The sequence below is a fragment of the Bufo gargarizans genome, chromosome 8, assembly GCF_014858855.1.
Source record: "Bufo gargarizans isolate SCDJY-AF-19 chromosome 8, ASM1485885v1, whole genome shotgun sequence".
NCBI classification, from domain to species: Eukaryota; Metazoa; Chordata; class Amphibia; order Anura; family Bufonidae; genus Bufo; species Bufo gargarizans.
In genome coordinates, this window is record NC_058087.1 from 142,508,857 (window position 1) to 142,580,945 (window position 72,089).

The window sequence follows — 72,089 nt, forward strand, 5'->3', positions numbered from 1 at the left end:
AAGGCAATAAGACATTCTTCAGATACATAAATGAAAAAAAGGAAACTGAAACAAGGATTTACCAAATTTATAACTAAAGGAAGATATATGGAAGAAGATAAAGAACTAGCTGACTGCCTCAATAAATATCATGTCAAACTAATCTTATAGATTTTTTTGATTGGGTGACTAAAATAATAGATGGCGGAGGTGCAGTGGACATCGCTTATCTAGACTTTAGTAAGGCTTTTGATACTGTCCCACATAGAAGGATTATCAATAAATTGCAGTCTTTGGGTTTGGACTCCCATATTGTTGAATGGATTAGGCAGTAGCTGAGGGACAGACAACAGAGGGTTGTAGTCAATGGAGTATATTCAGACCATGGTCTTGTTACCAGTGGGGTACCTCAGGGATCTGTTCCGGGACCCATATTGTTTAATATCTTTATCAGCGAAATTGCAGAAGGCCTCGATGGTAAGGTGTGTCTTTTTGCTGATGACACAAAGATTTGTAACAGGGTTGATGTTCCTGGAGGAATACATCAAATGGAAAAGGATTTAGGAAAACTAGAGGAATGGACAAAAATCTGGCAACTAAAATTTTATGTTGATAAGTGCAAGATAATGCACATGGGGCGTAAAAACCCAAGAGCAGAATATAAAATCAGTGATACAGTCCTAACCTCAATATCTGAGGAAAGGGATTTAGGGGTCATTATTTCAGAAGACTTAAAGGTAGGCAGACAATGTCATAGAGCAGAAGGAAATGCTAGCAGAATGCTTGGGTGTATAGGGAGAGGCATTACCAGTAGAAAGAGGGAGGTGCTCATGCCGCTCTACAGAGCACTAGTGAGACCTCATTTGGAGTATTGTGCACAGTACTGGAGACCATATCTCTGAAACTGAAACAATGAATTACCAAATTTATAACTAAAGGAAGATATATGGAAGAAGATAAAGAACTAGCTGACTGCCTCAATGAATACTTCTGTTCAGTTTTTACAAAGGAAAATTAAGGAAAAGGACCTCAGTTATGGAGGAAGACTAATGAATCTTTTGATGCATGTGTCTTTACAGAGTAAGAGGTTCTAAGTCAGCTGTCTAAAATTAATACAAATAAGTCACAGGGGCCTGATGGGATACACCCAAAGCTATTAAAAGAGCTTAGCGGTGAACTAGCAAAACCATTAACAAATTTATTTAACCAATTACTGGTAACAGGAATAGTCCCAAAAGATTGGAAATTAGCAAATGTTGGGCCCATTCGTAAGAAAGGGAGTAGGGAGGAATCAGGCAACTATAGGCCAGTAAGCCTGGCATCAATAGTGGGGAAATTAATGGAAACCATACTTAAGGAGAGGATTGCAGAACATCTAAAATCCCATGGATTGAAAGATGAAAAACAACATGGGTTTACTTCAGGGAGATCATGTCAAACTAATCTTATAGATTTTTTTGATTGGGTGACTAAAATAATAGATGGTGGAGGTGAAGTGGACATCGCTTATCTAGACTTTAGTAAGGCTTTTGATACTGTCCCACATAGAAGGATTATCAATAAATTGCAGTCTTTGGGTTTGGACTCCCATATTGTTGAATGGATTAGGCAGTGGCTGAGGGACAGACAACAGAGGGTTGTAGTCAATGGAGTATATTCAGACCATGGTCTTGTTACCAGTGGGGTACCTCAGGGATCTGTTCCGGGACCCATATTGTTTAATATCTTTATCAGCGAAATTGCAGAAGGCCTCCATGGTAAGGTGTGTCTTTTTGCTGATGACACAAAGATTTGTAACAGGGTTGATGTTCCTGGAGGAATACACCAAATGGAAAAGGATTTAGGAAAACTAGAGGAATGGTCAAAAATCTGGCAACTAAAATGTAATGTTGATAAGTGCAAGATAATGCACCTGGGGCGTAAAAACCCAAGAGCATAATATAAAATCAGTGATACAGTCCTAACCTCAGTATCTGAGGAAAGGGATTTAGGGGTCATTATTTCAGAAGACTTAAAGGTAGGCAGACAATGTCATAGAGCAGCAGGAAATGCTAGCAGAATGCTTGGGTGTATAGGGAGAGGCATTACCAGTAGAGGTAGGGAGGTGCTCATGCCTCTCTACAGAGTACTAGTGAGACCTCATTTGGAGTATTGTGCACAGTACTGGAGACCATATCTCAGAAGGATATTGATACTTTGGAGAGAGTTCAGAGAAGAGCTACTAAACTAGTACATGGATTGCAGGATAAAACTTACCAGGAAAGGTTAAAGGACCTTAACATGTATAGCTTGGAAGAAAGACGAGACAGAGGGGATATGATAGAAACTTTTCAATACATAAAGGGAATCAACAAGGTAAAAGAGGAGAGAATATTTAAAAGAAGAAAAACTGCTACAAGAGGACATAGTTTTAAATTAGAGGGGCAAAGAGTTAAAAGTAATATCAGGAAGTATTACTTTACTGAGAGAGTAGTGGATGCATGGAATAGCCTTCCTGCAGAGGTGGTAGCTGCAAATACAGTGAAGGAGTTTAAGCATGCATGGGATAGGCATAAGGCCATCCTTCATATAAGATAGGGCCAGGGGCTATCCATAGTATTCAGTTTATTGGGCAGACTAGATGGGCCAAGTGGTTCTTATCTGCCGACACATTCTATGTTTCTATGTTTCTCCACAGTCCACCACCCCTTAACACTGACCCCCCCCCACAGTGCCCCGCCACAGCAGCCCATCCCCTTAACTTTGATCTTCACAGCAGCCCGCCCCTTTAACAGTGAGTTTTACAGCACTCCACTCCCTTGAAGGTGACCTCCTCAGGGGCCCGCCCCCTTAACAGTGACCTCCATAGTACCCCACTCCCTTAACAGTGACCTCACAGTACCCTGCTGCCTTAACAATAACATCCACAGTGAACGCTTCCTTAACAGTGACCTCCACAGTGAACACCTATTTAACAGTGACCTCCACAGCGCCCTGCCTCTTTAATGCTAGGGCTACATAATGACATGTGTCACGCAACATTTTGTCTCAACAATTTTTATAATGATAGGCTGTGGTGTCGCACTGCGACATGTGACATGCTGTGACGCGACAGTCACAAACAATCCTTCCACATGTCGCAGTGCAACACCATAGACTATCATTATAACAATTGTCGCGCGGCACCGGTGCGACATCAATGTCAAGCGACAGATGTAGCAGTGTAGTTGTGCCTTATGTGTCATGTGACAAAGTGTATGGCAGTTGGGACATGAAGAGAAAGACTTGCAGGCTTGTATTGGCTAATGCAGGTCATTTTTGGGGAGTATCTCAAGAACTGTACATCCAAGAGAGCTGAGACCCAGTTTAAATCCTTCCTGGACACCTGACGTACCTGTGTGCCAAATATGGTGAAGAACGGTCCAGTCGTTTGGTCGAGAATAAAGAACAGACAGACAGATGTGGGGACAGACAGAAACTCATTGTGTACCGGCATGTTACCTCTACAGTATTCTTTCCCACATAGTAAGCGATATGTTGTAAAACAAAACATGCAATGCAACAGCTCTCTGCAAACCAAATAAAGTAAAAAAATGCATAATAATTGCTAGCGCTATACTTATAAGTTAGAGATGCTTAGCAAGGTGATCTCTGTAAGACGGGTTCCTAACACTAAATTCTACCTGTTATGTGCCATGACGGCTACCATACAATTCAGGGAGTGTAGGTTCCACATGCATGCTGGGCCTGCTTAAATTTCTGTCGTCTTTGGTGCCAAAATGGCCTCCATTATATCCAAGGGATGCAGGTACCAACATGCATGCCGGGCCCACTCGACACCACTCCTGGTGCCAAATGGCCACCAAAGAATGCAATGAGAGTTCTTTGCGGTAAGTGATATGTGTGTCATGAGGGTATCGAGAACCACGCCTGACTCAGTTATACCCGGGGTCAGGAAGTCGCAGCGGTTGGCTGCACGCTCTATTTAAGATAGGGCTGTTTTCCTTATGGTAGCTTTCTGGGTTTGCTTTGCAAACCCTTTTGGCTCACTCAGGGATCCGTAGCTCCTTCTCCTCAGCTGTTCCTTGTCCAGCACTCCCAAACCTCCTTATATTCCTCTCTCACACTTCTCTGGTTGCCAGAGATAGAGCTTCCTGCCTGGACATCTATCCTGACCCACTGGAGCTGTGTTGCTGCGTTCTCTGACTGTTGTTTCAGAACGCTACCCTCCGGATCCCTGTTGGACCTTTGTGGACAGTTGTTGTCGTCCACCTGGGTGTTTGTGTTTGTCTGTGTTTGTCTGTCCTCTCCCTGGTGTTTCCCTCTTAGTGCAGTGGTGAGGACTAGCGATCCCACCGGCCCGTTCACTATCTAGGGCTCATTTCAGGGAAAGCCAGGGTTTAGGCACGTGATCGCCGCACGGGTGAGGAACCCGTCTAGGGACGTCAGGGCAGTCAGGTGCCAGCCGCAAGGTGAGTTAGGGGTCACCACCTTTCCCTCTCCCTTAGGCAGGGCTTTCCCTGTTTTCCTCCCTGTGTGTAACACCGGTCATTACAATGTGTATCAAGCTTAGTAGAATATGATCGATGAGTTTTTGAGTTACAGAGCAATATGTGTGTAGCAAAAACCGTTGGAACATGCAAACTCCATGCAGCTGCTGTGTAGGGGTGTAAGACCCCCACAAGATTTCTTTCCAGGTAGCAAGGGATGTGTATACCAAGTTTCGTTAAAATCGATGGTTGAGTTTTTGATTGATGGCGGGACATGCATACATACCACATATATACGTCCTTCTTTATATATATACTGTAGAAGAAGAAAAATATATATATAGGCAGGCACAAGGGTCCACCATTGACGGAAGGTAAGTGTCACCGAGATTCCTGGCCTCGGTGAGGTAAGAGATGGTAATTTCATGTGTCAGCGGCAGCTACTGCTGGCTGACATGGTTTTGCTATTTAGTATGGCTGTAAAGCTAATCCGGGCCGGCTCTTCCTGGGAGCAGCCAAATTGCAGGGTGGGTGGCTTCTCCCCACGTTCCAGGCCGGGTCTTGATTTGTGCTTTAAAACACAGGCAGAACTGTCTGGTGGTGGGAATTGACTCCTCTCTGACAGTGAAGCTCTGTCAGTATCTGTGTTGGGACCTGGGAGTTTGACCGTTTTCCTTGAAACTTTTTGTTTTGCTTATCCTTATGTGTGAATAAACACCGAACTGTTTAGGCCTCTTTCACACTTGCGTTGTCCGGATCCGTCGTGTACTCCATTTGCCGGAATTACACGCCGGATCCGGAAAAACGCAAGTGAACTGAAAGCATTTGAAGACGGATCCGTCTTCAAAATGCGTTCAGTGTTACTATGGCAGCCAGGATGCTATTAAAGTCCTGGTTGCTATAGTAGTAGTGGGGAGAGGGGGAGCAGTATACTTACCGTCCGTGCGGCTCCCGGGGCGCTCCAGAATGACGTCAGAGCGCCCCATGCGCATGGATGACGTGTCCATGCGATCACGTCATCCATGCGCGTGGGGCGCCCTGACGTCACTCTGAAGCGCCCCGGGAGCCGCACGGACGTTAAGTATACTGCTGCCCCGCTCTCCACTACACTTTACCATGGCAAACAGGACTTTAGCGTCCTGGCAGCCATGGTAACCATTCAGAAAAAGCTAAACGTCGGATCCGGTAATGCGCCGAAACGACGTTTAGCTTAAGGCCGGATACGGATTAATGCCTTTCAATGGGCATTAATTCCGGATCCGGCCTTGCGGCAAGTGTTCAGGATTTTTGGCCGGAGCAAAAAGTGCAGCATGCTGCGGTATTTTCTCCGGCCAAAAAACATTCCGGTCTGGAACTGAAGACATCCTGATGTATCCTGAACGGATTTCACTCCATTCAGAATGCATTAGGATAAAACTGATCAGGATTCTTCCGGCATAGAGCCCCGACGACGGAACTCTATGCCGGAAACGAACAACGCAAGTGTGAAAGAGCCCTTAAGTTAAAGACATTGGGCCAGATTTATTATTAGCTCAAGTCAGAATAATGGAGTGAAAAAGTCGCAAATTTTTGTGCAATCACTAAAACTGCGCAAAAATTTGTGACTTTTTTCTGCTCTGCACTATGCTCGCCAGTTTTCTGAAAGTGGGCGTGTTTTCTTATGTAAATTAATCTCTAGACAGATTTACTATTGAGACTATTTGAAAAGTCGCAAAAAAGTCGCAAAAAATTTAGCAATTTCACTCCAGTGAGGACCATGCTTATCTTATGAGACTTTTTAATAGAACATGCAACTTTTTCGTAAAGATGTGCGACTTTTGTAAAGCTGCTTACTGACGGATAAACTGCTACCGTCAAACCTAATTTATTACAGTCTTAAAGGGCCGATCATAAATCTGACTTGGCTAAAACTGACTTTAGCCATATGTGAAAGTGGAGTGAGCTGTCAGAGTCATGATAAATCTGGCCCATTGCCTCTATACTGTGTCCGCAAGCCTGTCTAGCAGAGCAAATCCCCACAATATATTTGGATTTGGATGTAAATACCCTTAAATTAAAGCTGACAGTCTGCAGGTAAAGCACATCTTATTTGTTTTATTTCAAATCCATTGTGGTGGCGTATAGAGCCAAAAATGTTGGAATTGTGTCGATGTCCCAATATTTATGGACCTGACTGTATATATATTTTTTCAGCAGATGGCGTTTATCATGTAGAGGAAGTTAATACAAGGCACCTACTAATGTATTGTGATTGTCCATATTGCCTCCTTTGCTGACTTGATTTATTTTCCCATCACTGCTTGTTTCCATGGTTACAACCACTCTACAATCCAGCAGTGGTGGTCTTACTTGCACACTATAGAAAAGAACACCAACCTATGCACACCCCACAGTCCCAGCCACTAGAGAGGATGTGGTTTTCCCATAGTGTGCACACAATTCAGACCTTGATGAAGAAACCGCTGTGTGTTTATTACGGACACAGGTGAATAGACTCACACTTGACCTACCTAATGTACCATTCAGTCATTGATGGACACTTGTGCAGATCTGCAAGGCTTTGTCATTTCACCACATTCATATTCTGTCGAGCTAATGTAGAAATAATTATTTCAGATTTCATTAGTGCTGGACAGGACTAAGGAGTAATGAGTATATTCCACATTCTGTTTGCTAATATAGTGAAGATGAGATCTTTATGCAATTGCCGCGCTGCGGTGGAAGCTATAATGACCCTCGTGGAGGGAGGCGTATGAGGACTGGATCACTTTTCATCTGGGAAATATTGCACATAAACAGTAACAGATGCAGGATTGTCTCATGATGTTTAAGCTCTGCTACAAATGACCCAACCTGTGGAGCTTCTCTCTTTTTAACCCCCCTTCCCCCCAGTTAGACGGACACTTCCCGGTGCTGGCTCCCCGCTCCTTCTCCTCCCGGCCTGCGATGCTCCATCGGGCTTCTTCGCTGTAAACATCCGGATTGACATTGCTGCACGTGGACTTTATTTTTTGGTGCTGTATACATATATGCACTGCCAGCAAATGTCCGGTTACCCCTTTTGCTTTGATGACAACTTTTTACACTCTTGGCAATCTCACAATCAGCTTCATGAGGTAGTCAGCTGCAAGGGTTTTTAGTTGACAGAAGCGGTGTGCCGCCAATAGAGGCAGACTTCAGAAGGGGCAAATTCTACAGAGGAGGCCTACAGAGGGAGTTCATTCTACAGAAGGGGTATTCTACAGAAGGAGGCCATTCTATAGGGTGGGGGGTGTCATTCAACAGATGGGGCCATTCTACAGAGGGGGGTCATTCTACGGATGGGGGTCATTCTACAGAAGGGGGTCATTCTACAGAGGGAGTTCATTCTACATAAGGGGTATTCTACAGAAGCGGGCCATTCTATAGGGGGGTCATTCTACAGGTCAATGTCATTCTACGGAGGGGGTCATTCTACAGAGGGGGCCATTCTACAGAGGGGGCCATTCTACAGAGGGGGCCATTCTACAGAGGGGGGCCATTCTACAGAGGGGGGCCATTCTACAGACAGGAACCATTCTACAAAGGGGTCCATTCTACAGACGGTGACCATTCTACAAAAAGGGTATTCTACAGAGGGGAGCCATTCCACAGAGGGGGCCATTCTACAGAGGGGGTCATTCTACCGAGGGGGATCATTCTACAGAGGGGGGTCATTCTACAGATGGGAGCCATTCTACAGATGGGAGCCATTCTACAAAGGGGTCCATTCTACAGAAGGTGTATTCTACAGAGGGGAACATAAGATAGACGGTGTAGCAGCATAGGGTATACAGGCCTTGGTGTGGTGGTGCACGCGGTGTTGAACGCCAGTCCGTAGCTACAGATGGGGACCATTCTACAGAAGGGGTATTCTACAAAGGGGAGCCATTCTACAGATGGGGGCCATTCTACAGAGAGAGGCCATTCTACAGAGGGGAGCCATTCTACAGAGGGGGCAATTATATTGATGGGGCCTATTGCACAGAGGGGGTTCATTCTATAGAGGGGGTCATTCTACAGAGGGGGCATTCTACAGAGGGAAGGCACTCTACAAGGGTGCCATTCTACAGAGCAGGCCATTCTATAGACGGGGACCATTCTACAATGGGGTCCATTCTACAGAAGGGGTATTCTACAGATGGGGACCATTGTACAGAGGGGGGCCATTCTACAGAGGGGGGGGGCATTCTACAAAGGGGACCATTCTACAAAAGGGGCTATTCTACAGAGGGGGTCATTCCACAGATGGTGCCATTCTACAAAACTGGCCATTGTAAAGATGTGGGCCATTGTACAGATGTGGGCCATTGTACAGATGTGGGCCATTCTACAGAGGAGGGTCATTCTACAGAGGAGGGTCATTCTATATACTACAGAGGGGAGGATTCTATATACTGAAGAGTGGGCCATTCTATATATTGCATAGCGGGCCATTCTATATACTATAGAGGAGGGCATTGTATATATGTACTACAGAGGGGAAGATTCTATATACTACAGAGCTGGCCATTCTATATACTACAGAGGGGGCCATTCTACAAACTATGGAAACACAGCTGCTATCCAATGAAAGGCACTGTGCTTGGTAAGCTGTGAGCTCCGGGAGTGCCACGACTTTCTCAAAAAGTTAATTAGCGGGGGTGCCAGGAGTTGGAACCCCCCTCCCCCGATCTCATATGGATGACTTATCCTGAGGATAGCCCATTAATATCAAAATCCCAGAAAACCACATTAGTACTCAATTTAACGTGAGCTTCCATTTAATGGGAGCTTCCAAATTCCAGTGGCAGCAGAAGAATGTATAACATTTCACATTGATCTCTTGCTATGAACTATCCTCTAGAAATTCAGTTAACCGTAAGAGCCATAAGCAAGATCCATTATAGTCTAGACAGAAGCAACAAATATAATCTTGTTGTATTTTATTATTGGACTTTTTAGAAAACATATTCTTGCTTTATTTGATTTCTCCTAACTTGATTAATTTTCACAGAGATAAACATTGTATTAAACATATATATTGAGAAGGAGAAGACACATCAATGAAAAACCATGAATGGCAATTTAATTAGATCAGGGAATATAAGCGTGGCTGAAATTATGAATTGAATTGTGGTTACTCAAAGAAAAAGGCATAAAGAATAGGATGCAATAAAAGTTATATTTAGGTTTTGTGCTTTATGCTTATTTATGTTACTGAAAAGAAAAAAAAAAGAAGAAAAAAAAGGAAACATAAATCTGAAAAATGCTTTTACATAGTAATACTATAAAATGTTCCAGTGTACAATTAACATGGGCATATTCATGAATATTTAAAAGATTTTCCCATCACAGACATTTCTGGAACTAATACAGGTTAATGTCTGATCAGTAGGAGTCCCATCTCTGGGACCCACACCGATTTGAAGAATGCTGTATCGTCTGTGGGGATAGAATAGAGAAATAGCTGTGGATATTTGTGGCTCTATCCATTGTCTATGGGAATTACAGAGACAAGTAGCTTCCTCACTAGGTGTCTCAAAGGATTGGGGATCTGCATAGTTGTCTTCACCCTGACATAAAGATTGAGCGATCCAAGCTCTTTATCTTCATCTTCTGATATCCACAAATTGTTATCTTCTGACTAGGAATAGCTTTTAAACAAATCTAATTTGACCCAAATTTTCCAAAAATTAGGGGCAAATGTGAATCCGAATTTTTCATTCAGACAAATTTATTAAACTGGCAATCAGATCAGAAAGCAGGAAAGGTGAAGAAATGGGCTCACATGACTCCAGATGGTTGGGATTTGCCTCCAAAAGACAAAAGGTTTTCAGACCACTTTTTGGTGGAAAAATCCAGTGAAGTGCAGTATCTTATTAAAGTGGCTGTTTGTTACCACCACCAGCCAGTTGATTACCCATAGCCATATGGCTGGGCTTGGCTGGAGTTGCATACAGTCATAGGAGACCTCAGAATGTCATCTCCAACTTCTCAGGGCAATTCGTGAACTTCTGATTCTGGTTGAATTAATGGCGACCCGAAACCAATCGCCCAACCAAAACAAATATAAAATGGAATTTCAAGAAATTTGCTGAACACTACTTCTGACTGTCACTTTTTTTGACATGTGAAAGCTAACCAAATTTGGTTTACCAAAAATAAAGCTTTTTTGAAAATGACTTTTTAACCCTTTACATGTATAGCAGAAGTCCAGACTTTAAAAATGCGGCCCACTCAGAAACAGTTTTACACAGCAGACCTGCAGGCAAATTCTGACCATGTCATCTAAGCTGTCCCGGGGTTGAAATGGCACTGAGATAGAGAGAGCCATTCGCTTGCTGTGGTAACCTTGAATGCTTGGAGGCCTGCCAGTGCGATGTTCCTATAGGAACATAATGAAACTCCCATAGGCTACAATGTTAAATCACTGCAGTCTACGGGAGAAGCGATCAGATAATTGCATATTAAGGTACCCTAGACAGACTTAAAAAAAGTGTGAAAAAAAGTAAAAAGTAAAAAAATAAAAAATCAACCCCTTATCCGTTTTACAAATACAAATGAATAAACAATACAAAAAAAAAAATCATACTCATCACCGTTACCCAAAGTGTCCGAGCTATTAAAATATGAATGTATTTATCCCATACAGTGAATGCTGTAATGGGAAAAAAATAAAAATGGCCTATTTGCATTTTTTTGTTCCTAAACCTGTACAAAAATTGATCAAAAAGACATACACACTCCAAAATAGTATCAATAAAAAGTACAGATCACCCCACAAAAAATAGCTGTCACAGCTCTTTAGACATAAATAAACAAAAGTTATTGGGGTCAGAATATGGCGATGCAAAGAAAAAAAAGTTTTTAAAAGTTTTTATTTTTAAAACACAAGAAAACTCAATAAATGTGGTAAATCTGTAATTGTACTGACCTGGAGAATAAAGAGCACAGGTCAGTTTTACCACATAGGGAACTCCGTAAAATCAAAACCCATAAAACTATGGCGGATTTCCCTTCCCTCTACATCGTACACCATATAAAATGGAGCCATTAGAAAGTACAACTGTCCCAAAAAACAAGCCCTCATACCGCTATGTGAATGGAAAAATAAAAAAGTTATGTCTCTGGGAAAGAAGAGAGTAAAAAAAATGCGGAAATGGAAAAGTCCTGAAGGGGTTAAACAAATTAAAAGTCTTTTTGTCTCTTCTCCTAACCTGCTTATTATTCAAATAATATTTTTTTAACCCAAAATTTTAAAAAATCAATTAACTTTTTTTTTTTAAATCAAAAAGTCTGTTTCTTACTGTACTTGGAGTTCACAGCATTCACAGGTATTAGCACCTGCCCCTTCTTGACTGTGGAGTGGGACTGTAGTATCATCAATGTAAATCAATAGAGCATTAGAAGTTAGCAGACATTTTAGACAAAATTCCCTTTAAGGGGAGAAACCTTAAAAAGTTTGGGGCTAAAATTCTAAAACTCTTTAACATCAATTGTTTGATACACAGACGGTTTGGCATGTCTCTCCCCAAAACTTCATGGCGTATTGATCTGAAATCAACTGAAACATTTTAATTACACTCCATGGACTCAAGTCTGTTAATTATAAGGCTTTTGGAGACAACTGATTCCTTCAGGATTTATTTAGTCTTCTCCAAGAAGGGGAGTAAATATTTATGAGTTACTCAGTCATTTTATTGGCTATTAATTAAACAGTAAACATGTATTTATTCATATGAGAAATTCACACAACGGGTAGACATAAAAAATGTATTTAAATAACAATGAAGCCCAAATTTTGTTCTTGTAGAAATGTATCTTAATTATTTTGATTGAGTGATAACCAATATTTGGTTATCACTTAATTGCTTACTGTCATCATTAGTCAGAATGTTCCTTTGGAGATGGGTGGGAAATATATATCTAATTTATACCTGGAAACTGTCAATTAATGTTGATGTATCTTCTATCATTATTATTATTATTATTATTATTACTACATGTATCTGTTTATTAGTTCCATGCATATAATAACTAATGTATTGCCTCCTGGAAACCTGATCCTCAAAAGTGTTTTCCCAGAATCAGAACTTAACCACTGACCACAGCATAGAGAATACAGTGGTGCTTGAAAGTTTGTGAACACTTTTTATTTTATAATTTTATTTCTGCATAACTTGGACCTAAAACTGTATCCGATTTTCACACAAGTCTTAAAAGTAGTTAAAGATAACCAAATCAAATAAGTCAAAAATATTAGTCTTGGTGATTTATTTATTGAGAAAAATGATCCAATATCAGATGTCTGTGAAGGGCAACTGTGGGCGACCTGTTTTATTTCAAGAATGGTGATCTATCGAAGTCTGAACTTCACAACACATTTTTGTGGAAATGATTAATGGTACAATCAAAGGGATCTGTAAGGACCTCAGAAGAAGAGATGTTGATGTTCATCAGCTGGAAAAGGTTACAAAACAATCTCTAAAGATTTTGGACTACACTAATCCACAGTCAGACAGATTGTATACAAAGGCAAGACATTCAAGATCATAATTATTACCCTCTTCAGGACTTATCAACCAACCAACAAAGATCCTGCCAAGATCAAGGTGTGCAATAGCCCCCCAAATCACAAAGGAACCCAAGGTAATCTTTAAGCAGCTAAAGGCCTTTCTCGGTGAACAATGACAGTGAACAAAAAAGGTGTGCATGGCAGGATTGCAAGGAGAAAGTCTCTGTTTTACAAAAAGAACATTGCTGCCCATCTGCAGTTTGTTAAAGATCAAAAAGGCTACTGGGACTAATGGTCAGAAGACCTAAAACCTTTTTGGTTTAAATGTTTGGAGAAAGGAAAACACTGCATTCCACAGTAAAAAAACTCATACCTTCTATGAAACTTGATGGTCGTAGTATCCTTGTAGTAGTATCATGGTTTGGATGTGTTTTGCTGCATTTGGCCATGACGGCTCGCCATCATTGATAGAACATTAAATTCTGAATTATACCTGCAACTTCTAAAGGAAAATGTCAGGACATCTGTCCGTGAGCTGAATATCAAAAGAACATGGGTCATGCAGCAGGACAATAACCTTAAGCATATCAGTCATGCTACCTAACAACGGCTAAAAAAGTTAGTTTTGGAATGGCCAAGTCAAGTTCTGACCTTAATCGAATAGTAATGTAGTGGAAGGACCTGAAGTGAGTGATCCATGGGAGGAAACCGACCAACATTCAGTAAGAGAGTTGAATCTGTTTTGTATGGAGGAATGGGCTAAGATTAATCAGCAACTACTGGAAACCTTTATTTGCATTTTTTGCTGCACAGTGGTTAGAACACCAGATGCTGTAAGCAAAGGTTCACATACTTTTGCCACTCATAGACATGTGATACTGCATAATTTTCCTCAATAAATAAAGGACCAGGTCAAATATTTTTGACTCATTTGTTGATGTGGTTATCGTTATCTGCCTGTAGGATAAATGCATGCAGAAATACAGACAATTCTGTAGGGTTCACAAACTTACAAGCACCACTGTGTCTGATCACTGGGACCCCCCACTGATCACCAGAATGGAAATCCCATGTCCAGTGAATAAGGGATGCATTTTGATTTTGTGAGATCCCCTTTAATGTTTGCATAGTCAAAGCCAATAGTGGTTGTTTATCCATTAAGATAAAAATTCCTGTGTTAATATTCTAAGCTGCCATATGTATTAAGGTACACAAGCCTAATAAAATTATAGCAAGACCCATGGCCATCAGTTAAGAAATGTATGGTATTTATTTTATTTTATGGATAATTCCTCTGCATATCGTTTCAAACCACTCTCTCCTCCTCAGGATGTGTCTTTTCTCATTTGGATGAAAACCTGAAGATACATTCCCCTTCCTCTCTTTCTGCCCTTTATTTGCTCTTTTATGATAAATTATTTTTGTGATTTATGGGTGGACTAAATTACCCTAAATAATTATCATAATTAGGGATATTTATTTTAGAAAATAAAAGACTGAGGGGAGATCTAAAAACTATGTATAAATATATCAGAGGTCAGTACAGAGATCTATCCCATCATCTATTTATACCCAGGACTGTGACAAGGAGACATCCTCTGCATCTGGAGGAAAGAAGGTGTGTATACAAACATAGAAGAGGATTCTTTACGGTAAGAGCAGTGAGACTATGGAACTCTCTGCCTGAGGAGGTGGCGATGGTGAGTTCACTAAAAGAGTCCAGGAGGGGCCTGGATGTATTTCTGGAGGGTAATAATATGACAGGTTATAGTTACTAGAGATGGTTTGTTGATCCAGGGAGTTATTCTGGTTGGAATCGGGAAGAAAATGTTTTCGACTAAAATGAGGAAAATTGGCTTCTATCTCACAGTTTATTTTTCTTCCTTCCACTGGATAAACTTGCAGGATAACAGACTGAACTGGATGAACAGATGTCTTTTTTCAACCTTACATTCTATGTTACTATGATGCTTCTGAGCAAATTTTAATTTATTCACATGTACTATTGATGCAGATGTAGCCAAGCTAAACTTGACTCTGATAACACATGTGGCAGTGTTTTGGTTATCTTGTGAAAAATGCCATTGAAAAGTAAGTTATCATTTTCTTGCCATTCTTTACTGAATGCGTTAGCCATCAAGTTTAGCTTGGCTGCATCTGTATATGCAAACAAGTGTGAAAATAAACATGGGGGAGAAACATTTATCATTTGCAGTTCTTTTTGTGTCATTTTGCCTTGTGTGTCTGCACTAAATTTATGAAATGGTGCGCCTTAATAATATACAGTACAGACCAAAAGTTTGGACACACCTTCTCATTCAAAGAGTTTTCTTTATTTTCATGACTATGAAAATTGTAGATTCACACTGAAGGCATCAAAACTATGAATTAACACATGTGGAATTATATACATAACAAAAAAGTGTGAAACAACTGACAATATGTCATATTCTAGGTTCTTCAAAGTAGCCACCTTTTGCTTTGATTACTGCTTTGCACACTCTTGGCATTCTCTTGATGAGCTTCAAGAGGTAGTCACCTGAAATGGTTTTCACTTCACAGGTGTGCCCTGTCAGGTTTAATAAGTGTGATTTCTTGCCTTATAAATGGGGTTGGGACCATCAGTTGCGTTGAAGAGAAGTCAGGTGGATACACAGCTGATAGTCCTACTGAATAGACTGTTAGAATTTGTATTATGGCAAGAAAAAAGCAGCTAAGTAAAGAAAAACGAGTGGCCATCATTACTTTAAGAAATGAAGGTCAGTCAGTCCGAAAAATTTGAAAAACTTTGAAAGTAAGGGCTATTTGACCATGAAGGAGAGTGATGGGGTGCTGCGCCAGATGACCTGGCCTCCACAGTCAACAGACCTGAACCCAATCGAGATGGTTTGGGGTGAGCTGAACCGCAGAGTGAAGGCAAAAGGGCCAACAAGTGCTAAGCATCTCTGGGAACTCCTTCAAGACTGTTGGAAGACCATTTCAGGTGACTACCTCTTGAAGCTCATCAAGAGAATGCCAAGAGTGTGCAAAGCAGTAATCAAAGCAAAAGGTGGCTACTTTGAAGAACCTAGAATATGACATATTTTCAGTTGTTTCACACTTTTTTGTTATGTATATAATTCCACATGTGTTAATTCATAGTTGTGATGCCTTCATAGTCATGAAAATAAAGAAAACTCTTTGAATGAGAAGGTGTGTCCAAACTTTTGGTCTGTACTGTATGTGCAATATAGTTTACACCTATGTAGTTAAAAGTAGACAACTTTCTTGCGACATTTGAAAATTTTGCAAATAATAAATGTGGTCTAAAATAGGTGTGAACTAGAGATGAGTGAACCTCAGTTTTTTAATTATTGAATTGAGTTCTGGTACGTAGTAGCGGTATTCATAACGCAATTCAGCATATATACCCGAACCCAAACTCAAACTTCAAAAACTGCAGTTCGCTCATCACTAGTGTAAACCCATAAATATAGAACACTGTGAAAAGTGGCGTAATGGCAAATAGGTTGCAAAATTTACTGCAAAAAAGACGTGCAACATTTCATTTGACAAATATACACCAAAAAAGAGCAGTAAAAATAATGGTAAATATCCCCCATGGTTCCGACTTCTCGTACTTGTTTCATCTATATGGGCTATAAACATTTTTCTAACTGTTCTTATTTGCAACTTTCATGCTGATTTTGTGTTTTTTATTTGCTTTGTATTTCACTTGCAGCTGCGTAGTCGGCATTGCTTATTATTATTAATGTCAACCATAGCATGGTCCACATTTTCCAAAATTAAACATAGCACATAATAGAAATTTTACATTGGAAAATTTGCAGCTGTAGAAATGTATTATTTAAATAATCTTCGCCAACAAAGGCACTCTCTTCTTTTCAGGTAGAATAATAGATTTTTCTATTGCAAACTTTATTACACATCCCAAAATGGCAATAGAAATGTGTAGCAACAACTTATTTTGAAAGTGACCTTTCTGTCTAATTTCCAGAAATCAAATATAAAACCAATCTATTCTGTGTTTCTATTACTTTTTATGGAAACATCAAAGGGAGAAGGTTAAAGATTCCAGTAATCTGCTATCAGATTCTAGAATGTACCAATCTTGTTAAATCGTTCTTTTAATCTTCTTTGTAGAGGAGATATCAGAGAAAACTCAAAGGGCTGATTGGAGACCTGATTCATTGCTGCATAGCCTCCCCGGTATATCTGACACATTTCATTCTCTGTAGCTTTAGTCTTCACTAACTTTACTATCCTTTCATCGTAACCTTTCAGTTTCACCATCTGTTTGAGTCTTTGAAAGCACTCATTTTCATTTTTTTGCTGTATCGTTAACCTTTGAGAATTGGTTTCACAGAAATTCTTTTTTTGGCTGAGAAAATGAAATTTGTTTTGATAGAAGTATCGTGTGTGTATAGAAGAGATACTGTATATTAATTCTTGTATTGATGCCTTTACTGTGTATGTGAACACTTTTTTTGGGTGGTGTAAAGAGCATCTATCACGATGATCAACCCTATTGAACCAGGCATGCTGTCTGGTAGGGTTGATCATGCTGACTAATTATGGTACCTTTCTTTTGTATGTTAAACAGCTGCAGAGATGACTTTGTCTTCATTTATATGAAATGAGCAAGTTTGAAAACTGGGGGGGGGGGGGGGGGGGCAATGGCACCTCCTTTCTTGGAACCAGTGGGGGTCCCAGCAGTCAACTTGAAAAGTTTGCACAACCCATTTAAATTTAGTGGTCTGTTCTGGGTTCTGAGTTAATTATATTGTATGAGTCTAAAGTCAAAACTAAAGGGGTTATCCAATACATAATACTGATGATGATGATTTATCCTTAGGATAGGTCACCAATATCAGATCTGCGGGGGTCTGACACCCGGGACCCCCACTGATCAGCTGATTGAAGACAAATCAGCGCTCTATGCAAGCACTGCTTCCTCTTTAGAAGTGCGGTGTAATACAAGCACCCGCTGCTTTCACTTGAATGGAGTGGTTGCCTGTAATTACACTACGCCACCGATCGCACTTCTATCTTAGAGTGGTGCTCGCTGGGAGTGCCACCTCCTTGTCTCCCAGATGATTGGTGGGGGTCCTGGGTGTCGGACCCCTCTGATCAGATATTCATGACCTATCCTGAGGATAGGTCATCAATATTATGGGCTGGATAACCCCTTTAATTTTAGTGCTGTTGTCTGGAGTCTAAAATAATTTTAGCAGTCTTGACTAGGGTCTGAATTAAATTTAGTGGTCTAGTCTGAATTAAGGGAGAAGTCTGGTCTAGGGTCTGAATTTCTGGGTTCTGAAATAATTTTAGGGGTCTGGCTTGGAATCTCAATGAGTTTAAGGGTCTGATCTGCAATCCAAACATCTCAATGAGTTTAGCGGTCTGAATTTGTTTACTGATCTCAGGCCTAATTGATTTTAGGGTTTGGTTTTCCAATTAATAAATAATAATAAACCTGGACTTAAAAAGTTCTGCGAAGTTTGCAAAATGTTAACAAAATGCCATCTCCCTTTTTTGTGTTAATCTGGGGCCTTCGATGGCATCAGACATTCACTAAAGCTAGTTGAGTACTCCTTTTATAGACTGTAAGCATGTACATTTACAGGGTATACAAAAATAATTAAATATTTAGATAGGTCTTGCCAAATATAAGAAGATTGGAAAATAGTCCTCTGCCAATAGAAAACATATTTTGCCCCAAAAGAATCAAAAAAGAGCATGCCCTCCCTCCATCTCAGAGTTATTAGAGCTAGTTATGTGTTTCCATCAGCCCTGGCAGAGAACTATATAAAATATTATTTTCTCTAGGAGCTGCAATATGGAGACATTTTGTTAGCCTCATTTGTGCAGTTAATAGTCTGCAAGAAAACTATTATCACAAGAAAATTTGAAAATAATACTCTGGAGAAAATACAGCCGAAGTGTCAGTGTTTGCTGAACTCTACCTTGTGGAAGATATGGCTTTCTTTTACTAAAGTTTTATGGTAACGAGAAAAAACAAATCATTTTAATACAAAATCACAGAAAATGGCTCATTTCTGGAGAATATGATGTGAAGTGTAACATAAAGGGCCACTGACCCTAATGTCGGCATGGTCAGCATACAGGGCTAAAGTCCTTTTAAATTTGGAAATTTTCATTTGTATAATAAGGGTGACTACTGCATGGGGAAACATTTGCATTGCTAGGGTGTATTCTCACATGGCAGATTTGTTGAATAAAATATTTTTTTAAAGCTTATACAGTCATGTGAAAAAATTAGGACACCCTTTGAAAGCATGTGGTTTTTTGTAACATTTTTAATAAAAGGTTATTTCATCTCCGTTTCAACAATACAGAGAGATTAAAGTAATCCGACTAAACAAAGAAAACTGAAAAGTCTTTTCAAGATCTTCTGTAAATGTCATTCTACAAAAATGCCTATTCTAACTGAGGAAAAAGATAGGACACCCTTGCCCCTAATAGCGAGTGTTACCTCCTTTGGCTGAAATAACTGCAGTGAGACGGTTCTTGTAGCCATCTACCAGTCTTCGACATCGGTCTGAGGAAATTTTACCCCACTCCTCAATGCAGAACTTTTTCAGCTGTGAGATGTTTGAGGGGTTTCTTGCACGTACAGCCCTTTTCAAGTCACCCCACAGCATCTCAATGGGATTCAAATCTGGACTTTGACTTGGCCATTCCAGGACTCTCCATTTCTTCTTTTTCAGCCAATCTTTGGTTGATTTACTAGTATGTTTTGGGTCATTGTCATGTTGCATGGTCCAGTTCCGCTTCAGCTTTAATTTTCTAACTGATGGTCTCACATGTTCTTCAAGCACCTTCTGATACACAGTAGAATTCATCGTGGATTCTATGATGGTGAGCTGACCAGGTCCTGCTGCAGCAAAGCAGCCCCAAACCATGACACTTCCACCTCCATGCTTCACAGTTGGTATGAGGTTCTTTTCTTGGAATGCTGTGTTTGGTTTACGCCAAACATGTCCTCTGCTGTTGTGTCCAAATAATTCAATTTTGGACTCATCTGTCCAAAGAACATTATTCCAGAAGTCCTGGTCTTTGTCAACTTTATCTCTGGCAAATGTCAGTCTGGCCTCGATGTTTCTCTTGGAAAGCAAAGGTTTCCTCCTTGCACACCTCCCATGCAAGTTAAACTTGTACAGTCTCTTTCTGATTGTAGAGGCATGTACTTCTACATCAACAGTAGCCAGAGCCTGCTGTAGTTCTCGAGATGACACTTTAGGGTTTTTGGAGACCTCTTTTAGCATCTTGCGGTCTGCTCTTGGGGTGAACTTGCTGGGGCGACCAGTCCTGGGCATGTTGGCAGTTGTTTTGAAAGCCCTCCACTTGTAGACTATCTTCCGGACAGTGGAATGGCTGATTTCAAAATCTTTTGAGATCTTTTTAAATCCCTTCCCAGACTCATAGGCTGCTACAATCTTTTTTCTGAAGTCCTCTGACAGCTCTTCTGCTCTCACCATGGTGCTCACTCTCACTTCAACAGTCAGGAGCACACCAAACTAAATGTCTGAGGTTTAAATAGGGCAAGCCTCATTCAACATGCAGAGTAACGATCTACTAATTATGTGCACCTGGTGTGATATACCTGTGTGAGATCTGAGCCAATTTAAGAGGGAATACATGTGAGGGTGTCCTATCTTTTTCCTCAGTTAGAATAGGCATTTTTGTAGAATGACATTTACAGAAGATCTTGAAAAGACTTTTCTTCAGTTTTCTTTGTTTAGTTGGATTACTTTAATCTCTCTGTATTGTTGAAACGGAGATGAAATAACCTTTTATTAAAAATGTTACAAAAAACCACATGCTTTCAAAGGGTGTCCTAATTTTTTCACATGACTGTATATCACCATGTGTTTTAAGGATTTATTTTAGTTATTCTTATTAGCTCTTTTTCTTTAATTTTCATTTTAATTGTTACCTTTAATTATTAGTCTTTTAATGTGTATAGACTTGATGCATGGTACAATGAGCTCTAAGCTCTAATGGAACATAGAAACATTTAAACATAGAATGTGTCAGCAGATAAGAACCATTTGGCCCATCTAGTCTGCCCAATATACTAAATATTATGAATAGCCCCTGGTCCTATCTTATATGAAGGATGGCCTTATGCCTATCCCATGCATTCTTAAACTCCATTACTGTATTTCCAGCTACCACTTCTGCAGGAAGGCTATTCCATGCATCCACTACTCTCTCAGTAAAGTAATACTTCCTGATACTACTTTTAAACCTTTGCCCCTCTAATTTAAAACTATGTCCTCTTGTAGCAGTTTTTCTTCTTTTAAATATTCTCTCCTCTTTTACCTTGTTGATTCCCTTTATGTATTTAAAAGTTTCTATCATATCCCCTCTGTCTCGTCTTTCTTCCAAGCTATACATGTTAAGGTCCATTAACCTTTCCTGGTAAGTTTTATCCTGCAATCCATGTACCAGTTTAGTAGCTCTTCTCTGAACTCTCTCCAAAGTATCAATATCCTTCTGGAGATATGGTCTCCAGTACTGCGCACAATACTCCAAATGAGGTCTCACTAGTGCTCTGTAGAGCGGCATGAGCACCTCCCTCTTTCTACTGGTAATGCCTCTCCCTATACACCCAAGCATTCTGCTAGCATTTCCTGCTGCTCTATGACATTGTCTGACTACCTTTAAGTCTTCTGAAATAATGACCCCTAAATTCCTTTCCTCAGATACTGAGGTTAGGACTGTATCACTTATTTTATATTCTGCTCTTGGGTTTTTACACCCCAGGTGCATTATCTTATTAACATAAAATTTTAGTTGCCAGATTTTTGACCATTCCTCTAGTTTTCCTAAATCTTTTTCCATTCGGTGTATCCCTCCAGGAACATCAACCATGTTACAAATCTTTGTGTCATCAGCAAAAAGACACACCTTACCATCAAGGCCTTCTGCAATTTTGCTGATAAAGATATTAAACAAGATGGGTCCCAGAACAGATCCCTGAGGTACCCCACTGGTAACAAGACCATGGTCTGAATATACTCCATTGACTACAACCCTCTGTTGTCTGTCCCTCAGCCACTGACTAATCCATTGAACAATATGGGAGTCCACGCACAAAGACTCCAATTTATTGATAAGCCTTTTATGTGGGACAGTATCAAAAGCCTTACTTGAGTCTAGATAAGCGATGTCTACTGCACCTCTGCCATCTATTATTTTAGTCACCCAATCAAAAAAATCAATAAGATTAGTTTGACATGATCTCCCTGAAGTAAACCCATGCTGTTTTTCATCTTTCAATCCATGGGATTTTAGATGTTCCACAATCCTCTCCTTAAGTATGGTTTCCATTAATTTCCCCACTATTGATGTCAGGCTTACTGGCCTGTAGTTGCCCGATTCCTTCCTACTACCTTTCTTGTGAATGGGCACAACATTTGCTAATTTCCAATCTTCTGGGACGACTCCTGTTGCCAGTGATTGGTTAAATAAATCTGTTAATGGTTTTGCTAGTTCACCGCTAAGCTCTTTTAATAGCTTTGGGCATATCCCATCAGGCCCCTGTGACTTATTTGTATTAATTTTAGAAAGCTGACTTAGAACCTCTTCCTCTGTAAAGACACATGCATAAAAAGATTCATCAGTCTTCTTTCCTAACTGAGGTCCTTTTCCTTCATTTTCCTTTGTAAAAACTGAACAGAAGTATTCATTGAGGCAGTCAGCTAGTTCTTTATCCTCTTCTATATACCTTCCTTCTTTTGTTTTTAATTTGGTAATTCCTTGTTTTAGTTTCCTTTTTTCATTTATGTATCTGAAGAATATCTTATCGCCTTTTTTTCTCATGACTGAGCTAATTTATCTTCTGCCTGTGCTTTAGAAGCTCTTATAACTTGTTTGGCCTCTCTCTGCCTAATCTTATAAATTTGCCTGTCATCCTCGTTTTTATTATTTTTTATTACTAAATGCTATCTTTTTGTTTTTAATGATTTTGGCCACTTCTGCTGAGTACCATAGCGGTCTCTTCCTTTTTTTTGCTTTTACTGACAAGCCTAATGCAATTTTCTGTTGCCTTCAATAGTGCCACTTTTAAGCAGTCCCATTTCTCCCCGACTCCAATGAAACTGTTCCAATCTGATAGGGACTCGTATACCACTAATCTAATTTTAGAAAAGTCAGTTTTTCTAAAATCTAAAACTTTTGTTTTTGTGTGGTGTGACTCAGTCACTGTACTTATAGTAAACCACACTGACTGGTGATCACTAGATCACAAGCTTTCCCCTACAGTAATATCAGATACCAAATTCCCATTTGTGAATACTAAATCTAAAATGGCCCCCTTCCGGGTTGGCTCCTACTACTTGGTGTAGAGAATTTTGAATATCTGAACTCCTGGCAGAACTAGCTATTTTGGTTTTCCATTTTACATCAGGAAGATTAAAGTCTCCCATAATGATAACTTTCCCCTTCAATGCCATTTTAGCTATTTCCTCAACTAGTAGATAATCTAATTCTTTGATTTGGCTAGGTGGTCTATATATCACACCTACACAAGTTACCTTATGATTATAAAGCTGCAAGGTAACCCAAACTGACTCTAAATTGGTCTCGCTAACTTGTATCAAATTAGATTTTATACTATCTTTCACATTCAGAGCCACCCCTCCCCCCCAACATCTGTAAAGAGTGGTGTCAGAAGACTCCCTTTCTTGTATTCTACCATGACTGGATGTTGGCCTGTGTCACTGCTAGGATGGTCGATAGAGCATCAGCTATGGATCCGTGTCAAGTCAGGATGGACAACATGGGAGCTTGCCAAATAAACACATTTCAGAGTGATTGTTTTTTTTTTTACTATATATGTAAGTTGTTTTATATTTTATGTATTTAATCACACCTAGTAAACCTTTTAATTTACCTAGCCCGTATAAGCCTATTTTATTCCTGGATCTTAGAATTCATGGTAACACACCAACATATTCTGCAGTGCATTATTTGCTGTCCCCCAGTGGAACTCATTATCTAGATTCCCTATCAGTATGTCTTTGGAGTGTAGGAATAAACTGGAGTACCTGGAGGAAACATACATAAACATGGGAAGAACATATAAACTCCATGCAGATTTTGCTTGGTTGGATTCAAACGTAGGATCCCAGCACTGCACTTGGACTAGTGCTAACTACTGAGCCACTGTGCTGCTATTCCATTTATTGCAAATATATTTGCATAAAACCATGTGCTTAATGCTAAAACAACATCATTCAAATGTACTGTACCGTGCAAAGGTTTTAGGCAGATATGAAAATGTTGTAAAGTAAGAATGTTTTAAAAAATAGAAATGTTAATAGTTGAATCTTATCAATTAATAAAATAGAACATGAATGAACAAAAGAGAAATCTAAATCACATCAATATTTGGCGTGATCAGCCTTTGCCTTAAACCCAACATCAACTACAGTTGCACACAGTTTTTGAAGAAACTTGGCAGGGGAAACTAACCACAGATCTTTTGTGGATGCAGTCTTTCTCAAATCCTTTTGTATCTTCATGTAATCCCAACAGGCTCAGTGCTGTTGTGATCAGGGCTTTGTGGGGCCATATCATCATTTCCAGGACTCTTTGTATTTCTTTACACTGAAGATAGTTCTTGAAGACATCGGCTATATGTTTGGGGTCATTGTCCTGCTCCAGAATACATTTCGATCTTATCAGAAGCCCCCTTAATGGCACTGTATGATGGACAAGGCTCTGCCAGTATTTCACAAAATTCAGGACACAATATAGACCTCTGGAGTACAGTTGCTTTACTTTGTGAATGGTTGACCATGCCATGTTTGGTCTGCAGCTGCATGCAAGCACATACATGCCATGGACACAGCTGAGGTGGCAGCTGTAGGCTCCTAAGGGAGGGGCCCAAATCAAGTTGCTCCATCCTTCTTCTTCACAAGTGATGGATTTATGAATGGACTATAAACATGCACATAACTCCCTATTCTTGGTGACTTAAAAGGGGTTCTGCACTTTGTTTTAACTGATGATCTATCCTCTGAATAGATCACCAGCTTCTGATTGGCGGGGGTCCGACACCCGGGACCCCCGATGATCAGCTGTTTGAGAAGGCAGCAGCACTCCAGCAGCGCCGCGGCCTTCTCACTGTTTACCGCCGGCCTAGTGACGTCACGACTAGTATCAACTAGCGTGGGCGGGGCTAAGCTCCATTCAAGTGAACAGAGCTTAGCCCCGCCCATGCTAGTTGATACTAGTTGTGACGTCACTGGGCCGGCGGTAAACAGTGAGAAGGCTGCAGCGCTGCTGGAGCGCCGCTGCCTTCTCAAACAGCTAATTGGCGGGGGTCCCAGGTGTCAGACCCCCGCCGATCAGAAGCTGATGATCTATCCAGAGGATAGATCATGAGTTAAAACAAAGTGCAGAACACCTTTAACATTAGAAAGTTTAGGAAGCAAGGTCAGCAAGCGGGACACAAATCACCTTTGTTCTGCAAAACATGGATAGGAAGGCCAACAAGTGTGAGGTGGCATGTTATGTTAATGGCATGGTCATATAAATCCCATGGGCCCCATTTGGCTTTATGATTGTCAATCTGTCTGCCTTTTCCTTTTTACTGCCCCAGTGCATCACAAATGAAAAATGAAGCAACTTTGCAAGTTTTAGCTAAACATTTCCTACCACTTTCTTTCTAAAGCTTCTATGCAGATCTGTGTGTCTCGATGGAAACAGACAACAAACAAACTCTGTGAAGTCTGAACCTAAAGTCATACTTTCTTCTATCTGCCCCCTACTTTTTAGTAGCTTACATTTTGCATGTTTTTTTTCACAGAAGAAAATGACAAATTTGATTTTGCTTTGTTTAATAAATTAAAGGGGCTGTCTATCATGGGCAATGGGTGCATATTGCTAGGATTGTCTTATAGGTGCGGGACGAGCACCTATATTGAGAATGGAGCCCCGCAAGTGAAGGAGGGCACACTGCGCATGCACAGCCGACCTCTATTCATTTCGTTTGGGAGACTGCTTGGTGGTGGCCGGACCGGATTCCTTCAGCCACCACCTTGCGGGGCTCTATTCTCAATATAGATGTGGCTCCCAGCAGTGGGACCCGCACCTATAAGACAATGGGTGCATATCCTAGCGATATGCCCCCTTTGTCTATGATGAGACAACCCCTTTAATGCTAAATAAATGTGATTTTTTTTAAATTATGCCACCTTTGTCTTTATATGTCGTTTGCATGAAGATCAAATGATGTATTCACATATTTAAAAAATATCTTGAGGTTAATGATTTTTTGAACACTAAATTGTGCCATTCATCTCACTGTCCTAAGTAGCCTTCTACTCTGCCTAACCCTTGTCCTGGCCTTGCTTGCACTTTATTCAGGGAAGGTTTTTTTTGTTCAGCCCACGCCTTTTTAAAGGGATTCTGTCACCAGGTTTCACCCCCTCCAGATAAAAATATGGTTATGTTCAGGGAGCTTTAACCATTCCTAATGTGGTCTTATAAATGTAATCTGTAGGCTCATTTTGCTAAAAATACGCTATTACTAACCTGTCATTCATAAAAATAAGGTGCCCGAGGGGATGTAAATGGCTCCAAGCTGCCGCCCGCACCCGCTGCCGTTTGTTCCCAGCGCCGCCTCATAATCTTCTGTGACGCCTCCCGCTCTCCCTCCCTCCCCCTCCTCCTGCTGTAAGATTGCTGTGACGCCTCCCCCCTCCTCCTGCTATTACATCGCTGTGACGCCTCCCGCTCTCCCTCCCCCCTCCTCCTGCTGTAAGATTGCTGTGACGCCTCCCCCCTCCTCCTGCTATTACATCGCTGTGACGCCTCCTGCTCTCCCTCCCTCCCCCCTCCTCCTGCTGTAACATCGCAATGTTACAGCAGGAGGAGGGGGGAGGGAGAGCGGGAGGTGTCACAGCGATGTAATAGCAGGAGGAGGGGGGAGACGTCACAGCAATCTTACAGCAGGAGGAGGGGGGAGGGAGGGAGGGAGAGCGGGAGGTGTCACAGAGGAATATGAGGCGGCGCTGGGCACGAACGGCGGCGGGTGCGGGCGGCAGCTTGGAACCATTTACATCCCCTTGGGCACCTTATTTTTATGAATGACAGGTTAGTAATAGCGTATTTTTAGCAAAATGAGCCTACAGATTACATTTATAAGACCACATTAGGAATGGTTAAAGCTCCCTGAACATAACCATATTTTTATCTGGAGGGGGTGAAACCTGGTGACAGAATCCCTTTAATAAGTGACAGTGAACTGTAGATTATAAATGTTAGCATTATCCTGGTTTAACCTAGTCGTTTTTAGTTATCTTTTCATGAAGCTATGTTTTTTTTCCATCCGTGACTTCTGTTCTTGATACAGAGGCCCCTGCAATAATCTCTTCTGTATGCCAAAGAGGTATATATCAAAAAGGCTGCAGACTTTAAAATGTCCTTGTGAATTTAAAGACAGCAAATTAATCAAGTGCCGCAGTCAGTGTCATTGTAGGCCAAAACTAACAGTTCATTGTAGCTAATAAATGAGAAATCGGGGAAGCAGATAACGTCCGTATCTCTGAAAACTCCTTTATTCACCTGAATTTTTTTCCCAGCAGTAATCCCAGGCACAAATAATGTTCTAATTCTCTAGTTTAGAACTGTGGATCATGTTGTACGGATTCATTGGCTTCTTAGAAATGCTTTCTCTTAAATGTAACTTTTTTCTTCTTTATTCCATGGAAAAGTGAGTCTTGATAAGACATAGAAGCGGCTTTTCAAAAGTGCAACAAAGAATGCAGAGATAGAAGAGTCTATTGTAACAGGAAACTGCCACAATTGGACAGTGCATCTTGATTGTCAATCTGCCGAGAAGGAAACATTGCTGGAAGTTATTGTGAACTCAGGCTTATATGAACTTTTGTATAAAAGTATAAAATAACCCATCGGCCAAGATGTTTGGGGCGGGGGGGGGGCATGTTCAAAACTAGGAATAGAAGCATTCCTAAAAAACAGAAGTAAAGTGATTGCATCATCTTTTACTTACTAATTACATTAGCACATTAGTATTACAATTATATACACAATAATTTAAAAAATATATTTCCTCTATATTGTGTTATATCTTGTACGGCTTCGAAATGGACATGGGTTTAATTGGCTCAGTGACGTAATGTAATTTACTGTAACAACATGGTTTTCTCCACAAAATACATTTATAGTGTATTTCTTGGAAATTGATTAGGATATGATTCAGCCAAATTGGTTGGCTGATTTATTTCAAGTCTGAATAAATTTGTCCCGAATAGAAATTGCTCCATCTGCTCTGAAAAGTGGTGGGTGACTTTTTTGGGGTCTCATTGGACTGTATGCAACTCATTTCAAGCTCTTTTACACCAAGAGAGCAATGATAATCTTAAAGTGACAGCAAGCAACCTTTTGTCTATGGCTGGTGGTGGTAACAGAATGATTTACACACACACACTGCAGTGTAGGATTTTTATGCTTTAATTTTTAAATGTTCCGAATTTTTTTTGCTGGCAACTGGTTGCCGGGGTGTATCCACAGACACTATCTGATGTCATGTGATCCTCCTTCTTAATCTTTCCTGACCTGAAAAATAGCTGATGCTATTTTGAGCCATTCGCTGGAATCAAATTGCCCAAAATTTGTGTTTGAATTTGACCAAAATTTTTTGAATATCTGGGTTGATTTCGATTAGTTTTAAATTGATTTTCTCATCTCTATTCATCACCTATATAAATGTAGGAATCCCCATCAATCACTAGAATGAGGGACCCAAGTCCTGCTTCACAACAATAGAGGATTTAGAAAGGAGCTCACCTGCTGTTTTATTCATTGTGGGAAACTCTCTATATCAGTGTTCCTCAACTCCAGTCCCCAGGGCCCACCTACTGGTCATGATTTGAGAATATCCCAAAGAATGAATACCTGTCATAAGTCCTAATGCACTAATTATATCACCTGCTCAATACTAAGTAAATACTGAAAACATGACTGTCAGGTGGGCCCTGAGGACTAGAGTTGAGGAACCCTGCTCTATATAACCCTTATAACCCCTGTGTTCTGTGGGCAAATATGAAGACAGTACTGAGATAACACACAATACCGATATACCATATTTTTTGCCCCATAAGACAGATTCCCCCCCATCTGTAGTCTTATAGAGTGAATGCTGCCATTTTTACTTTGCTAACACTGATACATCGCCGGTCGCGATGCTGCACAGCGTGGCCTGCGATGTGTCAGTGGGGAGGGGCAGGAGGCCAGCAACTGGCTGGGCCCGATGCAGTCATTGTACTCTATTACACCGGGCCCTGCTCACAGCAGTATTCATATGTAAAGTGTAGGCATGGGAGTTTGTTACTGTATTGCAATCCTCTGCAGCAGTATCGCAATTCACTGTAGTACTCATTATAAAACTACTGTAGCAGGCTAGGCTGGCCGGTCACTCACTTTGTCACGTGTATGCTCCTCACACTTTATTAGTGAAGCATCCGGAGCAGGCGCGTGACGAAGTGAGTGACATTACGCTGCCGGCCAGCCTGCCTGCTACGGGAGTTTCATAGTGAGTACTACAGTGGATTGCGATACTTTAACAAAGCTCCCATGCCTACACTTTACATATGAATACTGCTGTGAGCGGGGTCCGGTGTAATAGAGTACAATGACTGCACCGGGCCCCACCGCGATTCCAATACCAGTTGTCGGCCTCCACCCCCTATATTGGGGGTCACTATGTATACAGGGACACTGTTATGGTGGGATCTGTGGATGACACATATATAGATCCCTCCCATAATAGAGTCATCCACAGGTCTCCCCTTAACAGTGTCATCCACAGATCCCCCATAACAGTGCATCATCCGCAGATCCCCCATAACAGCTCCATCCACAGATCCCCATAACAGTGTCATCCACAGATCCCCCATAACAGTGCGTTATCCACAGATCCCCCATAACAGTGCCATCCACAGATCCCCATAACAGTGTCATCCACAGATCCCCCATAACAGTGTCATCCACAGATCTCCCCATATCAGTGTCATCCACAGATCCCCATAACAGTGTCATCCACAGATCCCCCATAACAGTGTGTCATCCACAGATCCCCCCATAACAGCTCCATCCACAGATCCCCATAACAGTGTCATCCACAGTTCCCCCATAACAGTGCGTCATCCACAGATCCCCAAAACAGTGCTTCATCCACAGATCCCCTCCATAACATCATCATCCACAGACCACCATTAGTTCAAAACCCACCAAAAGCACACCTTTTGGTTCAAATTTTTTTTCTTATTTTCCTCCTCAAAAATACGGTAAATAATTTAGTGAGAATCTAAAAAATGTCCCATGTTGCCCATAAGAACCAATCAGAGCTCAGCCTTTGTTTATTAAACTACTCTGGAAAAATGAAAGCTGCACAATGATTGATTACTATGAGCAACATTAGTGTACCGCTAGATAAAGGATGCTATGAAAATTGTGAGTTTGGAACATTGTTAAACCACTACTCTACATCAAAATTGTGTGTTTTGATATTTTCTGTTCAGTTGTGGTGGCCATTTTTGTAACAAAACACTTGTATTTTAGAAACTGCTACATTTCTAGAACACACAATATAACTAGAGTATCAAACTTTTTTTTATGAAACACCAAAAGATAACTTTTTCAAAGTTCCAATGTACAAATGTCAGCTTTTGAGGAAACCTCTGTCATCTTCAGTGGTGCATATGGCATGTCGTACTTTTCTGAACAAATACAGCTCAAACTAATACTTTTGCAGAACATCTCCCCAGTCTGACTGTTAAAACATAAAAACACAATTTCTTTTTCACCACAGTAGAAAATCTAACTCATCAATCATAAGAAGAAATACGTGTGACATCCAAGGGAATGAACGTCCGTCTCCTATAAAACTCTACTAACAGAGCTGTCTATAGTTTGTACATGGTGCTAATATGTGTATTAGAGAAAGTCTAATTATAAACTACAGGGGGGCAAAGGTTTCAGTTGCACGAGGGCTCTGGGACTTGAAGGGGTCAAAATGGTCCCTATGCACCATATGAGGGGATCAGTACTACTAAAGGTGGCCAAACTCATTAGATTAAGGTCGGTCACTTGCTTTCGGTGGAATCATACATATTGGATGATTAGATTGCTTTCATTTAGTCTATGTTGGGAAAAAAATGGTTTAAGCACATTGAATTTCAGCTTCCTCTCTGATTTCAGAACATGGTCATACTGAACATCAACATATGCCAGAAGTTGAGAGGAATACTTTGTTTGGCCAACACCTAATGAATGTATATATCTACTATAAGACTTGTTATTGTTAGTGGGTACTGCAGTAGCTGATGTAATCTTGACTCGTGACTCCAGGAAGCAGTGGCCAGTAGGAAAAAAAATTAGGCTCAGAAATTCAGCATCACTGAACCTAAATAAGAATGGCTTTCAAGAGTTATAATTGTTATAAAGGTCACTTGTTCTTTAAATTTATGTCCAACTGGTAGATCTTCTCAATGCTCAGATGGTTCACATCTTGCATGCTTCGAGCCTTGATGGTGCTTTCTCATGAACTTTTCATTCACGCAAAAGTCCAGAGAAGAAGGTCACTCGTTGATAAGTCAACAGCATAACAAAAATGTATGTTGCTGGATATTTTTTTTGTTAAGAATCGTCTTATTTTTATGAGAGCAAATTTGAAAGAAGCTATTGAAATGGCAAATAACTAGGTCTAGAAATAGTGCTGGCTACTTTTGGTGTCTCGGATTGACTTTAATATTAGAGAGCTAGATATGCCATAAACATCCTTGAAAAGTATTGTGTTTTAGCTTTAAAGTAATCACAGTTTGGCTATTTATATTGCAGAGCTCACTATTCCCTATGTTAACACAGAGTTAAAAAATAAAATTTTGACTGTCTAAAGCCTCGTATGAGGGAGCCTAGGATCTTAAAGAGGCTCTGTCAGCATGATCAATCCTATTAAACCAGACATACTGGCTGGTAGAGCTCATCATGCTGATGAAAACAATACATTTATTTTGTCTGTATGTCAAACAGCTGCTGAGAAATTCGTCTTTTTTTATTAATATGTAAATTAGCAAGTTGGAGCACCAGGGGCCAGAGTTGAATCCTTGGAGCACAGGTTTTTTAACACCCCTGTGCTCTGCACACTCCCCCCCCTCTCCTTGATTGACAGGGCTAGACATCAGTATGCTGAGGGCAGAGCTGTGTCCTAGCATATACATATCATATACACTGCATACTGTAGCCTCAGCATATTGAGAAGAGTAGATTTCTATGTTTATAAAGCTAATATACATATTTTATTCACAGGCACAATATATGATTATAATGAAACCAGTAATACGTGTTAGCTTTCTAAGTATAGAAAAACCACAATCCTTAATATGATCAAGCTATAGCCTTATCAAGAAGTTTACTCTAGTTCCTCAGGGCCAGTTCATACAGAGTTTTTGGCACTGATTTTGGAGTGTTTCTGACTCAAAATCCACTCAAAACACCTCAAAACAGTTCCTCATTCATTTCAAAGGCAAGCAGTATTAGTTTTTTTTCCCATGTGGAAAAAGAAGCATGGAAAAAAAGAAGCAGCGTGCCCTATCTTGGGGCAGAATCTGCACTAAATCTCCCATTGAAATGAATAGGAAGCATTAAAAAACAGCTCCGCATTTGTCCATGTGTTTTTTGATGCGTTTTCCGCAAACTTTTTGGAGTGAATCTGCAACTAAAACGACTAGCTTAAAATGCAGTTTTGTACTGATGTAAACACCTATTGATAAAAAAGTGCCCCAAAAAAGCATTAAAAACGCACGAAAAACATGCACGGATTACACGTTGCATTTTGTAGGCAAATTTTCAAAATCCATTGTGTGAAAATACCCTTTGAATAGTCAAATGGCATAGAGGGCTAAACTTAAAGGAGCATTCCAGGATTTTACTGATGGCCTATCCTCAGCGCTCAATATCTGATTGGTGAGGGGACAACACCCTGCAATCCTGCCAATCAGCTGTTGCAGTGTAGTTTCGCTGCCAGAAGTTGGCAAGGACATACATTGTGCAGTGGACACAGCACTGCAAGACAACACAGCTGATGACTGAGCATCTACTTTTTGTTGCCAACATGATTATTAGTATATGCCTTGAGTTATAGAAATTTAGTAGTAGAGGTAAAGGGCATGTTCCCAAATTTTATTTTCTAATAATGAGTCACTGAAACTTTTTCCTATGTCTTCTTTACAATGGAAGTTAAATAAAATCTGGGTCAAGGATCTTGAATGCTGTACCTGGTTTCCTTGAATTTCTATTAGTAGGAGACCGTACCACAGCTATTTTTATATCTTCCAAAGTGGTTTTCAGACATTATTCTCTGGTATACCGTTACTGTTTGACTGCAAATAAGCTGAACACTTTATCTGAACGTATGGAATATGAATACAAGCAGATTATACAATTCAACTGAACGAACTTGAATGAACTTGACTAGAGCAGGAATACGGAGTTGCGCTTGTCAAAATTGATCTCTTGAATAAAGAACATATACTCTCTATAAATACAAATGCAATTTTCCTGTGATAAGTGAAAGGAATTGACTGCACTACAATTATAATCAGAGAGGAGTAAAGTTTTGAAAAATTTGATTCGTCAGCTTCGCCAAGAAATTCCATTCATTCTGAATTAATTTGTCACGAATCGCTATAAATCTGGTACACTCAGCCTAAACTGCCTAATCATATTCTTCCCACTTGGCGATCCAGTCTTAGTGTGAAGGCTTGGAAGTGAAACTGCAGGGAGAGTGCATGGAAAATGTACATCAGTGTGCAAGAGCTGTGTCCAAACGGCTCCTTAGTGGAACAAAATAAAGTAATGGAGGCAGCGGCAATGAAGTAGTGGAGAATTTTTTTTTCTTTTAATGCATGTTATGGCAGTCCAAACACATGCTTTTTAATCCCTTCTGTTAGCTGTCGAATTACTGTGCATCAGTATTACAGGTTAATGTTACCGTCAGGTCTAGTTTGTGCTTATAAACAAAGTGACACGTGATAGAGGAGAGACAAAGTAAGTCTCATGATATTTCATGAAACTTTGGAAAAACCTCAGTGGAGGCAATACATTTTAAGAAGGATGGAGCTGATATTCTTAACAACGTTTTTAAAAGAATTGGAATCGGATACCACAATATGAACCCAATATGCTCAAGCCTGGTTCCTATCTCCAGTTGGCGAGGAGATAGCCAGTGTTCGATTTCTTTATTGATGACGCCGAAAAGATTCTCTCCGGTGTGGCTCAGTTCGCCCAGACTAACGAGATGCAGAACCACGTGATAACGCCTAGCTTTTGCATAGGTGATATGATGGAGGACCACCGTGAACTATTTCTAGAGAGGAGGGTAAGGACAAGGTGGAGGATAAGGAGGAAGAGTAGGAAATTGGTGCTGAAATCCCACCATTACAATGCGGAGGCGGCATTGCCAACACCTGGCCAAGTTGCTGGTATGCCTGGCCCGGAATGAGATTTTACCAGTGGGTTGTGAATGACATATATTTTCTTTGACCATAGTTACAACTCCATACATCAGCGCTGTCGTGAACAGACACTGAGAGGCCCAAGGACTGGCCCACCTTCTGCTCAAGTTACGTGTGCAGAGCTGGTACAGCTTTTTGGGGAAAAGTAATGTCGGTTTGCGATTCTCCAGCTTGGCTGGGCACAAGCCATCAGTTCTCTGAAATGTGCAGAGCCAAATACATGGAAAGGAAGGGACTGTAGTACCAGCAACATGGCCAGGAGCATGTTGAGCTTCTGCGTCACTGGATGTATGCAGGCATACTGATGTCTTTTTGCAATCACCTCGGTGATCAATTGCTGTCGAAACAAGAAATGAGGAAAAAGAGGAGGAGGAGCATCTGGAGCAATAGATGACATTGAAGTCAATGGAAAAAAACGACAGCTTCCTTCTGCTGACATTGTAGAGCCCTGACTGCTGGAGAGAGGGTGCAGGCTGGTGGGAGATGCAGCGGTTTCTGCATCAGGCGGTAAGACTAAATGATTGGCACGGTTTTTCCACTCTACTTTATGATGACGCTCCATGTGTTCATGCAGGGCCGTCGTGCCAACATTAGCACCCGGGCTGCGCCTCATCTTCTGCCCAAACATCCTGCATACTGCCACGTTAACATCCCCCAGTATGGCATTTTCCCTCGACGAATGCGTGATGCCTGCTTGCTCCTGATTTTATGCTAGTTTGTTCTTCATAAGTAGTCTTCCAAGTAGCAGATGGTGTACCCCTCCTGCATTTGGCTCCAGATCTCCCACTGCTTCCACCCTGCTGTCTCACGGGCATGCTTCTACCCTGCAGGCTAATGGGCACGGTGCCACCCTCGCCTGATGATGAAAATGTCCCCTCTTCACCTGGCTCTCATGTGTGATCAGCTACATCATCATTTTACAAATGTTTGGTCGTCACTTGTGTCACCCTCTGACCTCTTGCAACATGTGCTCCCACCCAACTGTCATCATCAGTAGTTGCATGTCTAAAGGAGTCTGCAGGGCACCTCTCCTCCAAGTCTGTGCTGGCCTGTAACTGCTGACTGTCCTCAAAAAGCTCATAGTCGCTGATAAGTGGAGCAGAGCCAGAGTCTATCATAACTTGGTTAGCAGAAGGAGCAACAAAAGCAAGAGGCAGGTTCAGGACAGGTGAAAGAATGAAGGCAGTTCCTGGGCCATGCCAACTTAGTGTGGTGTCAGAGGAGCCCACCAATTCATGGTTGTGTGTAACTGTTGTCACTTGAGATGATTGCGAAAAGCAACCATTCCAGTGTAGCTGGATTGTTGGTCAAAGCATGACGCCGGATGACAGCTCTGGCCTGTTGCTGCAGCTGCTACCACCCCCCCTTCTTCTGTTGCTACTTGTGCCTCCTACAACATCATTTTTGCCACTTCAGGCAACTGTCTATTGGCCATAGTGTATAACAACTGTATCACCAACAGAACTGATTAACTATAAATGTCGGTGCACTTGACAGTGATGCACACGGCAAAATATTACACATGCTGAAGTTTTTGTCTGTGCTGCGGATATAGTGAATGGGGCCAGGGTAGACTTCCGGTAGTATGTGCAAACATTAGTACGGATCCGGCAGGCTGTTCCCCTGCCGGACAATCCTAGCACCAGTGTGAAAGAAGCCTTACTATATCACTAACAGAACATATTTACTATAATTGTTGGTGCACTTGACAGTGATGCACATAGCGATATATTACACCTGCCTTCAATATTGAGGCACAGCAACTGTATCGCTAACAGAATGGATTAACTATGAATGCACCCTGCAGTCTCTCTGCACTCTCCCTCTCCAATATTGTTTTTAAAACCCTCGCTACCAGTCTAAAATGGGTAATTTTTTTTTAGACCTTATAGAACATCTCTCCAATGACGAGTAACACATTGTCTTGAATTATCCTCCTCCAAGAGCATGACACAGGGTGGGAATACATTTAATATAGGGTATACTTTGCTGAATCAGACAAATAAAATAAAATTAGAATATTGATGACATATCTGGATAACAACATCCGGCACCCCACTGATCAGCTGTTACGTTCAGCTGCCGACACTGGAAAGTATACAAAGGATGAAGTCAGAAGCACAAGGCTCCATCCACTGTGCAGTAGCCATGCCAAGTACAACAGCAGCTCCCATATAAATGAAAAGGAGCTGAGCTGCAGTAAGCGTGCTCTAAAACTACACAGTGGAATAGCTGATCAGTGGAGTGTTGGGTGTTGGACCTTAGCCAAAGTGATATATGACCTATCCGTTGGATAGATTATCAATATTTAAGTACCAGAAAGCCATTTAAAGAGGACCTTTCATGGGTCCAGACATTATAAAATAAGTAGCACTGTTATTCTGAGGACTAAGGTCCAGTTTAATCTTTTTATGGAGCACACCTAAGTTGAAGCATGTTCTGGGAACATACCTATATATCTGCTATACTGTATATAACTACTGTATATCTTGCATCAGATGTTATAAAGTGACCATTTGAATCAATTTGTCTTCCATGTCCTTAATCGACTCGTTGAACCTTTGTTGGACAATATATTTGATTCATCTTAGATATGAATTCATTTGAAACTCTTAATGCCATGATGTTCTTTTAAATTAAGCTTCTGGAGGAAAACAGCAGAATATTAACATTTTGTCCTGATAGAATGTCCTCGGAATACAGCATGGGTCTACAATTCTAATTACCAGGGATTTATAGTGATGGATAGTCTGCAAGAAAAAGGAACAAATTAAATTACTGGGAAGGCTAGAACTCTTGCGTTTCTAATTCATTAATGTCCCCTGCTAGCTCATTTTCAGTCATTTACATGTGAACCAGTAATTTACAAAGTTGAGTCAAAAACAAATCTTCCAAGAACCTATTACGGCTTATGTCAAGAAAAAAACACTGATGTGCCACAATTACCATGTTGGCTATTTAACTTAACACTAAAAATCTGTGTTTCAATATTAAATTGGATGGCTTTAATTCTTTCACTGAAGCAGTCATGCTACCGACTTTTGATTACTTTGGACTCAGTAAACTATAAAATGGTCTGAAGACTAAAGCTTTGCTTCTTCCCCTACTCAAACAGATGTAATCATTGACTATCTTCTGACTATTAAGATACTCAAATTTATGACTGTGATGAAATTACTTATGTTACACAAGTACTACATTCCTACTGAACCTAGGTAGTTCAACCCATGAAATCTATCCCATATCAATGTAGTCTCCTTAAAGGGGTTGCTACAGCAAGACATTGCATTCTCAAAAGCAAGCCAGAATGGCTACTAGAACCCTTGGTAATCTGCCACTAGTGATGAGCGAATTTCTTCAAATTAAAGATGCAAATTGGCTGAATCAGTCGTGTGATTTGTGGCAAATAAATTCGAACCAAATTAAAAGTGTTCCAATTGATCTGAAAAGTTGTGGAAGACATTTTGGGGTTTCCTAAGACTGTATGCAACCCCATTGCAAGCCAGCATTAGTAATCTTAAAGTGACATTTGGGGCTATGGGTAAACGCATGGCTGGTGGCGGTAAAAAAAAACTACCTTGTTAAAAAACAAACCGCACTTTAGGAGGTTTTGCATTTTTTTAAAGAATTTTCATTTTTTTGTAGCAAATGCCTTCCGTTGTGTTTAGACACATCTCCCGGGGTCATGTGGTCCTCCTTCTTCACCTTTCCTGCCTTCTGAGCTGAAAAATGGCTGAGATTATTTTCAAAAATTCACCCGTCAAATCACCAAAAATTGGACCAGAATTTTTAGAAAATTCTGAAATTGGTTTGCCACACACTTGCTCTGCAAATCAATGGTCAGCTATTCAAATAAATGGATAACCATGAAAAAGAAATAGGTCTGGATGAGAGCTGCCTTCTTTAGTGGCTCTCCAGACCAAACTACAAAGGCCACAATAAAATATATATCACTAGTGGGTGTACAGAATAATTCACTAACATCTATCAAAACTAATTAACTCCACCAAACCATAGTAAATACATTAAGGGTTAAAAATGGTACATTAAATTGTAAACAGACATGATTAAACTCCACTATAAATAGAACCTCAGCTAATTGCACTCTTCAAAAATAAAAGATAAACAGACCGGTGAAGTGGCACCACACCACCCCAATGTACATTTCACCTTTGCCTTCTCAAGAGGTGCAACAAGTATATGACACATAAAGATTAATTTATTTTATATGGTTTGATGGAGTGTATTCATTTTGATAGGTGTTAGTGGCTTTTTGCTTTGTTAATAGGAATCTGTCACCCCAATTTTGGACCATTGTCTGTAGTAACTCATGAGTAGTACTGCAGATATGGGTTCCAGATGTCTATTTTTTATTTACCTATTGTCCCTATTCCCCCACTGCCAGCACTCAGAGTTACATTAAAATACATAGTCAGGACTGCTGTGCTGAAATACATAGTCAGGACTGCTCCATTATGTTAGACTAGCACAGGAGTCCTGACTGTGTATTTCAGTGTAGCTTTGAGTGCTGACAGCGAGGAGAGTAGGAAAATAAAACATAGTTATCTGGACTCCTTATCTGCAGTGCTAGGCATGTATTACTGTAGATAATAGTCCACAATCAGGGTGACAGATACGCTTTTAAATACAAGAGTTCCCCAAGCATGGTACATCTGTGGACTTTCTAGTCCAGGCTTCCTCCATGAGTCCTTGCAGTTTTACAGCAGAAAATACACAATGCAATATATTCACTAGCCTTGAGGGGCCTCATCCCATTTGGTTAGAATCTGTGTAGGACAGCCCTTTACTAAAGAACCGCATTAGGAGGATTTGGTCTAAGTTTCACGGAAAAGGTGTGAAGGGAAAAGCAATTACCAGGCCCTTTTGATCAGCATGGAAGAAAAAAACTGGCACCAGGGTTGAGAGAATCAAACTCCACAAAATATAATTTGATCCGAATTTCAGGGAAAATTAGATTTGCCGCAAAGCCGAATTTCCTCAGGCTTCGTGGTAGTAAATTGAATTTGCCTGAAATGGGGTAAAAAAAAAAACATTTTTTTTTTTACCCCATCCTTTTGAGCCGGCCGCCGCCATCTTGATTGAAGATCCCGAGTGAAATCCTGTGTGCGATAATGTATGACATCACCTCCCCGGCCAACGTGATGATGTCATCACAGGCCTCCCAAGATTTCACAATAGATCTTTAATCAAGAATGTTGGTGGCCAACTCTTTGCGATCAAATGGATGTGGGTAAGTATGGTTTTTATTCATTTTTTATTTTATTTTACACTGTATCATTGCTTTCAGATGCAGCGATCAGTTATGAACGTGGCATCTGAAGGGTACAATGATGGGGAGCGGTGCAATCGCCGCTCCCTGTCATTGCCCCCACTACTTACAAAGAAATGCGCTTTGTTGCTAAGTAATTCGTCATGAAACTAATTTTTTAGCAAAATTTGGCGAAGCAGCAGAATCTAATTTTCCAATACTCCGCTCATCTCTACATGGCACCATTATGGTCATCTTGATCTTTGCTATCTGACACACTCATTTCTCTATACACTATTGTATTTTATTATTGCATTAGAAGTTTCACAGATTTCACCATGCACAGTTTTATTCATAGAGACTGACACTTTAGGTGGTGGTCTCTAAGAGATTTCACTGTCTACTGAAATAATAAAAAAGACTCTAGAATTTTGTGATATTTTGCATGTTTGGTTCTCAATTACTTTATTTCCTATAAACAGTAGAAAAGAAAGAATGTGGCAAGTGTTAGCACTTGATAGAGACATAAAACAGGAGGAAAGAGTAGCTCAATTTTATATGTATTTTATATGTAATAACCCATAACGAAAGTCACTTTTTGTGAAATTAATTTTTTACATTAAAGATCAAAAGTCTTTTTTTGTGAAATTCATTTTTGAATATGTTGAAAATGTAAATCCCGAATATGAAAGTGCTTCTCAAATAAAGCTAATAAACCTTCCACCAGAATTTTTAATGCCTTTTTAACACCAAAGAAAAATGGTTAATAAAAAGGTTAATAATAGCATATTTCTGTCGCTGCAGGCTTGCCGCATATTATTTCCAGAAAATGTATTTACGGAGAGGAAAACATTCCTTTTGAACATCAAGTTTAACATCAGTTTTTTGCTTTTGCAGAAATGATTGCTTTGTGTCCTGTAACCTTAATTAAATTGGTCAAGGTAAAAACGCTTACCGTGACACGACCCTCAGATGGAAATGAAGAATGACGAGGTTTCTCGTGGTTACAGGATGTGCTACCACATTAACTGCTGTTTTCAACCAGTATAATCCTTTGCATCATAAATAAAGCTGAAGTGGAGGTAGTGAAAGAGTTCTAGACATCTACTCACTTATGTAAATCAATACTTCGTTGAAGGCAATGAATGATCAGAAATTAACTATTTTTTAAAGGGGTTGTCGAATAGTTTACATCTGACGGTCTATCCTCGGGATAGGCCATCAATATCTGATTGGGGGTGTCTGACACCGCCCCTACTGATCAGCAGTTTTGAGGTAGCTCCAGCGCCAGAAGCTGGTGCAGGAACTACACAGCTTGTTCCATTGTGCAGTAGACGGAGATGGTAACTGCAGCGCTGCTCCCATTCCCTTCAATAAGAACATCTCTGTAGTAACCAACCAACATCAGGTCATCAATATCTGATTGGTGGGATCCGAAACACTTTAAAGGGGTATTTCCATCATGTCTAGTGTCGCTTTACCTAAAAAACAACTTACCCTATGTATGTTATTACTGTCATGGCCTCCTTCACTCGCTATACTTTATTCCTTTTGTTTCTATAGTTTACAGTAAATGCTGCGATACCGGAGCAGTGGCCGCACATGTGCAGTATTTTCTCTAACTTCTAAGGTTTTGGTAGCTTTCATCGCGTGAGAACAATTATTTCGCATGCGCAGCATCTACCAACTTGGCCACAACTCTACAATGCAATAGCAATCGGTGGACCAGCATGCGCAGTAGCCCAAAGCAGAGGGAAAACAAAGGGAGGTTATTTATTATCCAGAAATACATGCAATCTGCAACTTTTCCCCGCTCACGCTAGCTCTAAAAATGTGGGTGTGGGTGGGAAAGGGGGGAGGCTGGCAGGCCCGTCTCATTCATCATTTTCTATGCCTGGTTTAGGAGTAGAAAATGGTCTAAATGTAAGCCAGCAAGGAAGCTGTTACACATTTAGAAGTGGCGCTGGGTGCGCCGAAATTATGGAGAGGGCGGCGCTTCTTCATAACTTCAGCTGACCCATATAGGGTCTTAATAAAAACGCCAGTCTTAATAAATAACCCCCAAAGTGTGTAAATGTATGCTCACCCTGTCATGCGGTACCGCACAGACTGGAGTGTCCACTGTGCTCTCGGGGAAACCGTAGAAAACGGTGTCAGCTCAGTCCATGCTACTCCACCATACTCCGGATTAATCCTCTTGCACGCGTGGTGTAAAAACTCCATATCTTCTTTACTGGAAATGCATTAAAAACATCCACATTGAACAAAAAAAAAAACAGCAGCAGACAGTATTTCGGATGTATAGACGCATCCTTCCTAATGGCAGGTGTCTAGAAGCCCAGGAGGTATTTGGTACAGCAGAGCGGGAGCAGCTGGTGTAGAAACTGCTAATAGACATATTAGCTCTTAGCTGCATCAGTAGTGTGCTCGTCTAGGCAAGCAGCGCAATGATGTCAGCCTATACCGCCAATTCTAAGTGCATAACACTGCCTACACAAAACACATAAAGTGGTGAGCTGTGGTAGGGGAAAGGAGGTGAGAATGAGACATTGGACATCCCCTTTAACTGATTGTATCATGCTAACCTATCCGCCCCCATGGTTCCTGCCACCAGAGAGGCAATTGCATTTTCCTATAGTGTGCAAAAATGACCACCACTGCTGGATTGAAGGGTGGTCGGCGGCACTAAATCAGGTGCTCGGTGGCACCAAATCAGAAACCATATGTCCTACCACAATCCGGGGGGTTCCAGTGCACATCCATGAATCCTGGAGGGAAAGCAAACACCATCTATCCCTGGGCTAGATGATGATGTGGTATTGAAGTACTGTCCCTGATATTGCCCTACAGGGGGGTGCTATTCTGGCCCTGATAGCCTAACCACAGACCATCCGCCCTGATAATAGCAACCCCGTCCGGAACCTTACCCTATATAAAAATGGCCCTAGTAAGCCCCTAGGCCCCTGACTTCCATGTGATCACTATATAGATCTATGTGTTTTTGACTCATTATAAAAGTATATTATAAGTATATCGCACCCCTCTGTGTATCACACCTATCGATAGCACACCTATACCAGTCCTTAAAAGGACTTTTGTGGCCCTATTAGCTAGCATTTGGTGTCCCTAACAGCCTATACCTGCTCCACACAGCAACCTCCCCCCACACTCAAAACACTAAATATAAAATGACGGCCAGATCAGGTTTATTGATAAGGTAGGGGGTTTGTCCATGTGATAAAAACGTCTCAATTGGCTGTCCTGTACCACCTGATGGATGTGTCATGGGTCAAAGTTCTTCACAATGTAAAAGAATATGGAGGGCGCGAATATCTCCGTCTGTTCGCATGTTCTGTGAATCGCGAACACGCGAACGTGCAAACGAACCGCAAGGCCATCTCTAATCCCAATAGAAAACCATGATTGGTAAAGTAATGAATAAATTCATATGAGTTCATACAAAAAAAGAGCATAAATACATAGTCCCCAACATGATGGTAATGTTAAAGTGCATGTGTACAGTGTTCATTTTAGGACATGGTCAGATATCATTGTCAAGTATCAGAATAATGCCAGTGTGACACCCGACCCTGACACCTGAAACCTGACTCTGACACCTGACCCTGACACCTGGTGCTGAAAAGAGCTCCTCGGAATATCCGAGTGTGGGATCACTTGTTTGACAAGACTCTCCATGGTGTGAGGAAGGAGGATCAGGGTGAGGATTGCGTTGAGCAGACTCTTGTCTACTGAGACTGGACTTGGTGGAAGACAGGGTGGTGCTTAACTGACTGGAACCATTATCTGCTGCAATCCAACCTACCACCTGGTCGCACTGGTCTGACTTTGAGAGCGTTGTCCTGTGCCGCCCTGCAAACTGGGACATGAAGCTAGGTATCATGGATGATTTTTTTTCTTGTGCTCTGGTAGAAGGCACAGTTTCAACGTGCCCAGGGCCACGGCCTCTGTGTGCACCATCAGCATCACGGCCACTTCCCTGTCCCTTACTGCTTGCCTTCTTCATATTAAATGGTATATATCCTTGAAAGTATGTCACACATACAATAGTGTAGGATTTGTAAGTGTATGCACAAAACAAATTAAAAAAGGCATTTGGGATGTGGAAACGTCACACAGGAGATATGCCGCAGATAATGTCGCTGATGTCAGCAGCGGCTAATATAAAATTACAGGAAATGTCACAGGTATTTGCGATGTGAAAACGTTACACAGGAGAAATACCGCAAATAATGTCGCTGATGTCACCAGCAGCTAAGAAAAAATTACAGGGAATGTCACAGGTATTTGGGATGTGGAAACGTTACACAGGAGATGTACAGCGGACACCGTCTATGGAAAAAGTACACTGGATGCCACTGATATTTTTGGGATGTGCACACGTTACACAGGAGATGTAGTGCAGATAATGTCGCTGTCTGCAGCGGCCTAAATATTGCACACTATTTAGCACAAGATGTGCTAAAAATAGATATAGCTGCCACACACAATAGTCCTTAAAAGGACTTTTGGGTCTCTGACAAGTTTTTCAACTGAAAAAATGAAAATTTCACTCCCTACACTATCTCCCTGACTACAGTGAAGGGCCTTACTCATTTGCACGTTTATTGGCTGCGTAGCCAAGTTTATTGGCCAAATATTGCAATGTGCCGAGCATCGAGATGCTCGAGCCAAACTGGTGTACTGTGTACTGCTAGTGTGTTCCTCACATGTAGTCTCCCAAGTAGCAGATAGTGTACCCCTCCCACGTTTGGCTGCAGATCTTCCACTGCTTTCACTGTGCAAGTCTCACGGGCACGCTGCCACCCTCACCTCCTAATGATGACAACGCCTCCTCCTACATCATCATCTGCATCTGTTTGATCATCACTTGTATTACCCGCACCCAGTGGCGTAACTACCGGGGAAGAAGCTGCTTCGGGGCCCAGTGCCCCGGCAGCGTGTGTGACAGTTTATTTTCAAGTTAGTTCTTCACAGCAGCAGCGGCGGCTGACCAGGCCCCTCGCTAATGTGATCTAATCTTACTGTCTCCTAAAGTCTCCTGATGTGTCTGGGATTCGAACCCACAACCTCCTATGTATCAATGGCAAAGCATTTACCCCCACAGCCATAAAGGCTGCATTCCAGCTGATTAAAAAAAATATGAGACTTCTACTGTTATAGCTGGCTAAGTGTACATCTATACACATGACAGCTGCCCCAACACACCCAGCACTGCTATATCTCTATATGACAGCTGTCCCAGCACACTCAGCTCTGCTATATCTCTATATATGAGCAGCTGTCATGTGTATAGATGTACACTTAGCCAGCTATAACAGTAGAAGTCTCATATTTTTCAGTTAGACACATTGCACCTCTTATGGCTGTGTGGGTAAGTGCTTTGCCTCTGATACAGAAGGTTGTGGGTTCAAATCCCAGCAGAAACTTTTCTGAAATACAAGCACTGACTCCATATATGGACATACAGGGCGGGACACAGGAAAAGGCTGCATCACATCGCTGACATGGAGGTAAGTGTTCATTTATTTTTTTTAATACCCGACTGTTACTGCCATTGGGGGAGCGGGAGGCACTTGATACTGGCACATGGGGGGAGGGGGGTTGGCACCTGATACTGGCACCTGGGGGGGGGAGAGAGAGGCACCTGATACTGGCACATGGGGGGAGAGGGTTTGGCACCTGATACTGGCACATGGGGGGGAGGGAGAGAGGCACCTGATACTGGCACTTTTTTTGTGGGGGGGGGGGAGATGGCACTATGATACTGGGACATGGGGGGAGGAGAGAGGGACTTGATACTGGTACCTGGGGGGGAGGGGAGGTTGGCACCTGATACTGGCACCTAGGGGGGGGGGAGAGAGGCACCTGATACTGGCACCTGGGGGGGAGGGGGGGTTGGCACCTGATACTGGCACATGGGGGGGAGGCACCTGATACTGGCACATGGGGGGGGGGGGAGAGAGGCACTTGATACTTGCACTTTTTTTGGTGGGGGGGAGATGGCACTATGATACTGGGACATGGGGGGGAGGAGAGAGGCACTTGATACTGGCATGTGGGGGGGGGTTGGCACTTGATACTGGCACATGGGTGGGTTTGGCACTATGATACTGGCACATGGGGGGAGAGAGGCACTTGATACTGGCACATTTTGGGGGGGGGGGGGTGGCACTATGATACTGGGACATGGGGGGGAAGAGAGAGGCACTTGATACTGGCATGTGGGGGGTTGGCACTATGATACTGGCACATGGGTGGGTTTGGCACTATGATACTGGCACATGGGGGGAGAGGCACTTGATACTGCCACTTTTTTGGGAGGGGAGATAGCACTATGATACTGGGATATGGGGGGGGAGAGAGAGGCACTTGATACTGGCACATGGGGGGGTTTGGCACTATGATACTGGCACTATGATACTGGCACATGGGGGTGGGAAGGAGAGAGGCACTTGATACTGGCACATGATGGGGGGCATCTATGGGGACACTCACTGGCACATTATTGGGGGCAATATGGGGGACACTAGGCCGGCAGCCTATCAGAGGCCGGACACTGAGGGGCATCTACTGGGGCACTATATATATGGGGCATTTTATACTGGTACATTATGGGGGGCACTAGCAGGAAGGGGGGAGAGGAGCACTATGGGGGCATTTACTGGGGCACTATATAGGGGTATGTTATACTGGCACATTATAGGGGCACTATGGGGACATTAGCTCAACTGGGGGCATTACAAGGGGGTATTTTTGCACTGTCACAATTTAAGGAGAATTATTTCTACTGGGCGGGCATTACAGTGGGCTTTATTACTCCACCATGGTATGACCCCCTCTCCCGCAAGTTGGGCGTGTACTTGCTGGTAGCCGCCGCATCTGTCGCTTCTAGACACGCCCCATCTCCTCTTGATAGACAGGGCCAGCGAGCGCTCTCCTCCTCCCGCTGGCCCCGTCTGCTGCTGAATTCCCGCGCCTGCGCCGTAACGTTCCTCGATCAGCGCAGGCGTACTGAGTGAAGGACGCACGCTTGCCAGCTCCTTCCTCAGTGTGCCTGCGCCGATTACGTCACACTACACCCGGAAGAGAAAACTGCCGGCATCAGCAATAATCGGCAGTCTTCTCTTCCGATGCTGACTCCTGCACCATTGGCCAGCCATTGCACTCTATGTACCATGCTTTGCACCCATACAGGCATCTAACATCACAACATCACAAGCACCCCAGCTACCATCAGGCTGGAGCACCATAATCAGGCTATGCCCTGAGGAAAGAAAGGGTGCCCCCTTTTTTTGCTGCACCGGCCTTAGGAAGCAATGGTCTGAGGGACACCATTGTGATAGCCAGAGCCACTACCACTCTCATCCTCTACTCTAGCTCCTTAGGGACTTGCATCAAATGAACAGAGAGAAGCATCTTCCCAGGGTCTGGCTGCAAACCACCTCACTAAGGGGTGCTATATAACCCTAAAATCCAGCCCACCCAGCTAGTCGGTAGTACCCCTCCCACTAGATTCAAAGCGATTAATTGTAAAACATCTGGAGTTGTATATGTAGCGGCATGTTGTGTCTGTCGGTAAGATGAAGAGGGAACATTTACATTGCAATAAAAAAAAAAAATGTTCAAAGCACCATCCATGTGTGGTGGAAAACTCTACACGGAGCATGCTTTTCCTTCGTGGAAAAGTCAGATTTTTATTGTGGATTTAATCCTCTGCAATTGAAATGGTAAATCCGCTGCAATATGTGCATGCAACACAGATGTTTTTTTTAACAGAATTATTTTTGCAATGTGTGAATATACACTGAGTAAAGGATATCTTGGAGTCAAGCTTTCCCTCACCCACACTCATTTCTACTTTACATTACAATTGCTTGTTTATATGGCTGGAGCTTTGTTTGTGACAAGCATATCATAACCAAAGATCTCTGTTTAGCATTGTAGCTTAATATAAAGGATTTCCCAATGCAACTTGCATATTGCTATGATTGTGACCCCAAAAATCCAACACTGCTGAATTTGTTTGCGATTCTGGGGTTGGAGTCATGCCAACTTGCAAGTTGTGTTGTGACTCCATATATTTCTATTATGCTGCAGTCGTGGCCAAAGTTTTGCAATTAAAAACATTGCAGTGGTATAGGCATTGCTCTATATATCTATGACAGAAGATGTGAATCTGCTGTATCACTTGAAAAGACCTGATTTAGGGCTAATCCTAAAAGCATCATGTAAGTGGCTCCCCTGGTCTTCACGCTTTATACAGAGATCTGGACTCAACTGCAGGGGGACCACCAGGCTGCTACCTCTTGGAGCAGTCTCTGTTCAGGTGACGGATGACCCATGGGTTCAAGAGAAACCAGTATGGAGCACCAAGATATCAGACAAATGTTGAACCGTAGTTAGGGGCAGGCTAAGGTTAGGGCAGGAAGAGTTTGCTCAGGGTTACAATGGAGATCAGACAGAGGTCAGGTCAGGCAGTGAAGGGTTAATTCCAGGAAACAGGATGAAATTGGTACACAAGCAGAGCAATGTAGAAGCACCAAACTATTGCAGAACACTAGCGAACTAGAACCTATTGCTCAGGCACCTTCCCCGAGGAGAAGGTGCCTCAAGTACCCCAGGGTGACCAACCATTGGCTGGATGAAGAATAGGGTGTGGGCAGAAGGAACATATATTCTCATGCTGTGGACAAAAAGAGAGAGAGAGAGAGGCCTAGTCAACAGGAAACAGATGGCAGCTTGTCTGGAGCGACAGAGCTACTTTAGCATTCAAGCCCACCGAAAAGAAGGAGAAAAAGGCTGGCGGGTATGCGCCGCTGGAACCCAGTGGGAACCCATAGCGACAGAGCCAATGACCAGAGCGGTAACAGAGTCTCAAAAACTGGTATTGTGTATACCAAAGGCATACAAGTCTACTTTCATTGTAAACTGATACACTGTATGCAAATGTGTACAGTATATGCTCGCGTGAGTGTCTATTGAAGTAGCTGAATTAGTCTCAATCCTCTGGAAAAAATAGGTTTGAGTGATTACATGGTTAATCATCTGCAGTAAATGCAAATTATTTAGCTAGACCATGGGGAATAATGCCAATTAATGTCACTTTAATTAATTTAAATAAATACAGATTACAAAAATCAGTGGCTCTAATAAGTTCTTTAAATGGATGCCTTACAATAAACTAATAAATACAAAGCACAGCCTGATTAAACGTAACAATTAAAATGATGTTCAAAAAGTCGCCTCATTATAGGATTTTACTAGATAATATGGGATTATTAGAAAGCTGCTGAAAATCTAAAAGCTGGAGCATCAATGTCTTAAAGACACTGCAGTAGGCTGCTGAGCATTTTGAAGCAACCAATTGCTTACCTATTGCCCTTACACTCGCTACTTCTCTAAATAGCGCTCATAGGGACAGAGACAAAGACCAATTTTAGATAGTGATAAACCAGGGCTCGCAATTACTAGGGGAACCCCAGGCATGAGAATCCCATGATCAAATTAAACCGTGCACCTAGAGTTAGCTGTATAAGATGATATTATTTAGGCTCTGCACACATTTTTAGCATTTTTTTTTCAATAGGGCTTTTAGGCTTTTAAAAAAATGCTATTTTTCAGTTACAAGGGTTAAGAAAATCAGTCTGTTTGCAGAGGATAACTTTTCATTCCCATAAACTCATGTGAGTCCTTATCTCAGATTTCCTGACCTCATAAACACAAATTTAAGCCATATTCTTATCAGTTTGATAACAGTTTAATTGTTTATGAGGTCAGAGAAGAGGCTTCAGATGTGCCCAACAGCTGACTGCTGTCGGAACTCAGGATCAACAGTCTGCAAATAGACTGATTTTCTAACCCTTGTTTTTAAAAAATGGCTGAACATTTTTAATCACTTCCAGACCAGGCCACTTACCCCCTTCCTGACCAAGCCTAATTTTGCAAATCTGACATGTGTCATTTTATGTAGTAATAACTTTGGAATGCTTTTACTTATCCAAGCCATTATGAGATTGTTTTTTCGTCACACATTGTATGCCATGTTAATGGTAAATTCATGAGTCAATATATTTTACCTTTATTTAAGAAAAAAATCCAAAACGTACAGAAAATTTGGAAAAATTCACTATTTTATAAATTAGAATCTCTGTACTTTTAACCCCTTAACGACGGGTCTTTAAAGATGGCGCCCGCTCCTGAGCGCTGTGAGCGCCATAGCCGCGGGTGGCAGTAATGCCGATCACAAATATTTAGCCCCCTCAGATGCCATGGTCTATCCTGACCATGGCATCTTGATGCGCTTAAAACCATAAGCGTGCGCTTCCGGTTATGCTCCGGCTCCCCGTGCGGCGATCGGAGGAGCCGAAGCGTGTGTGCAGCAGCCCCAGTCTTTGTGAATGACAGGAGGCAGCTGCATTGTATTTCTTATGGATAGGGCTCCATAGGAAAGTAGTAAAACCATCATAGATTCCAATGCAAGTGCATTGGGGTCTATGACAATAGCAATCTAATGATTGCATGTTATAGTTCCCTATTGGAGCTATAAAAAAGTGTAAAAAAAACCCATAAAAATTCAAATCACCCCCCTTTTCTCAAAATCAAAATAAAAGAACGATGTGCAAAAACGCCCATAATATAAAAATATAAAAATACAGTTGTGTTCAAAATTATTCAACCCCCACTGAAATTGAGTGTTTTGTCCAGTTTGACATTGATTTTGATCATTTCAGTCATCTTGTTTACAATTAAATCAAAAAGGCACTTGTAAGTCAGACAAATATAACATAACATTTATAATGAAATAACCACAAATGTCTTTTCTGTGCTCACATCATTATCAGTTTTATTCAACCCCCAAGTGACATTCAATCTTAGTACTTAGTACAACATCCTTTTCCAGTTATAACAGCTTTTAAACGTGAAGCATAGCTTGACACAAGTGTCTTGCAGCGATCTACGGGTATCTTCGCCCATTCTTCATGGGCAAAAGCCTCCAGTTCAGTCACATTCTTAGGCTTGCGCGTTGCAACTGCTTTCTTTAAGTCCCACCAGAGGTTCTCAATCGGATTTAAGTCTGGTGACTGCGATGGCCACTTCAAAATGTTTCAGCCTTTAATCTGCAACCATGCTCTAGTGGACTTGGAGGTATGCTTGGGATCATTGTCCTGTTGAAAGGTCCAACGTCTCCCAAGCCTCGGGTTTGTGACGGACTGCATCACATTTTCATCTAATATCTCCTGGTACTGAAGAGAATTCATGGTACCTTGCACACGCTGAAGCTTCCCTGTACCTGTAGAAGCAAAACAGGCCCAAAGCATGATTGACCCCCCGCCATGCTTCACAGTAGGCAAGGTGTTATTTTCTTCATAGGCCTTGTTCTTCCTCCTCCAAACATAGCGTTGATCCATGGGCCAAAACAGTTCTAATTTTGTTTCATCAGTCCACAGAACACTATCCCAAAACCTTTGTGGTTTGTCCACATGACTTTTGGCATACTGCAGTCTACTCTTCTTATTCTTTGGAGACAGCAAGGGGGTGTGCCTGGGAGTTCTGGCATGGAGGCCTTTATTACGCAGTGTGCGCCTTATTGTCTGAGCTGAAACTTCAGTACCCACATCTGACAAATCTTTTTTCAGTTCCTCAGCAGTCACACGGGGACTTTTCTCCACTTTGCGCTTCAGGTAGCGCACGGCAGTCAAAGTCAGCATCTTGTTTCTGCCACGACCAGCTAGCGTTTCAACAGTGCCCTTTGCCTTGAATTTGCGAATGATGCTGCCTATGGTGTCTCTTGGTATGTTTAACATCTTTGCAATCTTCTTATAGCCATTGCCCTTCCTGTGAAGAGAAATCACCTCTTCTCTTGTCTTCCTGGACCATTCTCTTGACTTCACCATGTTTGTAAACACACCAGTAAATGTCTAGAACAGGCATGTCCAAACTGCGGCCCTCCAGCTGTTGCAAAACTACAACTCCCAGCATGCCCTAATAGCTGTACGCTATCCAGGCATGCTGGGAGTTGTAGTTTTGCAACAGCTGGATGGCCGCACTTTGGACATGCCTGGTCTAGAAGGAGCTGAGTATCACAGTCCTTTTAAATCTGCCTAATTGGTGCTTTTTATGCTTGATTGCTGCTCCTTGACATCCACAGGTGTTTTCAATACCTGATCGAAAAAAACTTGAATGAACCTCTGTTCTTAAGGCCTCATGCACACGACAGTATTTTTTTGCGTCCCGCAAAACGTGGTTCCGTTGTTCCGTGATCCGTGGCCGTTTTTGCTTCCGTTGCGCTTCCGTGTGTCCGTGTTACCGTTTTTTTTTTGCGTCCCGTCAAAAATCCAAGAATGGTGAAAAAAATGGCATTTTACTATCTCCACCCAGGATACTGGTATAAATCAGGGGCACCTGAGTATGCATTTGTGGCCATTTTCTGTAGTCTTTCCAGAGTACAGAGGTTATTTTGGCTGCTCTCTTTGCTGTTTCACCATGTCTGATTCAGAGGAAGAGGTCTTAGTGCATTGGCTCGTTTCTCGGCAATGGGGTCCGCGCCCTCCTTTGTTGAATGATGAACCGACTAGAAGGCGACGTTTTTGGGTCCATCCGATTGTTTCCAAACGCTACCGGAAAGGACACTTCCATACCCTTTACCAAGATCTGCGGCTGCATCCAGAGAAGTTCTTTGCCTTCTGTCGGATGTCAGTGGGTACCTTTGACCGATTGCTGTCGTCTCTACGTACTGTCCTTACCTTTATGGACACCAATATGAGGCGCAGCATTTCACCTGAGGAAAGGCTCATCGTCACGTTGAGGTAAGCAGTATAGTACTTGTTAAGTTTCACCAGTAATGTGCACTGCTTGTGTCAGGGGGAACATGTGCTAGAAAATGGCTGCTGTGAAACATGTGCTACTGTTTCCTGAAGTCCCCTTCTTTTTAAATCCTATTTTTCTTGGGGGTGTTTTTGTTTACATTTAACCTCTTGAAAACCTGCGACATATGATTCTTTTTTTTGGGGGTTAGGTTTATTTTAGCAGCTTTAAAACGTGTGTTCATCTATAAAGGGCTCCAGACACTCCATGATTCGTCGCCATTCGCCTGTAGTTTGTTTCAAATTGTGTTTTTAGTCAGTCACTCAGCCATGTTACTGCAGGCTGTTACATGCCTTTTTTGGCTTCTAGACAATTTTCCACAAATACAGGTGTATTCGTTTGTGTTTAGGAGTGTGTGAACGAATTGGGTCACTCTGTCAGGTTCTCTAGCGGCGTGTACCACCTATTAGAAGTCTATATCCCAGTCTGTTCACTTTTATAGGGGATTGTGCTGCTGCCAACCCCTCAGATTTAATGTTCACATAATGGCTATTGCTCGCAGATTTCTTACCTTGCACATGACTATCTGCATTTTTTCCAAAGGGTAGAACCAGTGTTTATGTTAAAATTTCGTGTTAGTACTGCCCTTACCCCAAATGATGCTCCGGTATGGTTTGTATTCCCCATTGCCAATATAATTTAGTTTAAGCATCCATGGACATGTTGCAGAGTTGGCAAGCCGTTTTCAGACAGAGGTGCGACTGGTCATCCATCATTTGGCTACTTTACTGCCAAAAGCACACCAGACAATTTTGCAGGAATACTGTGGTACAATATGGTTGGGGCTTTTGGTTTTTAACCATTTGCTAGACAATGCATGAATTAATTCCATGCTGCCTGTCGCTTGAATTGTGTGCTTTCGGCAGATCAATGCTATGTAAAGTCTAGGGTGTATATTTGTTAACCCTCAAATTTACAATGGTTGTGGGCGCACACAGAGAGACCCTTCCCATAGGTTACGCTCCACTAGACATAGTGTGGTTTTAAATAATGTAGTGTATAGAACGTTGCTAAGGAATCCAGACTCTGTTGTTCCGTTACTTATTTTTTTTATTTTTCTCACAACAGATTCCTTGCCACTGGGAACTCGTTTGCATCCCTGCATTTCGAGTTTCTATTAGGAACCTCCACGATCTCGAGAATTGTTCGACACACTTGCCAGGTCATCTGGCAGCAGCTCCGAGAGACGGTGATGCCGCAACCCAAGGTGGACGATTGGCTTCGGATCGCTGAGGGCTTTCAAAATTCAGCGCAGTTCCCAAACTGCATCGGGGCAATGGATGGCAAGCACATCCGTGTGAAGAAGCCGCCACACTCAGGGAGCCGTTTCTTCAATTATAAACAGTTTTTCTCGGTAGTGCTGATGGCTGTTGCTGACAGTAACTACCGGTTTATAATGGTAGATATTGGGTCCTATGGAAGCACTGCGGATGCTCGCATCTTTAGTGCTTCTAGAATGGGTGAGCGGCTTCTTGCCAACCAGCTAGCCCTGCCCGAGTCCAGAACACTGCCCGGATATGCCCGTCCGCCGGCTCCATTTGTCATCGTGGCGGATGAAGGGTTTGCATTGACTCCACATGTTATGCGGCCCTTCCCAAAGCGTGGTTTGGATGTCAGGAGGCGTATCTTCAACTACCGGTTGACTCGTGCCCGTCGGTATGTGGAGTGCGCTTTCGGGATACTCTCTAGCAAGTGGAGGGTGTTCTTGTCATCCATACAGATGGATCCGGAGAATGCTACCCTGGTGATTCAAGCTTGTGTTGTTCTGCACAACTTCACCAGGATTCACGAGGCTTCCTCTTCTGTAGACTTGGAAGATCTTCCAACGTCTTCAGATTTGGGCTTGGAAAGGACCCTGCATAGACGACCAGGGACTGCAGGCATTGCAGTTCGTGAACTCTTTGCAGACTACTTTCACAGCCCAGAGGGGTCCTTGCCATGGCAGAGGGACGCTATTCGTGGCAGTTTTTGAAATCTTCTGGGCTCGTTAGTTTTTTGTTATTTTCTAGATAGATTACTTGAATTTATTGTATTAGTGGAGTGTAGGGACTCGCAAGGTAATGAGGACCCTTGACGTGGGCTTGCGGGCTGAGATTTTGTGGACATCGCATATTTTATTTAATCTACACATTTAATTTAAATGATGCTTTGGTCTAAATTTATTTAGACTATTTCATCATTAAACTTCGAGTATTTGGTCCATAAAATTTTCTAATACCTCATGTTGAAAGTTAATAAATTTAAAGGTGCGGTGCATCTTAATAAAGTGTTGCATGTGTAGATACTGTGTGTGTGTTTTTGGGCAATATACACCAAATGATAAGGTTAATGGTTTGTGGAATGTTAGAAAATAAAACCAGACACATTTTTAGTGCACAAAATAACTTTTTTCAAAAATATTCAGCACCAAAACAGGTTAGAATCAATATTTTTGACAAATAAACACAACCAAACAAATTGAAACAGAAAAACCAACCCCCAAAAAAGAAAATCATAACTCAAAGAGGTCCTGGGTGAAAGACCCTGCCGGAAAGGAGGACCGTGGCCTTCCTTGAGCCTGCTGTTGTGGGACAGTGGGCAAACTGCCCTGGAAAATGGGCTGTGATGCCCCTTGCAAATGGCCATGGGGTGGCCCGTACTGGGGGTGTGGGGCAAAAGAAGGCGCCTGAGTTGGTTGCCTTTCCCGTCCAAATTGGCCGGCCACTTGGGGTTGCCCCTCATTTTCAAGATCCACCATCCATCTGTTCAAATGGCCCAGGATGTCCCCATGATTTGGGATGGCGAACATCTTCATGACCACCGCTATAGAAGCCACGCATGCGTTGTGGTCCGGTTCCGGCACTTTTTTCAGAAGGGGCGCCAATCCGCGAAGCATCTTCTCCTCCACTCCGTCACTCCGCCTCTGTGCCAGAAAATCAATGACGCGTGCGTCAATAACCTCCCGACTCTCTGGCACAGAGGTGGAGGGAGGGACTTGGCGGGGGCGTCTTCGGTGCGGCTGCCTGACACGGGGTGGACTGGGCTGTTGGTGCTGGCCCTGTGACGACTCCTCCGGCTCCTCTGCTGGCGTCGGTTCCGGACTAATTGCAGGGGAGAAAACAGCTGGGGTTTCACTTCCATCTGTCGACGACTCCCCAGAGGGTTCCAGACTGTCCACAGTACTGTTTTTCAAAGACATGTAAAAACTCAATTAGATATCTCTTTTTAAATTTAACAGAAAATAAACAGTGATATTAGGTGTGATCAGCTGTATACAGACACTATACATATGGAGTGGCTCGAAACAACATAATGTAAGAGAATATGCAATAAACACATGCATCTATGTGAACAGTGCAATTCCAAATGTATTTACAATATATAGGGCAAGATGGGTCACAACTGGTAAAGCGCAAATGGTAATGTAATGGTAAAACATGGTTTGATGGTTGAAGCAGTCCAGCGAAAGAAGAGGAATATTCATTCCAGGCACCAAACCAGTGCGGATATTGACGCCATCTCACCAGTATGTGGCCTGCTTCAACCATACCAACATACAAGAGGTAGGGTCTAACTGGTCGAACTTATTTTCCAGCAAAATAATAACATGTACTGGGCCACAAATGTGCATGATGAGAGCAGTCATTCAGAGACGGGTGGTCAAGCCTAGAAGGAACATCATTGGATTCTGTTTTTTTTTTCATTGAACACAAACAAACCAAGGAATCAATGTTGGTCCTGGTGCCATACATTGAAAGCAATGTGAATGACGTGGCCAATACCAAATGGTGATCAAATTCCGACATGTCAGTAAAAAAAAGGAATCTATATGGAAACTATAAAAGCACCCGCTAATGTCAAAACTGATATACTAATCTGGACTTGCATTAAAATGGGAGACATGCACCTTTTGAGGTATAAATGACCTATCCCTATGCAAAGTTCCAAAGATTATTGTGGTATAAGACCAACAGGAGGCAAACACGCAGAACATCTGTATGATGAGATAATGCGTGCGGAGCGCACGTGGCTTGTCGTTTGTGAAATCCTTTCATTATTAAAAACATCTATGTTCTGGGACCTGCCCAAAATTGATGCAGCAGGAACCAAACAGAGAGGGGGGGTGCTATATGCGCACTACACGTGTCGTCTCATCATACAGCTCAGCAGCGGGTTTGAATGGGGGCAACCTTTCACATAAAGTGATGGACACAACCAACCCCAGGCATGTGCAAACTGATGCCCACCATCTGATGCACAACGACAACTCCAAGCAGGACTGGTTAACTTACATGTATTCAGGCATGCTTGGCGTGTGCCTTCAAAAAATGTGGGATTGTGACATTTTGTACATGGCTGCCCCACAGAAAGTAGATGCTTTCAATAGTACAACAGAAATGAAGCCATTACTTTCGTGTACACATTAGCTGAGGCATACACAATTGAAAGATTAAGCACAATGAGAAATGGATCAACAAATCATAATTTACTTACGGCCTCAAGTCCATTACGGGTCTGAGAAACTGCAACTGGGCAGTATATATGTATGGCCTCTTCCGGGAGGGACCCTCTCCACTACGCCCCTTGCTGGAGACCTCTCGCCGAAATTGGTCCCGGCAACTGGCCCAGCGAGTTTTGGTTTGTTTCACTGTTCATAATGAAGCAAAAAAACAAAAAAAATATTACAAAGGATCCAAAGAAACCAGCATAAAATGACATTTTACAAAAAAGGGAGCAAATCGGGAATAACAAGGTACCAAAAAAAAAGGACCAAATAAACAGCACATGGTACAGTCCAGCAGGTGTCTGGATACTAATGCAGACGAACAAGATGGAGGATACTAGTCGTGTAAGCCTTGTGGCCCTAACTTTAAAAATTAAAGTGTCGGTCACAACTCTAAGATGCTCAAATACAAGGACATGTGTCTGGGACAAAAAGGGCACAAACATGTGATTATAAACATGAGAACTGTATGCTGGAGCAAAGGGTGGGACAGCCATTTACACTTAGAAATGGTGTTGTATGGAATGTAATAGACGTCACTTTAACAAAGCATGTGCGGCCCTTTATGGCAAATGAAGCTGAACTGCACAAAAAACACTATTGGGAACTCAGGGTTAAAAACAAAATCTGGTTGCCATCCAGTGGGCACGCACAGCACAACTACATTGCTCTCACTTACCTAAGTCAGCACGGCCTCTGCTATCAGCTTTGGCCCAATCATTCTTTCGGAGGCTACGGGCCACCTGCTCCCACGCAGCATCCTTTCTGGTCCGATCCAGATATATATTGCTGCGCGTATCCCAAATTTCTGGCCTCTCCTGGACCAGGGTGATGAGCTTTTCCACATTCCACCTCGGCATTTTCTTCTCAGTGAAAAATTTATGGCTGCCTCACCACACAGAGAAGCTTCCAGACACAGGTGGCTAGAAATTAGCATAATCTGTGACCCTAAACTTCCTGTACATTTTTTTTTTTCAAATTTTATTGCCACAACTTTTGCCAGACAGAGTGCCCATGGCAAATGAAATAAATAAAACGGGCGCGGACGCGGACGCGGACGCGGGTGTCAAACGGGTGTGCAAACGTGTTTTTAACGGCCCCATTGACTTCAATGGGGCCGCGATCCGTTAGCTGTGAAAAAAATAGGACAGGTTATATTTTTTTCACGGCCTCGAAACACGGGTCACGGGCGCGGTGTAAAAACGGTGCACAAGCCGAGTTTTCAACGGCCCTATTGAAAGTCAATGGAGCCGCAGAAAAAAACGGCTAACGGCACAACGGCCACGGGTGCACACAACGGTCGTGTGCATGAGGCCTAAGAGTGGTAGTCTTTAAGGGGTTGAATAATTGTGTCAATGAAAAAAATCACAAAAAAAACATTTAATACTGTATTACAAAAACAATTGATGTCATTTTAGTTGCATTTGGTTCTCTAAACAGTCCTTGCAAGATTTCATTCTGAACACAATTAAAAATGTACACTAAATTCCCTAAAACCCTTTACAGCATTGGGGGTTGAATAATTTTGAACACAACTGTATATTCCCCATACGGCAAACAGCAAAATGGAAAAAAGCATCCAAATGGCTCATTCGCCGCTTTTGGTCGCTTCATTTTCTACAAAAAAATTAAACAAAAAGTGATCAAAAAGTCATACACTTCCCCCCGCCCCACAGATCACCCTGCAAAAAATGAGCCCCCATACAGTTCCGTACACATAATTACAAAAAAGTTATAGGGGTCAAAATATGGCGACAAAAAAATTAAAATGATTTTTTTCCCACTTTTTTATTATTTCAAAAAGCAATAAAAACTATCCATATAAGGTATAACCGTATTCGTACGGACCTGTAGAATAAAAGTAACTAGTCAGTTTTATCATACATCGAACGTCGTAAATAAAATAAAAAATGCAAAACTGTGGTGGAATTGCTTTTTTTTTTGCAATTTCACCCCATTTGGAATTTTTTTCCCGCTTCCCACTATATTATATTCAATATTAAATTGAGGCGTTGGAAAGTATAACTTGTCCCGCAGAAATCAAGCCCTCATATGGCTATGTGAACAGAAAATTAAAAAGTTATGGGTCTGGGAAGGCAGAGAGCGCAAAACGAAAACGCAAAAAAAATATTAAGCTCCGGGCCTGAAAGGGTTAAGACAGATAGTGACACATCGTAAAATTCTTATTAATTGACATTTATCATATGTCTACTTTATGTTAGCATCATTTTGGTAATGTTATATTTTTTTTTTAGGACGTTAGAAGGTTTTGAATTTTAGAAGCACTTTTTAAAATTTTTAAGAACAGTTCATCTTTTTTAAGGACCGATTTAGTTCTGTAGTCAGTTTGAAGAGCTGATATAATAGAAACCACCCATAATTTACCACATTTTAGAAACTGCACCCCTCAAACTATTCAGAACTGATTTTAGAAATATTGTTAACCCTTTAAGTATTCCAGAGGAATTAAAGCAAAACTGAGGTGAAATTTTAAAATTTCACTATCTTCGCCGATTTTTTATTTTAATCAATTTTTTCCTGTAGCACGTAAAGGGTTATTACCCTGATCCTGCATTTTACATATGTGGTTGTATGTCTCTGTATGGGCACACAGCAGGACTCAGAAGGCAAGGAGTGCCATATGGTTTTTGGAGGGCAGATTTTGCGGGAATGGTCTTTGGGCACTATGTTACATTTGAAGAGACCCTGAGGTACCCCTACAATGATAACCCCCAAAAAGTTACCACATTTTGGACAGTATGCCACCCAAGAAATTTTTAAGGGGTGTAGTTAGCACTTTGACCCAACAAGCGTTTTATATAATTTATAACACTTGGCTGTAAAAAAAATCTAAATAAACTTTTTTTATATGAAAATGGTGCTTTAGGCACTAAATTCCTTTTTCACAAGGGATAACAAGAGAATATCACCCTGCAAGTTGCTATCTACATTTTCTCTAGTGTACAGAAGTACCCCATTTTTGGTTATAAACTGCTGTTTGGGAATACGCCAAGGCTTAGAAGGTAAGGAGCGGCATCTGGATTTTCTATCATGGAATTTGCTAAAATGTTTTTTAAGAGCCATAACTTTTTTATTTTTTGTTGACTTTGCTGTGTGAGGGCTTATTTTTTGTGGGACAAGCTGTAGTTTTTATTGGCATCATTGTGGGGTTCATTTATCTTTCTGATTGCTTTTTATCTCGTTTTTTGGTAGGTAATTTGGGCAAAAATTTTAATTTTGTGTTTTTTATGAGGTTCACCTTCTGTTGTATATGATATGATAATTTTATTCTGCAGTTTAATACGATTATGGCGATACCAAATGTATATAGTTTTTTTCATGTTTTGCTACTTATGCATAATAGAATCCCTTTTTATTAAAAATCTCTTATATTTTATATAAAATAAAGCTGTTTTGACATAATTAATTTTTTATGGCATTCACCTGATGGGGAAAAATCATGTGATATTTTTATAGAGCCGGTTATGACAGACACGGCAATACCAAGTATGTCTATTTATTTATTTATTTATTTATTTTGAGTTTTAAGAGCATTTTTAGAAAAAAATATCATGTTTTTGTGTTGTCACAGTTCACCTGATGGGATACATCATGTAATATTTTTTATAGAGCCAGTTTTTTTCTTCTATTTTTAACAATTTTTAATTGACTTAATTGGGGGAAAGGATTTTTTTTATGTGTGAAACTTCAATTTTTTTATTTTTCTCTTTTTTATTTTACACTTTGTGTCCTCCATCAGGTCATACAAAACCTCTGGGGCACTTTTAACATCACATTTGTTTTAAAACTATTGATATCTCTTGTAACTGGGGCTAAAGTAGTAGGTAAAGAAATACACTTTGTGACTAAGTAAGTTGTCATGACTCAAATTTTTTTGTGAAATTCGGCGATATTCGGTTTCATAACTTCGCTCATATCTTATTCTGATCATGAAACTAAAGGACCTTTTTGTCCCCAGCAGATTCACAGGATTTCAATTAAATTCACACACTAAAACATAATGGGGCACATACTCTCAGGCTGGGTTCACACCTGAGCATTTTACAGCGCGTTCCTACGCGCTGTAAAACGCTCAACAGGCAAGAACCAATGATTCCCTATGGGAATGGTTCTCACCGGAGCGTTTTACAGTGCGCATGAACGTGCTGTAAAACGCCCTACGCCCCAAGAAGTACAGGAGCTTCTTTGGGGCGTAGTGTCGCGCGTTCCCGTACATAGACTTCCGGGAACGCGCGACAATGGGCGTTCGCTTGCACAGGAGCCGTGTATGTGAGACGCCCGTAGAATCGCGCATACAGAGCGCTCCATCCAGTACGCTCAGGTGTGAACCCAGCCTCACTCTCACAGTTTCTGAATCAAAAGGAAGTACAATAGGGAATACTATGCAAATATTGTGGGCATCCAGTTCCAGATGATGTTGTTGTGGTTAAAGTGAGAACTATTTAAAAAAGGTTCTACTCACGTCTTCTGTTTTACAAATGTCTGCTGGAAACTTCTTGGGTGCAGGGGGTTTCTTGGCGTCAGTGTATTTATTTCTAAAGATTCATGCATTAGAGTCATTTTTTATGGTTTAAAGTCAAAGAGAGTGAAATCTCAAGAGAATTTCAACATCATCTGTGCACATAAACTCACTGAAAAAAGTGTCCTAAACGGGTGGAAATGATCCAAACTCAGACACTGTAGCGTGTCTATAATTAGGGGAGCAATTCCTCCGCATGTGGTCCGCAGATAACGGCAATCCCCAGCAAAGAATACGTACAATGGAGGATGCCGGGGTGGACCACATGCACCACAAGGACATTTTACACAAAATGATACATTGTGCAGATGAAAAAATATACAGGTCCTTCTAAAAAAATTTGCATATTGTGATAAAGTTCATTATTTTCTGTAATGTACTGATAAACATTAGACTTTCATATATTTTAGATTCATTACACACCAACTGAAGTAGTTCAAGCCTTTTATTGTTTTAATATTGATGATTTTGGCATACAGCTCATGAAAACCCAAATTTCCTATCTAAAAAAATTAGCATATCATGAAAAGGTTCTTTAAACAAGCTATTAACCTAATCATCTGAATCAACTAATTAACTCTAAACACCTGCAAAAGATTCCTGAGGCTTTTAAAAACTCCCAGCCTGGTTCATTACTCAAAACCGCAATCATGGGTAAGACTGCCGACCTGACTGCTGTCCAGAAGGCCATCATTGACACCCTCAAGCAAGAGGGTAAGACACAGAAAGAAATTTCTGAACGAATAGGCTGTTCCCAGAGTGCTGTATCAAGGCACCTCAGTGGGAAGTCTGTGGGAAGGAAAAAGTGTGGCAGAAAACGCTGCACAACGAGAAGAGGTGACCAGACCCTGAGGAAGATTGTGGAGAAGGACCGATTCCAGACCTTGGGGGACCTGCGGAAGCAGTGGACTGAGTCTGGAGTAGAAACATCCAGAGCCACCGTGTACAGGCGTGTGCAGGAAATGGGCTACAGGTGCCGCATTCCCCAGGTCAAGCCACTTTTGAACCAGAAACAGCGGCAGAAGCGCCTGACCTGGGCTACAGAGAAGCAGCACTGGACTGTTGCATGTCATTCGGAAATCAAGGTGCCAGAGTCTGGAGGAAGACTGGGAAGAGGGAAATGCCAAAATGCCTGAAGTCCAGTGTCAAGTACCCACCGTCAGTGATGGTCTAGGGTGCCATGTCAGCTGCTGGTGTTGGTCCACTGTGTTTTATCAAGGGCAGGGTCAATGCAGCTAGCTATCAGGAGATTTTGGAGCACTTCATGCTTCCATCTGCTGAAAAGCTTTATGGAGATGAAGATTTCATTTTTCAGCACGACCTGGCACTTGCTCACAGTGCCAAAACCACTGGTAAATGGTTTACTGACCATGGTATTACTGTGCTCAATTGGCCTGCCAACTCTCCTGACCTGAACCCCATAGAGAATCTGTGGGATATTGGGAAGAGAAAGTTGAGAGACGCAAGACCCAACACTCTGGATGAGCTTAAGGCCGCTATCGAAGCATCCTGGGCCTCCATAACACCTCAGCAGTGCCACAGGCTGATTGCCTCCATGCCACGCCGCATTGAAGCAGTCATTTCTGCAAAAGGATTCCCGACCAAGTATTGAGTGCATAACTGAACATAATTATTTGAAGGTTGACTTTTTTGTATTAAAAACACTTTTCTTTTATTGGTCGGATGAAATATGCTAATTTTTTGAGATAGGAAATTTGGGTTTTCATGAGCTGTATGCCAAAATCATCAATATTAAAACAATAAAAGGCTTGAACTACTTCAGTTGTGTGTAATGAATCTAAAATATATGAAAGTCTAATGTTTATCAGTACATTACAGAAAATAATGAACTTTATCACAATATGCTAATTTTTTTAGAAGGACCTGTATATACATATACAAATCACTGCAAAAAAAAAATGCACCAAAATGATACGCAACTGACAATACTAGCTTATTCCTCAGGCCGATGGTCAAAGCTGAGAACTTTGCCAATATCTTCCAGTCAGGAACATATCGGAGCCCCTCATACACCACGTCACGGTGTCTCAGCACGCATGGGGTCCTACCACTCAACTACCCGTGGTGTGTGAACAGGGTCTGAACAGTGCTGGAAACCAACTCACAGCCAGACTCTCACATGCCTCCATAGTGGTATCACCAATGCACTGTGAGGTAGGATAAAGCTGTGAGCCACACCCACAACAGACCATGTGACACAGAAGCTACCAAGTGCAAAAGAATGTTACCAGCAAAATGAAGTGGCACATTCCATACACCTAAAGAAAAAAACAGCTTGGGGGATTAGCTAGTATTGTCAGTTGAGTATCATTTGGGTGCATTTTTTGCAGTGATTTGTGTATGTATATATTTTTTCATCTGCACAATGTATCATTTTGTGTATGTTAGGGCAAAACCCCTACTTCTGTGATCTGCTGGGGTCCAAATCAGATAAAAGTACGCGTATAGTCGGGAGAGATAAATGACACAGGCTCAAGCTTGTATCAGAATGATCTCTCATCTTTATTGGGCGGATACAAAATATTTATTACCTTTTTCTAGAACTCAAGCCAAACACAGATATCGTCATTTTATGTAAGCATCACATGATTAATAATAATAATAACTTATTTTTGATGCTTGCAAGTCAAGCACATTTGATTACAAAAAAAACTTATCCTTATCCTTGAAAAGTATCTAGTACCAGTTGCACTCCCAGAACATCAGGCACACATAGTTCTGAGAACTAATAAGCAATTAACTTTGATTGTCTTAAGTACACATGGCTCAGCAATCCTCAATTCTGACCTAAAATAAACCAGCAAGTAAAATGGAACCCAGGATAGAAAATGAAGGTGCAATCCCACACAGTGTAAGATGTCCTTGTGCTGTATGTGGTCCGTCCCGGCAACCTCCATTGTACGTATGTTTTGCTTGGGATTGCCATTATCTGCGGACCGCATGTGGAGGAATTGCTCCCCCGGTTATAGACACGCTACAGTGTCTGGGTTTGGAGCATTTCCACCCGTTTAGGCCACTTTTTTCAGTGACTTTTTGTCTTTATGTGTATGGAATGTGCCACTTTATTTTGTTGGCAACACTCTGGTAGCTTCTGTGTCACATGGTCTGTTGTGGGTGCGGCTCACAGCTTTATTCTACCTCACAGTGCATTGGTGATACCACTATGGAGGAATGTGAGAGTCTGGCTGTGAGATGGTTTCTAGCACTGTTCAGACCCTGTTGACACACTACGGGTAGTTGAGTGGTAGGACCCCGTGCGTGCTGAGACATCGTGACGTGGTGTATGAGGGGCTCCGATATGTTCCTGACTGGAAGATATTGGCAAAGTTCTCAGCTTTTAACATTGGCTTGAGGAATTAGCTAGTATTGTCAGTTGCGTATCATTTTGGTGCATTTATCATCTGTGCACATACTGTAGGTAGCTCCTCACAGAGCAAACATGTGAAAATCTTTAAAGTTTCATCAAATGCAAATATTTGCAGCTGCTAGGGCAAAATGAAGGAGAGCTAAGGAAAATATCTTGGGATCCAGTGGTGCATATCCTGCAAGTTTGGTGTGCATTGTTGTCCACCTACTGTAAAATCTTTGACACTCTCAACACTGGTATAGCTGGAAAGGGTGCAGAGGCAGCAGTCACACCCAAGCCCAGGTATATGAGACCCAATAGACCCAGTGCCTCAAATGAAGATGTCAGTATTATAAATGGCAAAAGGTAGGTTAGGGGCCTAAAGGTTACGCCTCTGACTGTGGACTTGTATTTGTAGAGTTAATGAAACAAACTGACAGCCATTCTCATAAATTAGTTAACTAAAAACCAGGTATGGAGCCCTGGAGCAATGCAACTGCTCAAAGATGTCCATTCTTGTACCTTTATCCCCAAAAATACGTAATCCTAATCAGTGGCGTACATAAGGAAGTAAGGGCCCCATAGCAAGGATCAAACCAGGCCCCCCACAAAGGACAGGTGGGTTTCTGCCTAAACCCTTTTAAATTAACCTTGGGCCATTTTTTCACCGCTCCATTTGCTCAAAGTTGCTCCTTTACAGGGGAGAGTCCTGACCAAGTTTTCACCTCCAGTAGAAGAGGAGATAATCCCAACTAAGACTGGGCCTCCTCTTGCCCTGGGCCCCATAGCAGTCGCATGGTCTGCCGCTATGGTAGTTACGCCCTTGTACTAATTAAGACTATACAAAAATGAAACACATTATGTAAGGTACTGATTAGAGATTAGCAAATTCATTCTAAACTAATCACATTTGTTATACATTTCCACAAATATTCGGATTCTATTGAATCCAAAACTTTTGCAATTCATTTCAGATGAATCGTTCTAAATGCTGGCATCCATTTTACAGGTCAGAAGACAGAGAGAAAGGCAGCTGTGACTTAAAAAAAAACAAAAAACAGGCTGTATGTTTTATCACCAGTGAAAAAATTCTAAGCGAAAAAATCTCCAGAAATCTCCAGAATTGGAAAATCCTTAAAAACACCTTGTACAATGATTAAAAACCAGACCAGGTGTTTAAGGATTTTCCAATAAAGAAGTGAAGTTTGTACAGAGTGCTGGAGATTTTTTCATTTTGAATTTGTTCATCGTGGATACACCTGTTTCCGGCTCAGGACATCTCTTAGCAACTATTTAGACATCCAACAAAGACAAGGCGGTGAGCATAATTCGTTTTTTCTGTGTATCTTACTGTGTGTTATCACTGGCTTCTATGCGTTTACCCATAGCCATGTATGTCACTGTCACTTTGATATTACTAATGCTGTCTTGGCGTTGAAGAGCTAGTAAAGATCTGATACAGTCCTAGGAGACCTCAGAGTGTCATACATGACCTTTCAGGGCAATCGGCAGGGGCAGACTAAGAACTTAAAGTGGCCCTGAAAAAAACCCTGAAAGTGGCCCCAAGTTGTAGGCGAGTCCAAATTAACAGAAGGCAGGCCAACACAAGTAGTCAAGGCCAACACAAGCCACAAGTAGGCAGAGACAACAGAAGTAGGCAGGGCGGAACCTGCCACTGCTGGCCAGGTGCATAAGTACCTGAGAGCTTCAGATCTTTATGTACCTTGCCATCAAACGTGAGGAGGGCTCGGGCAACCCCCTGGGCATTGTCTCACCAGGAAATTTCCCTGTAGGAAATATGGCCACTCCACCCCTGCCAGTAAGGGCACCTTTGATTTGTGTCAAATCAATTTGGACCAAAATTGCACCTGAAGATGGATTCATGCAACTTGGACCTGAAATGAACTTCAAAAAATTCACTCATCTGTAACGCTCATATAATGTATTTGATTTTTGTATGGTCTTACATTTTATGCAGCCACCTGCGAGGTTGAGGTAGTAAATGATGACTCTCTTCTGCTATAGTCTCCCAGTTTTCTGTTCTTGTAATCAGTTACACACAAAAAATGTATCTAGGAGTTGATTGACACCTCCAGCTGCAATTCTGAAAATCAATGTTTAATTGCTCTTAAATTGCTGTTGTAAAAAATATGAGTGATTTTCAGCTCGGGAAAACGGTTCCTTCACAATGGCATATGAGTCATTAGCTTAGATTTGTGCTTGTCTTGTTTTTGTTCTTAATAAATCATGTGAGCGAGAAACATTGTAAATAAGTCAAATGTGATTATACAAATGGTATAAATTATAGGCACAGCATGAATTTACATCTAGTAAGACATTTACTTGTATGACAAAAGGGCATTAATATGGGATTTTCTGAGTGTTGTTGTATATTGAACTAATGTAGATCACTAGTGTTGGAAAAGCATGCTCGGCCGAACACTAGTTCGGCTTGAGCATCTCCATGCTCGGCACATGGCTGTACTCGGCCGAGTACCGCATGTGCTCGAGCGAAATGTTCAAGTCTCCTCCCCGCACGTTTGTTGGCTGCTATGCAGCCAATAAACGTGCAGGTAAGTACTGCCCTCACTGTAATGCTGTAGTCATGTTGGCTACTGGCATTCCCGTGATTGGCTAGCCGAAATGCGTCATTGCGTGCTATATAGCACCCGATGGCGCGTGGTCGGCTCAGTCTTAGTCAGGGAGAGCTGAGCATAGGAAGGGACAGACAGTGTAGGTAGTGTTGTTGGAAAATTGTTATTTGAAAAACTGTCACCACCAGACATCTGAGAAGCTCTGACAGACGTCTAGAACCTCCTCCTTGAGGTTCCTTTGTTTTGCTTTCATTTTCTCATCTCGTTAGCCTCTCTCAGCTGTCATGTAGTTGCACTGATTGCATCCCTTTAAATCCTTTTCCCATAGTGCATCACTTTGCGGTTTATACAACTTCCTGGAGTGTGTGCATGCTGTTCCTACTTCTGAGTCTTCTACAAGATAAGTTTTGTTCATTTATTTGTGTTTTTCTGTTTGCTGGATCCCAGGTGACCCTGACTCCCTCCGTATCTAGTGTAGGGAGCCGGTGGTCATGTCCCCTCACTATTATAGGGTGTTCAGGTGTTATACAGTCGAGGTACGAGGATATGCGATCATCTACCATTGGGATTTTCGCATAGGCTGAGCAGTCAGGGAGAGAGCCAGGTCTGATGCAGGGCTCTCCCTTTTTGTTCCTTAGTTTTGGATCCAGTCAGTCGTATATTCATTTTGTGTTTTCTAGTTTCCTGCACACCTTCCGTGACAAAAACTTTTCAGAGACCCAAAAGTCCTTTCAAGGACTATTTTGTGTGACAGTAGCAATATATATTTGTAGTGCAACCTGCGCTAAATTGCTCAGTCTTAGGGTCCATTTACACGTCCGCAATTTTGTTCCGCATTTTGCGGAACGGAATTGCGGACCCATTCATCTCTATGGGGCAGCACGATGTGCAGCCCGGATACGAACTGCGGACCCGCACTTCCGGGTTTGCAATTCCGTTCCCGAAAAAATAGAACATGTACTATTCTTGTCCGCAATTGCGGACAAGAATAGGTATATTCTATTAGTGCCGGCAATGTGCGGTCCGCGAAATGCGGAATGCACATTGCCGCTGTTCGTGTTTTGCAGATCCGGGGATCCGTGGATTTGCAAAACACGTTACGGACATCTGAATAGAGCCTTAGGGAGAGCTGTGCATAGGAAGGGACAGACAGTGTAGAAAGTGTTATTGGAAGATTTTTATTAGAAAACTTTTCAGAGACCTAAATAGCGTCTAATAGGCCGCTGGGGACCGTTAAATTATCCACGCCACATCACCTGTGTGAAGTGTGCGCATCCCTAAAATATCAGTGACATCCAGTGTACTTTTTCCATAGATGGTGTCCACTGCGGACAGTGACATTAGCTGCGCCACATCTCCAGTGTAAAGTGTGCGCATCCCAAAAATATCTGTGACATACAGTGTACTTTTTTAATAGACGGTGTCCACAGCTGACAGTGACATAACCAGGGCCACATCTGCAGTGTAAAGTGTGCGCTTAAAAAATTTATCTGTGACATACAGTGTACTTATTCAATAGACGGTGTACGTATCTGACAGTCACATTACCAGCACCATATCTGCAATGTAATGTGTGCACTTCTAAAATGTATCTGTGACATACAGTGTACTTTTTCAATAGACGGTGTCCTCTCCTGACAGTGACCTTACCAGGGCCACATCTGCAGTGTAACGTGTTCGCTTTAAAGGCAGTCTTTCCCGCAGATTCACCCTATTAACCTAATAACAGTGTTATGTCCACGGCATCCCCCCTATTAAAACTGTGCTTACTGTTAGTTCCTTGCTAACTTTTAATCCGTAGGCAAATGAGGCTGTGAAGGTGCCCAGGGGCGACGTTACAACGGCCGGTGCCCAGGCCCCTGGGTCATTTTCATACGAAGCCACTCCCCCTCCGCCACGTCTACCCGCCCTTAGTCTCTGCTCTAACCTCCCTCCTCCCGTCCGTAATCCCGCGCATGCGCCAATGAACGCGATAACGCACGGTAAACTGCGATGCCCCGGCCCAACTGTGCTCGTTCATCGGCGCATGCGCGGGATTACGGACGGGAGGAGGGAGGTTAGAGCAGAGACTAAGGGCGGGCAGACGTGGCGGAGGGGGAGTGGCTTCGTATGAAAATGACCTGTTGTAACGCCGCCCCTGGGCACCTTCACAGCCTCATTTGCATATGGATTAAAAGTGTTTTTCTGCACAACGATGCTAGCAAGGAACTAACGGCAAGCACAGTTTTAATAGGGGGGATGCCGTGGACATAACACTGTTATTAGGTTAATAGGGTGAATCTGCGTGAAAGACTCACTTTAAAAATGTATCTGTAACATACAGTGTACTTTGTTAATAGATGGTGTCCACTTCTGACAGTGACATTACCAGGGCCACATGTGCAGTGTAACGTGTGTGCTTAAAAAATGTATCTGTGACATACAGTGTACTTTTTTGTGTAGACGCTGCGGACAGTGACATTACCAGTGGTGCCTCTCCTGTATCCTGTTTCCTCATCCCAAACACTTGTGACATTCTCTGTAATTTTTTATTAGCTGCTGGTGACAGCATTGACATTTTCTGCGGGATATCTCCTGTGTGACGTTTCCACATCCCAAATACCTTTTTAAATTTGTTTGCGCATACACTTCCAAATCCTCCGCTACTGTACGTGTGATAGACTTTCAATCATATATAACATTTAATAAGAAGAAGGCGAGCAGTAAAGGACTGGGCAGTGGCCGTGATGCTGATGGTGCACGCAGAGGCCGTGGCCCTGGGCGTGGTTAAACTGTGCCTGCTGCCAGAGCACAAGAAAGAAAATCATCCACGATGCCTAGCTTCATGTCCCAGTTTGCAGGGCGGCGAAGGACACCATTCTTGAAGTCACACCAGTGCGACCAGGTGGTTGGTTGGATTGCAGCAGATAATGCTTCCAGTCGTTTAAGCACCACCCTGTCTTCCACCAAGTTCAGTCTCAGTAGACAAGAGTCTGGTCAACAGAATCCTTACCCTGATACTCCTTCCTCCCACCATGGAGAGTCTGGGCAAACAAGTGATCCCACACAAGGATATCCCGAGGAGCTCTTTTAATCGCCATTCCTTGATTTGGCCCTCTCGCCAAGCACGCTTGAAGAGGGGCAGATCTTGTGCCCTGTTTTCCCAAACTCTTGAGCATCCACAATCACAAGAAGATGACAGTGGGGAAGGGCAATAACTGTTTAAAGAGAACCTGTCACCTAGAAAATGCATATTAAACCGCCAGCAGTACCTTATTGCAGCCTGTAGCATGATAATAAAGGTATCTGTGTCTTTTCTGTACAATGCGCCTAAAGTTTGAAAAAAGACTTTTATTCAACTGGGTGCGCTATATAAACGATAGTCTAGAAGTCAAGGGGGGAGCGGCTTTCTCACCTGAAGTCAAGCGTGTCCCGCCCCCTTTCCAGCCCCCTAGCGTTTGATTGATGGGAATTTCAATTCCTTCACCACTGGACGCTCAAACGTAGTCTTGCGCATGCGCTGTGTCTCTGCAGTGCCGGCGCCTGTGCACTGTTCTACTCCGCTGTGAGGTAGGCTCAATGATAAGGCACTCTCACATGAGAGCCTGCGCATGCGCGAGACTATGCTCAAGCACTCAGCAGTGAAGTAATTGGACATCCTATCAATCAAATACTAAGGGGCGGGCAAGGGGACGGGGCACGCTTGACTTTAGGCGAAAAAGCCGCTGCCCCCTTGACTTCAAGAATATCGTTTACATAGCGTGGCCAGTTAAATAAAATAATTTTTTCAGACTTTTGGCGCATTGTACAGAAAAGACACAGACACCTTTATAATCATGCTACAGGCTGCAATAAGGTACTGTTGGCGGTTTAATATGCATTTTCTAAGTGACAGGTTCCCTTTAATGAGATGGATGATTATGAGACACAGTTGCCAATACCTCAACGGCAATTACTGTCTCAAGAGGTTGATGAAAAGGATAAGACACAGTTGTCAATCACTGGTAGTGGTTAGGTCAACAAGTCAGGAGGATGAGCAGAGTGAGGAAGTGGAAGAGGAGGTGGTGGACGATGAAGTCACTGACCCAACCTGGGAAGGTGGAAAGCCGAGCGAGGACAGCAGTACAGAGGGGGAGGGATCTGCTACACCGCAACAGGCTGGAAGAGGCAGTGGGGTGGCAAAAGGGAGAAGACGGACCACACCAAACATGCCCACAACTGGCCCCCTGAGCACACCCTTGCAGAAATCTCCCTTGCCAAGGGGTAGGTGTTCCGCAGTCTGGTGCTTTTTTAAGGAACGTCCGGACGACAAAAGAATTGTAATTTGCAACCTGTCCATACAAAAATGAGCAGGGGCGTGAACACTAGCAACCTCACCACCACCAGCAGGATTCGCCATATGGCATCAAAGCACCGTAATAGGTGGGCCGAACG

The 72,089-nt window shown here is 42.0% G+C and overlaps 1 protein-coding gene across 1 annotated transcript; it reads right to left on the reverse strand.

The window, feature by feature from the left end:
* Positions 1-17,058: 17,058 nt before the first annotated feature.
* LOC122945445 lies at positions 17,059-57,273 on the reverse strand. Its single transcript, XM_044304514.1, has 3 exons — positions 57,166-57,273; positions 55,332-55,853; positions 17,059-17,344 (listed from the first exon to the last, which is right to left on the reverse strand). The coding sequence occupies exons 1-3, from the start codon at positions 57,177-57,179 to the stop codon at positions 17,059-17,061; spliced, it is 822 nt and encodes a 273-aa protein (XP_044160449.1). The 5' UTR covers positions 57,180-57,273.
* Positions 57,274-72,089: the final 14,816 nt, after the last annotated feature.

Coding starts and splice junctions, on each gene's coding strand:
- LOC122945445 (XM_044304514.1), bottom strand. Junction 17,345..55,331: donor TCTTTTGCCCCACACCCCCA/GTACGGGCCACC, acceptor TCATTTTCTCAG/CCAAAAAAAGAATTTCTGTG.